Raw genomic sequence first — 72,089 nt, forward strand, 5'->3', positions numbered from 1 at the left:
ATTTTCTTTTTATGAATAAAAATATAAACTATAAATTTTAATTCAGAAAAATAAAATTTTAAAAATAATAAGTAGAAGTATGTTCTTTAATCATCTTAAATTACGTGCAAAAAGTCAAAGTGACAAGTAAAAAGGGACGGAGGTAGTACCGATTGTCTCAAACCATCTTCGAGCAATATTTTTTTAAATATTACCCTCTCTATTTTTTATACCATTTTTCATTGTCTGACACGCATTCTAAAACGTATATAAAATATAGGTTCATAATTTTTTCTAAAAAAATTTCTTTTTTATTAAATATTTAGATATTAAATTTTTATTCAGAAGATAAAGAAGTTCAAAATAATTTATCAAACTATATTTTATGAAGTAAACAATTGAGGTGAACTGAAGGAATAATCAATGATTAAAATGATGATAAATGACATGGCTCCATGTATTTACTAGAAATTTAGAATTAATATATTCTTGTGATTAAATAACACCGAGAAACAGTTACTCCCTCTGTCTTAACCACTTGTATACATTTTTTTTTCAATGTTTGACATGTATATTAAGTTCTAATAAAACATAGTTCTACAACTTATTTTTAAAAATCTTAAAAATAAGTAATTATATTTTATTGAAATATAATAAACGGTGCCGCACCTCCTCTCTTGTGTATACTATTGGGTGGGACTGAGAGTACATCACAGTAACTTGCTGGAATCGTGTTTTATATTTATTTATTTACTCTTTTTTATATTTATATTCTATGGATCACCTAGCAAGCTACTAGTACTTGTCTACTTACACATGGACAAGAACATGGACATGACTTTTAGAGGTGGATTTCATACAGGAATGAATATCATAGATACAACTTGAGATATAGTTGTATCTCAAGTTTAATCTCATTAATATTTATTGAAGAGTGTAACAGAAGCTTTATTTGCTGTTCAGTGCTGACTTAATTGGTAAACTAGTTTTCGGTTTTTCTTCTTACTCCCTCTGTCCCAATGAATTGTATACAGTTTTTTTTTTGGGATATCTCATCAACTGTATATATATCAAAAATGATAAGTTTTATAATATAAAAACTTAACTACACCCACTACCCACCTTATACCTTAAATATTAGTAGGTCCCACCACTTTACTCACACTACCCTCATTTTACACATTAAATATTAACGGGTCCCACCATTTCACCCACTTTTCTTACTTTTCATCACTAAATTACACTTTTTCTTAACCTCCGTGCCACTTCTCATATGTATACTACTCACCGGGACGGAGGGAGTACTTAATACGTTCTAAATAACAAATAAAAAATCGAACTCTTTTACTCCCTCCATCCCAATTTAGATGAGTCTTTTACTCGTTTCACACATATTAAGAAGTATTAAATGTTTGTTTTTTTTCCTTCCATATTTGCCTATATTTATTGTGTTGACTTCTTATTGTATACTACTCACCGGGACGGAGGGAGTACTTAATACGTTCTAAATAAAAAGATGTGCGCGTATGCACCGATAAGTCCATACATGTACATCGGGCTGCGCATACATCTAAAATCAAAACGGATCGTGCCGGATAAAAAATCGAACTCTTTTACTCCCGCCATCCCAATTTAGATGAGTCTTTTACTCATTTCACACACATTAAGAAGTATTAAATATTTTTTTTTTCTTCCATATTTGCCCATATTTATTGTGTTGACTTTTTATTGTTGTAGTAGTATTAGCTAGTGGTACATTGGAATAATAAATATGAGAGAGTAAAGATGGAAGATGGTTGATAAATATGCATTCAAAAGGGAGAAGCTCAACTATTTTGGGATAAAAAAATTTCTCCATAGGCTCATCTAATTTGGGATGGAGGGAGTGATTCATGAATCTATGTATAAGAGCATCTTTAGTGGACCCCTCAAACAAGCTCTTAACTCTAAATTTAAGGAGGATATGAAAAATTAGAACTCCAATGAGCTCGTAGTAGCTCTTTAAAAATTTAAGAGCTTATTCTCTCTCTCTCTCTCCTTTCTTTTAAGGAGCATCTAGGTACCTAACTTATTTTCAATAAATAAAATAATCACTTCATTCTATTTCTATTTAAGGAGTATGGTTGGAGTTGTCACAATATTCAATGTCTTAACTTACTAGGAGCCACATATTATATTATTCAGTTTTTCCATATGGTGTGCCCATGGGCACATGCTAAGCACTAAAATTTATAAGTTTAGGTGATTTTGACTGGCTCCTACTTCTTTATAATGGTGGACCCCTCTGCAGATTCAACCTGTACAACAATCGAAATCCACCAAATTTATAGAATTTTGGTGCTTACCATGTGCCCATGAGCACACACTAGACAAACGCAATATTATTTTTTAAAGAAGGATTTAAGGGTACCATTGGAGATGCTCTAAGACCTCTTATATTTGGTGTTTAGAGCATCGCCAATGCACAAGTCCAAGTCCACTTACATGTGGGTCCTTTTTAATGCCACATAAGCATCAAGTGGATTTTAGAAAAATATGGTCACAGACTCCCAATGCTCCATGCTCCAATGCACAAGCCTACTCCCTCTTACGAATGAGTCCCTTCAAATCTTATCTTTCTTTATATAATTCACTTATTTCAAATTATAATATAATTATAAATATCTTATGATTATATAATTATATTTAATTTAAATAAAATAAAAATATAAACATATAAAAAAATAATTTTCAATAAAAATATTATATTTGATTCATAATTACAATATATTACATAATTAGGAAAAAGAAAATTACAAGAACAACATAATAAAAAAACAACACAAACAATTAAACAAGTTAAAATTAAACAATGGTTTAAAAAAAAAGTTAAAATTAAACAATAGTACAGTTAACTAATTCAATGAAAAAAGCAAGCAGAAAAGTAAAAGCAGGAAACTAGATATGGTAAAGTGCGGCAAATTTATTATTTTATTTCACTTGGGCTGAGCCCAGTGCGGCAGGCCGGACCTCTTTTTTGTCTGCGGCACCGCTTCTCTCGGACATTTCCCATTTCACGTGTCCCAGGCAGCAGATGGGCTCAGGCTGGGGATGCTCTTAGATCGTATGAAGAACAAATTGGTTTGGAAGAACTTTGACACACATATCTATAGAAGATTGCTCAAATACAAATTAAAATATAAATAAAAACAAATAATCTAAACCACATCACCGTATGTCATCACCCACGTGTTATGTGTCATCACGCGCCTAGAAACCATCATCGCCACACTTAATCCACCCGGGCCCACTAGACCCTCACCAAGACTCCACACAGGATAGCCTTAAGAGCCAATATTTGGCCCACTAGGCCTCATCCCGACCCAACTAGGCCCCACTTAAGCCTCGTCTAGGCCCACCTCAGGGTCATTCTCGACCCCAAAATCCTTCTCATTGTACTTAATCGCATTGATTTGTATTTTAGTGATTTGTATTGAAGTTATTTACATATATTAAATATATTCTCATATATTTAAATATATATAATATATATATAATTACATGTAACTATTAATATATACAAATATATATATATATATATATATATATAGAAAATGATCTATAAACATAAATATACATATATTTATGCACATAATATATATGTAAGGTGCTACTCCATTATAAACCTTTCTTAGAATAAAAACTAAGAACCAAAATAAAAAAAACTTATAAATCACATCGAAATATATTAAATATGGTACGAAAATTAATTGTTGAGAGATGAAGAAAAATATAGTGAAGTCGGATTTTAAAAAAGGGAACCGATTGATAAGAAAATCAAATTAAAAACGTAGGGATTCTGTGGAATCATGTGTGGTAGGGTACATGTTTATTGTGTGTGATGAATTTTATGGGGGCATTAGATTAAATTGATCTAATGGCTTAGATTAGTTTGTAGTTTGTATTTTAGTTTTGTTTTGTATTTGATCACTAGCCTATATAAATATATATTACTATATGTTCATATAAATAAAAGTATATATATTCATATATCTTTGTTTATACATATATATATGTATAATAAGAAACATATGTATGCAGTAAATTGTTTATGAGCCATGGCCCGACGTTGGGCTTTAGATGCCTTGGAATGACACCGAATGCCAATGGCGCCTAGTTGATGCCTTTGTAAGTTGTTGCTACTATTGTATTGCTGAAGAAGCTAAGGGAAAATTTAAGTGGAACTACAACTCTATTAGTGCTCACTGTGAGTGCCACATGCTGCCCTAACTGGCGACTGAACCTAGTGGCACCCCGGTGTTGGTTAAGCATCCAGGGTTAGCTAAGGGGCGTATACGATTGCAACTGGCACCTCAACATGCTGCTACCTGTTGTTACTAGCCAAGAATTTCTAAGACAAGAAATGGCGGCTCAGCCTCTATAGGCCACTGTGTGCTCACACTGCTACTCGGAGTGCAAAGCGCTAGTACGTTGAGCTGTAGAAACCCTAGTGACGCCTCATCCCTGGTTAATGGAGTGGCACCTCATTTTATGTAAACACAAGTGGATGATATCTGTCACTGATAGTAGTTTTTAGTGACGGATCTTGCGGTCACTGATAATTCTGGTCCTTCATATTCTTTTTTCTTGTAGTGTGGTGCTCAAGATGGTGGGCCGATAATGGGCTTACAGTTGAGTGGCGCTGGCACGTGTACTGGATGCCCTTGTGCGCTTGGAGGTGCTCCTGGATGCTAAGGCAGGAGTGGAGCCCTAAAGCACCTTGTATGAATGCTGGATAGGAAGTGGTGTCCCACAGCGCCCTGTATGTATGTTGTAATGCTGGGTGCCTCATGCTGTGAAAACAAAATGCTGGATTGGTGCCTAGAGTGGCGCCTAGGGTGCCCTATGTGGCTGCTAAGCTCCAGGTGTAGCCTAGTGGCGCCCTGGGCTGCAACCTAAAGCACCAATGCCCTATATGGATACTAATGCTTGAAAAATACTCTAAGGATATGGATTTCTAGGTATACAAACATGGGAGCATTTAGGATGACTCTCGCAGAACGTGGATTACTTGGCCTAACCATGGTTATTGTATGGAAGTCTATAAATACCTTTGGATTTTGTTGTCATTTGTAACACTCTCTATCACTTTTATGATGGAATGTCTTTGTGCCTTGCACACTATTAAAAACACAGATAATTCATAACTTAATTTTGTAATGTGTGTGTGTGTCTATATATATATATATAGCGGAGGGTTTCGGGGAAAACTTTTTAAGTTAAAAACTTACAAACTTTTCTACACCCTTGGATCTAAAAAGAAACCAGCTGCTGTGATTAAAAGCGTTGAAAAGGCGTGGTGGCAGTTTTGCAAATAGCGGCAAACTGTTTCCTTTTTCTGACACATTGATTATAACTCAGAACCTCCTAAAATTGAATTAAAGAAAACTGCCATTACACAAACAGACGCGTGCTCAAAGTGATTTTACCTTCATCAACACCGAATCTGAACAATATCTTAATCAATTGCAAGTCGTCTTTCTTCAAGCGAAGTCGTCGTTCAAGTTTGTAAAGATTGATCAGTAACAATGGCTCTAAAGAGGAAAGGTGGTGAATTACAGAGCGCCGGTGCTAATGTTTCAAAAATCATCTAGAGAATCAATATTATTGTTGCATGTATTATTTCGCAAAAGCTTTGATTTTGTAGTTTCAGTAAATTTAGGTTGAATGTATTAGAGATTTCTGCACTTTTTGTCTATTAGAGATTTTAGTTTAATCGTTGTGATTTTGTGTTATTCGTCTTAAAAGTGATGTAATGTTTGTAGTTTGTCATTTATATTTGCTGTTTATTGATTATTGTTTGTTGAATCTGTACTAAAAGTATGTTGAACATCATGATAAACGTTTGAAGTCCATTAGTGTTTGTTCTACTGCTTGTTTTTCTTAATTTATATATATTCTTTGTTGAATCTGTGTTAATATTATCTTGAATAACAAAAAATATATTTGAGATTCATTAATCACTATTTTAATTATTGAAATTGTAATGTAAATTTTTTGATTTATAACAGTTTAATGTACTCCTTTCTGTTGAAAACATGTTGAACATATTTAATAAATTTGATGCAAGCTTGTTGCCAATGGAAAATATGTTGAATTTATTCTTAAATTATGTTGAACATATTTAAAAAAAATTGTTGCAAGGTTGTTCCCAATGGAGAATATGTTGAATTTATTATTAAATTCTGTTGAACATTTATTGTAATACTTCATTTTCATAGAATAAATCTACGAATTAGTTAAACATAAATGATCTAAGAATAGTAAATTTGTTAGATGTACTTGTTCAGGAAGATCCTTTAGTAGCAATTCTGCAAAATCTCACAGGAAAGATATCTTATTCAATGTTTAACTGAATTCTTTTCTAATGAGAAATCACAGAATCTTCAGTTATCAACATCTATATGTCCTAAAAAATCAGTAACGGGTATAATGATAATCTTTGTATCCCCCAGTACCTGAGAAACTTCCATCGATGATGATGAGGAATTTGATAACTCATACATATCTGTTGAGTTACAGAATGACTCTGATGAATAGTTAGCACTACAGGGGGAAAGGGGTTTAATAACTGTATTATTGAAATGTTAATAAATGTTAATATCTGTATTTTTAATATTTCATTCTATTTTTTTATAGACAATATGTTCTTACTTACTTGTAGAGAAAAAGTCAATAGTTCACGATGATAAGGAAACATCTGAAACTTCCGAATATCAACCTACTGATCAAGAAGAATCAGAATCGTTCTACACAGATGATGAGTTAGTAGAGACATCAGAGAGCTAGTTTCTACAATGAGAGATAAGATAAAAAAGAAAAAAGAACAAGCTAAGTCAAGTACTGCAAAAAGAAGAAAGGCAAAAGGGAAAGCAAAAAAGAAAAAGTCATATCAAATGCAAATTCTAGAAGAGATTTCTCCAACAGAACGAGGACAAGAAATTCACCTTCAAAATTTTCTAAAGTTTTAACTGAACTTGATGAAGAACAGAAACAATGGGTAACAACCACATGATTTCATCACCTCCTTAATTTCTCAATTAAGGAGCTTCCACATATACTGGGATTTCAACTGCTAAAATCATTTGATGACGACAAATGTGTACTAAATTTGGAATGTGGTGAAATTCCAATTACTGATGAAGATGTGCATTTAGTTCTTGGATTACCAACAGGCACTCTTCCTGTTGAACTTGAGACAGATGAAGATTCGCAGGTAGAAAAAGAGAAAAGTTTCAGAGAACAATTTGAAAAAAGTCATGTTTGGACAAGTGATCTTGTCAATGAGATTAAGAAAGGCACCGCTGATGATAATTTTAAGACAAAATTTCTTGTTTTAATGGGGAACACTCTTATTCAAACAGTGTCGAATGGACTTGATCAGCGACTTGTTAGATTTAAAAGAAATATCAATCGCTGCAGTGTATACCACTGGTGTTCTTATGTTTTGCAGAGTTTAAAAACTTATAAAAAGGAATGGGCAAAGGATCCAGCAACAAAGTACTTTTGTGGACCTCCGGTTTTCCTCATTGTAAGTATATATCATCTATATTTGTTGAATTAACTTTAGAGTTTAATTTATATTGTCATTATAACATATTTTTTTAATGTTTTTTGTAGTTGTTCTATGTGGATAGAGTGTGGATTAAGATTGAAAGTGAAGTTATCCGTTCTATACCAAGATTCACAGCTTGGTCAGATAAAGATTTAAGAGCAAGAGAAAGAAAAGAAACTTTTTAAAATTTATTTGGAAAAGGAAGGATCAGATCTGTAGATGAAAGCGCTGCACAAACACAAGAAATTGATAGAAATACTGATGAACAAAGAAGTAGAGTATGTAAATATATTGATTACTTCTTTGACTTACATTCTTTGACTTTCAATATTTTGTTGAATCTATAAATCAATTGTGTTGAATATGTGAGTTTGTTTCTTTGAGTTGCAATATTTTGTTGAATCTGTATATCAATTTTGTGGAGTATATATTATTGTTTCTTTGACTTGTAATATTTTGTTGAAGCTATGAATAAATTTTGTTGAATACGTGAGGTTGTATCTTTAAGTTGAAAAATAGCTTTTTCAAAATTAGCTTCTTGGATGCAAACCTCTATTTTAATTCCCTAACTACCAAACACTAATATTAGCTTATTTTAGTGGTCAAACTAATATTAGCTTATTTTAGTGGTCAAACCTCTAAAACACCTCAAAGCTCTAATTTTACCCCAAACCTCTAACTTCCATACAAGGCCTTTATGTCCAACATCTGGCAGGAATACTTTAGGTAACTGACCATCTGTATTCATTATTGTTTTTATTTGAAACCAATTCTATTGTAATTGAAACACTCTTCTTAACTGAATTATATCTATCTTACTATTCTAGTTATACTTGCTTAGCAATCTTTTGGTCATTGTTGCTATTATTTATAACGTTTTGAGTTAGGATTGAAAATAGTCCATCTTTTGAGAAAGCAGGTAGAGTTCATTTGGTTAGGTTCCATTTGGGAAGCATGTAGAGTATCCTTTGGATTATTCTAAATCTAGTGGTGGTTAGAGTTAGTTTTTTTAAGTTGTTGTATCATATATAAATTTTTGGTTATTAGCAATGATATTTTCTGAATAACATAAATTTGATCATTTCAGTTTTTCAACTATTCATATGAGTCATTTAGCTAGTTTGAACTATGTTTTCTCGATGAACTCAAAATTTTAAATTATATAATGAACATATAAAAAATTTTAATCTTAAAAAATAAATTATAAACACTTCAAAATATTGAAATAATTAATAATTTATAAAAAATTTATTATGCTTCTTCGTTAATTATAATTCTTATGATTACTATTAAATATGAATAAATATATTAATTATTACAAACAATAATCATTTTTAATGGCTATAATAATTAAATAAGTTCAAATCTTTCTTTTTTAATAATTAATTTATTTTATGTTATTAATTTTATTAACTAACAATGATAGCCTATATACATGTGAAAGATGAATTAGCGGTATACCTAACCGTCCATATAGAAATATCAAGCCATCCATGGAGTCAAATTTTGGTTCCTCCTCAAAAGACAAAATAAATAATCCAGATGATATCTTTGCTCTATTTTTAATATTTCTTATCTTAATATGATATTATATAATATGTAGAAAAGTTCTTTTCATTTTACTTTATTTAAACTTGAATTTTTTTTAAAATATTTAATTTTATAATTTTTGTTGAGTTATCTAAATTTATGATATGGTAGTTAATAGAATAACATATATTATATCAGTATGATTTATGATTTTTAGTGATATGAAAACCTAAAATAAAAATGACTTATAAATAGTACTCCCTCCGATGAATTGTATAGGTTTTCAACATTGTATTAAACAACTTACAATAATAATATTATTTTATATTGTAAGAATACTGATAAGTAAATTATTAAATCAATAAAACAAATTAACCACAACGGGCGTATAGATACTCGTTCTTAATCTTTTTATGCTTGTATAAATTTTTGAATTTTTTGAATGTAATTGCTAAAATTTCAAAATTTTGCACCATCTTTCAACATGCAAAGACAGTTCCAGGTCATCTAACATCACAAATGTATATAATCTTACACCGCAAGAACAACATTGCCACTTGTTCATGACAAGTTTCCAAAAACCTGGTTATGACATGTGGGAATGACATGTGTTCCCACAACGCCATGACTCATCTAGATCTAAAAACAAGAACACAAATGCTATACATTAGCACCACACTTCTAATAAATAATGGCACGATACAAAATTTCTCAATATTCTATATGAAAAACATATTATATCTTTAGAGCAATAATGTACAGAGTAAAAACTTGATGTGTTTTGTGCAACATTTCGCATTAACTTCCCCAAATATGAAGAAAATTAACCAGCACCAACTAAATGCACATTAAAAGATGAAAACTAGTTGCGCAGGTGCTTTGTTGAAAGATATGTTTCCTACAAACTAAAGGGCTAATTTCTACCGTCAAAATCCAGTCGTAAATAGCTATTTTCGACCGTTTCCGGTCAAAATTAGTTATATATTCGACAGGAAATTATTATAGACTAAAATCATGGCGGGAAAAAGCGGGAGCGAGTGGTCAAATTTATGTGGTTGAAAATAACATTATTTTCGAACGCCTAACTTCGACGGAATTATTAATGTCGGGTTGAAAAAAGGGGTCGAAATTAGCCGTTTTTCTTCTAGTGGTTCAGGCTTTGCAAGAAATGATAAAGTGAATTTCTATCCAATTTTTCGAACTCGCATATGTTTTCCAGGAATTTAAGTGATGCACATGGTCGAATTGGTATTGAACGCAATTAATACTTGGTATGTATTAAGAAATCATAGTTTTTTTCTTTTTCTATTAATTGAAGGAAGAAAACATAGTTTAATATGGAACAAGTGATAATCAATAAAATTATATAGGCCTATATGTGTAAAAGAGCTTACCACTTTCTTAAGCCTGCCTCGCCTCCTCCTGACGCGTATATCACTACATTCTTCTTCAAAGTCCAAGTCCTCAACCACATTGACAACCTCAAATGTGGTGGTGCGTCGGATAGTTGCCATATCATTTTGTGGATATTCAGGTTGAGATAGTATTTTCTCCTTTATCACCGGACCGTGTGATGACGGAGAATGTCCTGAAGGTTCTACTGGTAGTAAGTCACCGGCCACAAGACCTGCTACACCATTGGTTTCCCTAATAGGCTTTATTAACCGATAAAGTTCAGACACTAGACTAGTCTTATGTTTGCGTCAATGAATCTGTCGTTTTTGTTCAACCCAACCTTTCTTGGCAGCAGAATCATCATCCGGGACATCAGTCACCACATTGTTTTCTTCTGAAATTACATATTCAAGAAAGGCTCAAACAAAGAGGATAAATGGCTACAAAGAAATGTGAGAGCTTGCAAACAATCTACATGATAGTATCAACTATCAACTATGTGACATCCCTCAAATCTGGGAGTGTGGATTTGGTGCCACTAAAATAAAAACAAATTAAAACTTGTATTTTTGAAAGAAAGTAAGAACAAATATTTTTGAAAATTACCAAACTGAATAAAATATTGAATTTCATTCCTCATTTTTCTTGAAAAATCATGAATAAAAATAATAAAATAATTTATGAAAATCCCGGTGGTCAAAAACTACCTTTGATGACTTTGTCTAGTGCTTTACTTCAGGAAAGAGCCCTTATGTAAATCTCCAAACTTTCCTCTTCCATCGGTTGATTTTCATCAGCAACTCCTAATTACAACGTATAATTTAGTAGAAATAAACAAACTACATATATTGTCACATAGGCCTAATTATACAATAAAGCTAGCATCTTACAAGTATGTGTATTTTTGTGGGGGTGAGTCTATGGTTTCTCTCTACAATTATACATAATATGTGAATCTGTGAAAGCTAAAGTAAGTGTCCGAAAAAACTTTAAAATCATGTACCAGTGGTGACAGTTGCATTATTAATTGGTATTTTTTGGCTCCCACTTCATTTGAATTTGGTTGTAATGGAAGGAACTCACTGCGTTCCTCATATTGCTTTCGAGTATTCTCAGCAACATATTTTTTTGCGGCACATGAGAAAATTAAATAACTTATTGCCGGTTGTTTAATATCAGCCAATTTGATTAACTGTGCCGCAAAGCTAAACGTAATATAAGATCAAGTTGATGGCTAACTATAGAAAGTAAGAAAGATTAAAACATTTGACAATAAAGTAAAAGAGAGAATACTGAACTTGTTGGTACAATTTAATAACAATTAACATCAACATTGAGCTGATTCGAATTTCTATGAGTTTTTAGATCGCCGTCAAAAATGTTTGTTTATCCAAATGTGTAATATGGCCGCCGCATAGACACTGTATTGGCATCTGACACTTAAAATTTGAAAATAAGACATTTTTATATTTATTTTTGTTAGAGAACCACAGATTTGCACCTAGAAATCTGTATAATATATCCTAATATGGGAGAATATAATGGCCTGACCAAAAATAAATGCAAATAATATATAATAGATGTAAGAGGGAATTTTTGAAAAAATTGAGTGAGTACAAAATTGTTTTCATAAGATTTGAGTATAGCTATAGCACAGAATGGAGCGCATATCTTAAGCTTCATTTTCTAATTTGAGATTGTCATGAAATCCTTCATAGTTAAGCCTTGAATTTTCTTATCATCAAAAACCACATGAATTGGTTCCATAACAATGTTGATTCTCAAATTGTACATTCTGTAGGATTTTCCACTAGAGTATCCAACAAAAATAGCTTCATCTGCTTTGACTTCAAATTTTCCTAGGTTTTCACCTTCATTTCTCAGAACATAGCACTTGCATCCAAAGACATGAAGAAAGCTAATTGGTGGCGTTTTCTCTTTAAAAAGTTGAAAGGGAGTCAAGTTATGAGACTTGGTAATTAGAGAGATATTTTGAGTGAAGCAAACAGTGCTCACAGCTTCAGCCCAAAAATAGGTTGGCAATTGTGCTTCATTTAACATGGTCCTTGCTGCTTCAATCAAGGTTCTATTCTTTCTCTCAACCACACCATTTTGCTGAGGTGTTCTTGGTGCAGAGAACTCATGAACAATTCCTTTTCCTCCACAAAATTTTTTAATCATTAAATTCTTGAATTCAGTTCCATTGTCAGTTTTGATTCTTCCAACCTTGACTTCTGGATTATTATCTAATGCCTTGATGTGATTGATAATGATTTTCCCAGCCTCATCCTTGGATGCACGAAGAAAGTCTAAGTGAATTTTGAAACATCATCAACAATTCCATCCTCATCCTTGGATGCACGAAGAAAGTATAAGTGAATTTTGAAACATCATCAACAATCACAAGACAAAATATTTTCTTGGAAATGGACATGATATTGACTGGTCCAAATAAATCCATATGTAGAAGTTAAAGTGGCTTCACAATTGATGACTGAATTTTTGCTTGTGAAAGACCTTCTCTTTTGTTTACCTTGTTGACAAGCAGCACACAAGCCTTCCTTGGAAAATTTCAGTCTTGAAATTCCTCTAACCAGATCCTTCTTGACCAAGTCATTCATTGTCTTGAAATTTAAATGAGATAATCCTTTGTGCCATGGCCAACATTCATCAAAGCCTGCTTTGCTAAATAAGCAAGTGATAGAGTCTGACTTGACTGAGTTGAAATCATCTATGTACACATTTCCTTTTCTTTGACCAATTAGTACCACATTGTTGTCTTCTCCCTTGGTGACAACACAGGCTACATGATTGAAATTAAGTTTAAATCTTTTGTCACAAAGTTGACTAATGCTAAGCAAATTTTGCTTAAGACCAGACACCAATACAAATTCATCAATGATGACATTTTCTTTTGCAATCATTCCATGTCCCATAGTATATCCTTTGTTGTCATCTTCAAAGGTAATGCTAGGGCCAACTTTCTCTACCAACTTTGTGAGTAGGGAGGAATCTCCAGTCATGTGCCTGGAGCAACCACTATCTAAGTACCATAGATTCTTCTTCTTGTGTACCCGCACACATTTCCAAAACAGATTAAGTTTGTTTTGGTACCCAAATTCCTTTGGGTCCAGGTTTGTTAGGCTTCACAACCTTTTCTTCAATCTCCACCTTTCCCTTAGAAAGATTTAACTCAATCTTTGGTTTAGGTTAAGACTTTAGAGTATCAAAATTGCTCATGGCAGTAGGCACATTTGTCATTTGAGGAACACATGGATTTTTCATAACATGCATGCTTGAATGAAATTGAGACATATTGAAAAGCATTGAAATATGGATGAAACATGTATGGGATGCTAGGATGAGCATAAGGATTTTGAGGTAATAAACCAGGCATCATGTCTATAGCAGGCATATGCATATTTGAAACAGATGGCATAGACATAGGCTTTGAAAAAAGTAGGAGTAGCCATAATTTTACAATTTGTAGATAAATGATTAACACTATCATATTTACTGCAAGTTTTTATAGGAGCACTAGCTTTGGGAGTGTAATTGTTGTGCTTCTTAACTCCAATTTTACCATTCCTATTGTTTCTTTTCTTTTTAGTCTCAACTGGCTTAGTCTCTATAGCATCCAATTTCTCCTTGAGTTTCTTATCAGAAAGACGACCTATGTTCGCACTCTCATTAGTTCTTGAGGAGTTGCTCTCTACTTTGACAAAGTTCTTGTTAACAGGTCCATATTTCTTGTTATGCTTTTTGAGAGTCTTTTTGCCAACTAATGAGTTATTTTTCAACGGATATCTCTCATCCGTCGAGCTTTTAGTCTTCAACGAATGATCAATACCTGTAAGCTCATCAGTCGAACTGGCATATGAAATCTCAAGGATTCTCTTATCTCTTTTCGACTCATTTTCAACAAATGTCTCCCCGCCTTGAATGTTGATGATGTTTGCAGAAACATCTCTCCATGACTTCCACCTAGCAATGATCTCCTGTTCTTTTTCAAGCTATTTCTTCTTGATTTCTTTTCTATTTAAAACAGTAAAGAGATCATCCTAGGCTGTTTGGCACTCAATTTTGAATTTCTCAAACTCAATAAATTGAGTTTCTAACAAACTGTTTCTATCACTCAGAAAAGTGTTTGCTTCCTTAATCCTATTGTTTTCCGTAGTGAGAGATTTTAAAGAGACAGGCAGATGATATAATTCAGTAGACATTTCATTTATCGTAGCATTGCATTCATCTTTAGATAACTCAACTAGGTTAGTAGTAAATACTTCTTGTTGCAGCGTTTTCTTCTTGATATAAGGAGTTGGCCATGAGAGCTAGATTGACAAATTCTCCTTCCGTTAGGATTTATGGGTGATAGACAGCAGTCAACTTAACATTTTCATGTACTTAGATTCATTTAAGTTGAACATACTGTCACATCCATGTATGTCTTTGTAGTGTCATTTTATTATTGTCAGTTGTAATGTTTGTACACTTGGAAGAAGTTCAATTCACAATTGTTCATGCCTTAAGGCGTGAAGATAAATGACAGCAAGAATAAAAGTTTTCTACTGTTAAGACGGTTGACAGCAGTACTTCACAAGGCAGACAGTTGCAAGGTCATGACAGCAAGTTTGTATTTGACAACAACATTGGATGGAACTCCGCAGACAGCAAGTTTCCGCTCGCATCACAGCAGAACACTGGCGTTCCTACCCAAAGCGTATTCAGGAAGCCACTGTCATTCCAATCATTGTTTGACAGCAAATTCTGGTGTCTCTATGTCACTGTCACCGGAGATCTTGGATTAGATTTGATTCCACATCAAGTCAATCCTGTGGCAGATAAAGATGTTCAACCTTAGGAATGCTGCAGAAAAGATGTTTTGTAGCAGACCTACCAAGCCTACATCTTGAAGCTCAAGTATACACAAAGTCGTGGATAGCTACCTGGAAAGGAGACAAGTCACTATCCATCCACTTCTGTTGTACTCAAAACAGTATGTTCCTTGGTTACTTTTTATACAATGTAACAACTGTTGAATAGCATTTTAGGAATGTCACATGGGCTGTACTCTGTAAAGTAGCCGCAAAAGCAAAAGTCTACTTTATATATCTGCAGATGCTGTGGTCGCCAAGTTAGGTTAAACTCTGATATAAGTCTAGGAACCAGAGCTTGAGCTATAAGGAGAGTTGAGTGAATCTGAGAAGATCAAACAGAGAGAACACCAAGGGAGTGAAACACAAGTGTATTCCTTGAGAAACGAAGCTCAAGAATTATTTTTCGAGGTTGTGGCAAAACAACAAAATAAATAAACCATTTATTTTGTGAATTTAAACTACAAGTGTTCATAACTTAGTTTGCATCTCACTCTGCTGCTATAATTAAATCTCTAATTGGTTGTTAAATTAAGATTTAAATGTATCGGTATTGCATTCAACCCCCCATCTGCAATACATTCGAGGACCAACAACGGGTATCATAGCCGGTCTGGATGTTTTCATAATCTTGTAAACAAATCAAGAGATCGTGTCAAGTATGCAGAAGTCAAGCATCAAGATTCCAGCGTTCGACAAAGAAAATTACAACATTTGGAAATGGAAGATAATGTTATTCATCAAGTCTTCAAACCAGCCCTATCCTGGTTTATTGGTGAATGGCCCATTTATCCCGCAGAAAGAAATTCCATCATGCACCGATGATGACAGGATCGTTCCAGCTCACTAGGTACCAAAGAAGCCTAGTGAATGGACTGAAATTGAAAAAGAAAAAGTAGCCCTGGATGATCACCTGTAGTTAATTCTGCTGGATTCACTTTCAAATGACAAAGTCATGTGTGGCAATGTGTTAACATGTAGCTCAGCATATGATATGTGGAAAAAGATTGAGTTGCTGTGTGAGGGAAGCGAAGAAGTCAGAGAGAACCTGTAAGTGTAAATGTAAAGACAACCCTATCTGTTACATAGGGATGATAACTCAACAATAGAACATGACAAGTAAATAACACTAAGCCTACACCGGAATCAGAAGATACGAAGACAAAGGTTGAAGAAGCCATCTACAGTCTTGAAGGAATAAGTTCACTTGAAGAAGTTCATTAATATGTTCATGCCTTAGTGAAGAATAAAGATTGGAGTATTCAAGATTGTGGAAACAAGGAAGATGTTGTCTAAGTACTCGGAAGATTTTAGTGCAACCCCTGAAGCAAGATATTTCTATATATCTTGGTTGGTTATTTATAATCAACAAACTCAAGCATAAACTAACCCGGAATCGACTGATCAATGGTTGCTGACAAAGAAGGTACAATGTTTGACTTCAGTGTTGGTCGCTTGTGAACCAGACCAGTGCACTAAGCGTCACGTACGGAGTTTGCAAAGTATTTATCAATCGAAGAATTGATCAGTCATAACAAGTCATTTGTTCCAAAGCCAAGCCAAGACAAATGCCCAGCCTATGCAAGATATGCCAAAGCCTATTGCTCAGTGACATACATCAAGCTTTCACAGACATCCATATGGAAGTGACATTTTATATATGTGTGCACTTATATATTTGTATATGTACAAATATATTTATATGTATGTATATATGTATATTTTATTAAATATAATATATATAATATATATGTATACATGTTCGTAAACATATGTATATGTATATTTATATGTATATATATTTAAATAAATATATATGTATATAGTATATGTATTTATATTTTACATAAGCAATTATATAATTAAGTGTGTGTATATATATATATATTATATTATGTGCATAAATATATTTATATTTAGAGGAAGTTATATATATCTTTATATATATATATATATTTATTTACTCATAGTTATATGTATATTATATATATTTAAATATATGAGAATATATTTAAATATATGTGTGTAGAGTAAAGTTCTATGGAGACCACTGTTTTTAGAGACCGTGGAGACCGTTTATGTTCTGCAAGTAAAATATGCATAAAAATATTGAAAAACTCATAATTTTGTAAATCATGTTGTACAAAGATCATTATATCATTTAAAATCTTGAATATCATGTATGTTTTGCATGTAGAATATTATATAATATTTTATCCTACGGAATATGTTTAGTTTGCGGAACATTTGTTCAATTTGCCGAACATACACATTCTACTTATTAAACATAGATGTTCATTAATAATTCTAATGAATTGGTGATATTTCTTCTCAAAATAATGTATTCTGCAGTATTTTGATTTGCAAAATTTTGAGTTTTGTAATGTTTTTATGCAATATTTTATTTGCAGAATATAAGTGGTCTCCACGGTCTGCAAATAAAGTGGTCTCTATAGAACTTATGTGTGTATATATATATATATTACTATATGTTTATATAAATACTATATATATGTATATATTTACTATATTGTCTTATTTAATACTTTCAAGAAAAATATTATTCAAAGGCAAAGAAGTTTTAAATGAAATAATTTGGAAATTTTCAAAGAAAGGTTGGATTCATAAACTTTGAAAAACTAAGGTTGTTTTGATAATTTATCACACCCCTACGTTGCCTATCTTGAAAATATTCATTTCACTATTGTTTTTATTGAAACCAATTCTATTGTAATTGAAACACTCTTCTTAACTGAATTATATCCTACCATTCTAGTTATACTTGCTTAGCAATCTTTTCGTCATGGTTGCTATTATTTATAACCTTTTGAGTTAGGATTGAAAATGAAAATGTTCCATCTTTTGAGAAAGCACGTAGAGTTCAATTGGTTAGGTTCCATTTGGGAAGCATGTAGAGTACCCTTTGGATTATTCTAAGCTAGTGGTGGTTAGAGTTAGTTTTTTTTAAGTTGTTGTATCATATATGAATTTTTGGTTATTAGCAATGATATTTTCTTAATAGCATAAATTTGATCATTTCAATTTTTGAACTATTCATATGAGTCATTTGGCTAGTCTGAACTATGTTTTATGGATGTACTAAAAATTTTAAATTATATAGTGAACATATAAAAAAATTAATCTTAAAAAATAAATTATAAACACTTCATAATAGTGAAATAATTAATAATTTATAAAAAATTTATTATACTTCTTCGTTAATTATATTTCTTATGATTACTATTAAATATGAATAAATATATTAATTATTGCAAACAATAATCATTTTTAATGGCTATAATAATTAAATAAGTTCAAATATTTTTTTAATAATTAATTTATTTTATGCTATTAATTTTATTAACTAACAATGATAGCCTATATACATGTGAAAGATGAATTAGCGGTATACCTAACCGTCCATATAGAAATATCAAGCCATCCATGGAGTCAAATTTTGGTTCCTCCTGAAAAGACAAAATAAATAATCCACATGATATCTTTGCCCTATTTTTAATATTTCTTATCTTAATATGATATTATATAATATGTAGAAAAGTTCTTTTCATTTTACTTTATTTAAACTTGAATTTTTTTAAAATTTTTAATTTTAAAATTTGTGTTGAGTTTTCTAAATTTATGATATGAAAATTAATAGAATAACATATATTATTATCCGTATGATTTTTTATTTTTAGTGATATGAAAACCTAAAATAAAAATAACTTATAAATAGTACTCCCTCCGGTGAATTGTATAGGTTCACTGTCTGTATAAAGTTTAGTTCCATAATGTTTTTCTAAAATTTTCTTTGTTTGAATAAAAGTTTAAACATCAAATCATAAAAAATTAAAAAATATATTATGGAATTATATTTTAAAAGAGTCTTAAAAGCATGCCAAAAATTAACGTATACAGGACAGAGGGAATAATAGGTTTTCAACATTGTATTAAACAACTTACAATAATAATATTATTTTATATTGTAAGAATACTAATAAGTAAACTATTAAATCAATAAAACAAATTAACCACAACGGGCCTATAGTTACTCGTTCTTGAATCTTTTTATGCTTGTATAAATTTTTGAATTTTTTGAATGTAATTGTTGAAATTTCAAAATTTTGCACCGTCTTTCAACATTCAAAGACAAGCATCCTCAGTTTTACAACCAAACACGCAATCGGTGACATCCAGGTCATCTAACATCACAAATGTATATAATTTTACACCGCTAGAACAACATTGCCACTTGTTCATCACAAGTACCTGGTTATGACATGTGGGAATGACACATTGCCACTTGTTCATCACAAGTACCTGGTTATGACATGTGGGAATGACATGTGTTCCCACAGCTCCCTGACTCATTCAGATCTAAAAACAAGAACACAAATGCTATACATTAGCACCACACTTCTGATAAATAATGGCACCATACAAAATTTCTCAATATTCTATATGACAAACATATTATATCTTTAGAGCAATAATGTACGGATTAAAAGCTTGATGTGTTTTCTCCAACATTTCCCATTAACTTCCCCAAATATGAAGAATATTGACCAGCACCAACTAAATGCACATTAAAAGATGAAAACTAGTTGCGCAAGTGCTTTGTTGAAAGATATGTTCACTACAACAAAAAGGGGTAATTTCGACCGTCAAAATCCAGTCGTAAATAGCTATTTTCGACCGTTTCCGGTCAAAATTAGTTATATTCGATAGGAAATTATTTTAGACTAATATCATGGTGGGAAAAAGCGGAAGCAAGTGGTCAAATTTATGCGGTGGAAAATAATATTATTTTCGAACGCCTAACTTCGACCGGAATTATTAATGTCAGGTCGAAATTAGCCGCTTTTCTTTTGGTGGTTCAGGCTTTGCAGGAAATGATAAAGTGAACTTCTATCCAATTTTTCGAACTCACGTATGTTTTCCATGGAATTTGAGTGATGCACATGGTCGTATTCGTATTGAACGCAATTAATACTTGGTATGTATTAAGAAATCATAATTTTTTCTTTTTATATTAACTGAAGGAAGAAAACATAGTTTAATATGGAACAAGTGATAATCAATTAGATTATATAGGCCTATATGTGTAAAAGAGCTTACCACTTTCTTAAGCCTGCCTCCGCGTCCTCCTGACGCGTATATCACTACATTCTTCTTCAAAGTCCAAGTCCTCAACCACATTGACAACCTGAAATATGGTGGTGCGTCGGATAGTTGGCATATCATTTGGTGGATCTTCAGGTTGAGATAGTATTTCCTCCTTTATCACTGGACCCTGTGATGACGGAGAATGTCATGAAGGTTCTACTGGTAGTAAGTCACCGGCCACAAGACCTGCTACACTATTGGTTTCCCGAATAGGCTTTGTTATCCTATAAAGTTCAGACACCAGCCTAGTCTTATGTTTGCGTCGACGAATCTGTCGTTTTTGTTCAACCCAACCTTTCTTGGCAGCAGAATTATCATCCGGGACATCAGTCACCACATTGTTTTCTTCTGAAATTACATATTCAAGAAAGGATCAAACAAAGAGGTTAAATGGCTACAAAGAAATGCGAGAGCTTGCAAACAATCTACATGATAGTATCAACTATCAACTATGTGACATCCCTCAAATCCTAGAGTGTGGATTTGGTGCCACTAAAATAAAAACAAATTAAAACCTGTATTTTTGAAAGAAAGTAAGAACAAATATTTTTGAAAATTACCAAACTGAATAAAATATTGAATTTCATTCCTCATTTTTCTTGAAAAATCATGAATAAAAATAATATAATAATTTATGAAAATTCGGATCGTCACAAACTACCTTTGATGACTTTGTCTAGTGCTTTACTTAAGGAAATAGCCCTTATGTAAATCTCCAAACTTTCCTCTTCCATCGGTTGATTTTCATCAGCATCTCCTAATTACAACGTATAATTTAGTAGAAATAAACAAACTACATATATTGTCACATAGGCCTAATTATACAATAAAGCTAGCGTCTTACAAGTATGTGTATCTGTGTGGGGGGTGAGTCTATGGTTTCTCTCTACATTTATACGTAATATGTACCAGTGGTGACAGTTGCATTCTTAATTGGTGATTTTTTGGCCGCCACTTCATTTGAATTTGGTTGTAATGGAAGGAACTCACCGCGTTCCTCATATTGCTTTCGAGTATTCTCAGCAACGTATTTTTTTGCGGCACATGAGAAAATTAAATAACTTATTGCTGGTTGTTTAATATCATCCAATTTGATTAACTGTGCCGCAAAGCTAAACGTAATATATGATCAAGTTGATGGCTAGCTATAGAAAGTAAGAAAGATTAGAACATTTCACAATAAAGTAAAAGAGAGAATACTGAACTTGTTGGTACAATTTAATAACAATTAACATCAACATTGAGCTGATTCGAATTTCTATGAGTTTTTAGATCGCCGTCAAAAATGTTTGTTCATATTTTCCTAGGTTTTCACCTAGGAAAACCTAGGAAAATATGAACAAAAATAGCTTCATCTGCTTTGACTTCAAATTTTCCTAGGTTTCACATTGATTTCTCAGAACATAGCACTTGCATCCAAAGACATGAAGAAAGCTAATTGATGGCGTTTTCCCTTTAAAAAGTTGAAAGGGAGTCAATTTATGAGACTTAGTAATTAGAGAGATATTTTGAGTGAAGCAAACAGTGCTCACACCTTCAGCCCAAAATTAGGTTGGCAATTGTGCTTCATTTAACATGGTCCTTGTTGCTTCAATCAAGGTTCTATTCTTTCTCTCAACCACACCATTTTGTTGAGGTGTTCTTGGTGCAGAGAACTCATGAACAATTCCTTTTCCTTCACAGAATTTTTTCATCATTAAATTCTTGAATTCAGTTCTATTGTCAGTTTTGATTCTTCCAACCCTGACTTCTGGATTATTATCTAATGCCTTGATGTGATTGATAATGATTTTCCCAGCCTCATCCTTAGATGCAGGAAGAAAGTCTAAGTGAATTTTGAAACATCACCAACAATCACAAGACAAAATTTTTTCTTGGAAATGGACATGATATTGACTGGCACAAATAAATTTATATGTAGAAGTTAAAGTGGCTTCGCAATTGATGACTGAATTTTGCTTGTGAAAGAGCATCTCTTTTGTTTACCTTGTTGACAAGCAGCACACAAGTCTTCCTTGGAAAATTTCAGTCTTGAAATTCCTCTAACCAGATCCTTCTTGACCAAGTCATTCATTGTCTTGAAATTTAAATGAGATAGTCTTTTGTGCCATAGACAACTTTCATCAGAGCTTGCTTTGATAAATAAGCAAGTGATAGAGTCTGATTTGACTGAGTTGAAATCATCTATGTACACATTTCCTTTTCTTTGACCAATTAGTACCACATTGTTGTCTTCTCCCTTGGTGACAATACAGGCTACAGGATTGAAATTAACTTTTAATCCTTTGTCACAAAGTTGACTAATGCTAAGCAAATTATGCTTAAGACCAGACACCAATACAAATTCATCAATGATGACATTTTCTTTTGCAATCAAGTCATGTCCCATAGTATATCCTTTGTTGTCATCTCCAAAGGTAATGCTAGGGCCAACTTTCTCTACCAACTTTGTGAGTAGGGAGGAATCTTCAGTTATGTGCCTCGAGCAACCACTATCTAAGTACCATAGATTCTTCTTCTTGTGTACCTGCACACATTTCCAAAACAGATTAAGTTTATTTCGGTACCCAAATCCCTTTGGGTCCAGGTTTGTTAGGCTTCACAACCTTTTCTTCAATCTCCACCTTTCCCTTAGAAAGATTTAACTCAATCTTTGGTTTAGGTTAAGACTTTAGAGTATCAAATTTGTTCAGGGCAGTAGGCACATTTGTCATTTGAGGAACACATGGATTTTTCATAACATGCATGCTTGAATGAAATTGAGACATATTGAAAGCATTGGAATATGGATGGAACATGTATAGGATGCTAGGATGAGCATAAGGATCTTGAGGTAATAAACCAGGCATCATTTCCATAGTAGGCATGTGCATATTTGAAACAGATGGCATAGACATAGGCTTTGGAAAAAGTAGTTGTAATCATAATTCTACAATATGTAGATAAATGATTAACACTATCACATTTACTGCAAGTTTTTCTAGGAGCACTAGGTTTGAGGGTGTAATTGTTGTGCTTCTTAACTCCAATTTTACCATTCCTATTGTTTCTCTTCTTTTTAGTCTCAACTGGCATAGTCTCTATAGCATCCAATTTCTCCTTGAGTTTCTTATCAGAAAGGTGACCTATGTTCACACTCTCATTAGTTCTTGAGGAGTTGCTCTCTCCTTTGACAAAGTTCTTGTTAACAGGTCCATATTTCTTGTTAAGCTTCTTGAGAGTCTTTTTGCCAACTGATGAGTTATTTTTCAACGAATATCTCTCATCCGTCGAGCTTTTAGTCTTCAACGATTGATCAATACTTGTAAGCTCATAAGTTGAACTAGCATATGAAATCTCAAGGATTCTCTTGTCTCTTTTCCACTCATTTTCAACAAATGTCTCCTTGCCTTGAATGTTGATGATGTTTGCAGAAACATTTCTCCCAGACTTCCACCTAGCAATGATCTTAAGAGATCATCCTTGGCTGTTTGGCACTCAATTTTCAATTATAATAAATTGAGTTTCTAACAAACGGTTTCTATCACTTAGAAAAGTGTAACCTATATTATTGTAACATGTTAATATTGATTAAAAAAAAGTTAGCCTTTTATTTGATGTGTGGATTTTGTTGTCAAATGCAGTCAAATTATGTGGCCTTTAATCAAATACTTACCCCGAAACATGAAACTATTTAAAAAAAATCATTTTGAACGATCCAACGGTACCTATGTTATTGTAATGTGTTAATACTGATTAAAATAAATTATGAAAATTTAACCTTTTATTTGGTATGTTGATTTTGTAGTCAAATGTGGTCAAATTACTTAGCTTTTAATCCAATATACTTATCTAAAACATGAAACTATTTTTTAATTATCCTTAATTGTTACTGGGCATATGTTTACTCTGTCTTCACCTTTTTTTACATACAATATTCTAATTTTAATCTTAACTTACATAACCTAATATGCATTTAATCTTGTGATGTTTAATTAATTAAAATAATCCGAACTACTTATATGGACCATATTGTTTTTATATTTTATATAATAATATAAAGTTGATACAAATTAAAATGTTCATTATAAGATCAGGAAGAAATTCTATTGGAAATTATTAAAAATTATTGGAATTTTTTAAAAATTGTTTGAAATTTTTGGGATATGTAATCTTAGTTTATGAGCTTAATTTCCAATTTTTAAATAAGAAGAATAATATATCACAAAGTATATTACTATTTTCTAGGAATATGTTATCAATTATGTATCAAAAAAAATTTGTGTTTTAAAAATATATAACTTTAGAAGCTTTCTTCATATCAATTTCTTCCACCTGTATACTAAAAATCAACAAATGCTATGTCATCCATAATAATATTATAGGCCGCTAAGAAATTCAGTCCAAGTGGATCATGGATCATATTTTTATTTTTTATTTATTTGACTTTTTTTATGATAGGTGTGGTGGTGGTGAGAATTTCTTTTTGCACTCTGCCTAGTAGTTTAATCCCGCGGTAACTAGTAGTTGGATTGAGTAGAATGAAATTAAGAAATGTTTTAAAAATTGTTCACTAGTTTGACTAAGATATTGAACGGTATAAATAAATTTAAAACTTAATGTGTATGGGTTAGAATTTAGTTGGGCTTGATTAAGAAAAAGGTAAAGTCCAAGATTGGATATTTGTTCAACCAACCCACATACATCTTACCCTAGCTTTTATAAGTTGAGGATGCGTAAAAGCAAAGCATAACTCCGCCGCACTCCTCTATCCCATGAACCTATATTAAACCACTCTACCATAAATTGATTTTCCTAAACTCTATTGCCTCTAAAATCTATTTCAACTCACAAACCTAAGGGTCCTCACCAACATAAGGGTGGTTTATAAGGTAATGGCTCATATAATTCATGTCATTCGCCACAGGCGGTGAAATATTTATTTGTATGGCTTGTGCCTATTTGTATATGTATAATTATGTCTTTAGATTTTTCATATAAGTATGAATTTTAATATTTTTGTATCATGTACTTTGATGTTTGTAAATTTAAAATATATACATCTATGATAGAATTATTTTGATTTCATCTGTTTATTGATTTAGTGATTTAAATTTTTTTGTTGTATTCTAGTTCACTTGTATCATATATATCTTTATAATTAAATTTTGTTCACTTTGATAATGCAAAATTCAATCTTGATATTTATTAACAGCAGCCCTGGTGATGAGCAAAGTAACTTTATGAACAATGAAGAAGGTTGAAGGCCATCCATGGCCCCCATCCACAGGCTTTAGAAAAAGGTGAGCTATTATACACATATTCAACTACAGAACTGATCTCATTACTTTTAAATACATATAAAGATTATTATTATTCTTTTTTCACTCAACCATGCCTAGATTAAATTTTATGTGAAACAAAACCGGGTTACATAAGTATATAACTATTTTCAATACTTGTCACTTGAAATATTTGCTAATTTCTTATTTTGCAACTATTTGTTTGAAGTGTTGCTGGTTAGTGTTGACACATTCTCCTCACCATCCTAAGGATGGTTCATAAGGTAATGGCTCGTACAACTCATGTTATTTGTTACATGCTGTGAAATTTTTATTTGTATAGCTTGTGCCTATTTATGTATGTATAATTATGTGTTATGCTTTTTTATATAAGTTTGAATTATAATATTTTTGTACGTTTTCTATTAAGTTTGTAAATTCAATATATATACATCTATGATAGAATTATTTCTCTTTTATTTGTTTATTGATTTAGTGATTAGAAATCTTTTGTTGTATTACCGTTCAGTTGTTTCATAAATATCTTCATAATTACATGTCAAGTCACTTTGATAATGCTAAATTCAATCTTGATATTTATTAACAGCAAGCTCGTGATGAACAAAGATGGAGAAGGTGGGCCAAGTCAAACTACAAACAAAGAGGAAGCAAATTAACCCAAAGATACAATGGCCTTGGCAACATATGTGAATACTACACCAGCAGATGATACCGAGCCCCGAAATGATGACTCATTGGACCTTTTAAGGCAATTATAGATCATGGGAGAACAATATATGGATACTACACAAGTAGGTGCCCCTACTGAGCCTTCAAATGATACCAAACCGCCTTTTCTTGACATCACCGAAGATTCACCGAAAAATAACAAAGCAGGTATGGAAGAGCACCGCAGAGGTGATTTAATTTTATGTTCCCTGTTATGAGTTGAGTTGTTAACTTTGATAATACTAACACAGATCTTTTCCTAGTCATCCTCCCTTGACAAGCAGCAGCCGGAACTATTCCAAAGCAACGACGCATGCCTTGTTACAGGTGATTGATAATGACGATGAGGACATTGATGACATTTTGCATTTAAAAACTTCTTATGGTGGTGCAACTAATTATTGATCTTATTGGTTGTCTATACTATTTTGGAAAGCCCATGAATGGCCCGTTCTTATGAAGCTATAGAATTCTACCTACAGACTTCATAAGAACGGGCCATATATGGGTTTTCCAAAACATGATAGACAACCCATAAGATCAATGATTAGTTGCACTACCATAAGAAGTTTTTATATGCACAATGTCATCAATGTCCTCATCGTCATCACCAATGACCTGTAACTAGGCGTGCGTCGTTGCTTTGGAATAGTTCCGGCTGCAGCTTGTGGAGGGAGGATGGCTAGGGAAAGATCAGTGTTAGTATTATCAAGGTTAACAACTGAACTCATAACATGGAACATAAAATTAAATTACCTGTGCGGGACTCTTCCATACCTGCGTTGTTAGTTCTTGGTGAATCTTCGGTGATGTCAAGAAAAGGCGGTTTGGCATCATTTGAAGGCTCAGTAGGTGCACCTACTGGTATATTGTTCCGCGTCATCATTTGGGGGCTCGGTATTACCTGCTAATGTAGTATACACATATGTTGCCAAGGCCATTGTATCTTCCGGTTAATTTGCTTCCTCTTTGTTTGTAGTTTGACTTGGCCCACCTTCCCCATCTTTGTTCATCACCAGCTTTCTGTTAATAAATATCAAGATTGAATTTAGCATCATCAAAGTGACTGACATGTAAGTGTGAAGAAATTTTTGTTAACATCACCCTAGTTTGTTATCTAATGGATGTTGAAATATAATGATACTGTAGATATTTTATTTACTTAGTGGTTATTTCATGCATTATCGTATCTTTTGAGTGAGATATTAATTATTCTAAATTAACAATACAATACATAGAGCCATCAAGAATTTAATAAAGCTAATGTTGTAAATATTTTTAGTCTGCTGTCCAAACCGATGTCTAAGCAAATGACATCTTTATTCACCCATACATTGCAGCCAAAATTTTCAAGAGCTTGTCTAAAAACCGATGTTTATTGCAGTGTTTTTGGTAGCGATCCTAGTATATGAGTTCTTGAAAGGTGAAAGGTTATGGGTGGATTAAACATTTTGATTTTGTTGACCATATAGGCAAAGCGTGTATCCTAATTAATACTTCATACCAGGAGCCTTCTTGCCTCAAAAGTAAGACTACATTTTTTGTCTTGTCTGCCCTAGGTACAAGAATTTTCCAACGTAACATGTGCACTACCATACTAATAAGAGCAAAATCTGCTTACATAGGAATAGGAATATGAAAGTGGTAAGCTTGTTTATTAAAATATTAATATTTATAAGAATTTGAAAAAGATCTATCATCCATCACAATATAGTGGTGATGATAAAATACATACTATATAGAAACACCATGGGCTGCTTTGTAAACTAACCTTATACCTCTCCTCCGTCAAGAGGGAGACATCGTTATGGACAACATGAAAATTCCTTACCTCTCATTACATTTATGAGTGAAATCATAAATTTATGTACAGGTGTAACAACACCAAGAGATGTGGTATTGAATTCTCCCCGCAACTTTCCATCTCTAAACTATAAAAACCTAGAAGCATTAAGTTTTCCTTCCTGTGATTGGTTCCTTCAAATTTTTTTTCTGACTCAAAAATTGAGAAATTAGTGACTCTATTTTATAAGATTAGGTTTAAAGAAGCATGAAAAATTTGAATAGTTCTTGAATATCCCTGCACAACAGATTTCATAGTAGTAGTATAAGTGTCTTTTTAATTGTTTTATCTTTCCTAAAGTGGTAAGAGAGGCAAAACTTGAGTGATCTTATGGTGTATGTGTATCATGAAGAGTTGAACTGTAATCTATGTGTAGTTTTCATTTAGCCCTGTCATTTTGTTATAGTGGTCTATTCCGCCAATTCCATTCCAAATGCAAATCGAAACATAGTACATTGGTGCAACTATCACCACAGCCACCTCAACTCCAACCCCAGCCCTCTTATTTCTCTCCCGCTGCCTTCCTTCTCCTTTATTTCTCCAAAATCTCAGAACTGCAAACTCTTAACTGCTGAATAGAAAAGCCATAGTGGTCGCCATAGCAGCTAGATTAGTTGTCTGATTTGTCGGAGCTCTGCCTCGAGATTTGCGTTTGACATAATGCTGATAATTGGTGTAGATGTGGTGGTTAAGGTGTCGTGACGGTGATTGATATGGTGATGATGATGTGGTGTTATGATGGCGGCGGCAAGGACTGACGATAGGATTTTGGTAGCAGATGTGAGGTAGCGGGTAATGTTGATGATATATAAGGTGAAATATTGATAAATTTTAGTGATTAATATCATATAAATTGGTGATTTTTGCACCATATATTAGTGATGTTTGCAATATGAATTAGTGATTGGTGGCTGAATCTAGGAATTATATATCGAAAATAATGGTGGTAAGTGGAAATCATGACGGTGATCGAAGGAAGGCTAGGGTGGCGGTGGGGCTGGTGCTGGATGGGGATGGAGCTGAGATATAACTGAATAATCACTGAATATAACTATTCCAATTACTAGTTTCTGGTTTTTAGTTTAAGGGAGTTTGTAGTGGATTAAACCCCCATATATATCTAAAAAAGTTATATATATTTATAATTTTAATTTTTATAGGTAAAGTTGAAGGGCTATTCTTGACCATGGATCCATCTTAGCCATGTTTTTTTCCTCAGTTATTAACAAAACTACAACAAAACCGGCTGTTTACGACGGAAATTTTAGGCTAGTTCCGTCGTAAATACATGTAATTACGGCAAAAAGTTTTGGTCATTTTTATAGCGGTCTAAAGTCACTTGCTTGTTCCACTTGCATACACCGACACCACTGTTCATGATTTCTTGATCTTCTTGACATCTGAATCTTCATTTTTGGAGATCCATAAGTGGGTTTCTTGATATTAATACGGGCTTTTTTATTTCTAATCTTTAAGATTTTTGCTCACAGCCCATTTGCTCATATGCTTCCTTTCGCTCAGTTTCTGCTTTTGAGATTCCTGAAAAGTTTCTAAATTTAGCTCAGAGCCCATTAGTGTTTGATTGGATGGTGAGTATTTGGAGAAAGACAGTATTTCAGCTTAGTGTATGACTGGGTGGCTTGCTATCCTTGGTAATTACATGGAAATCTGGAATTATGGTTTGTTGTGGAATGTAAATTTTGTAAAACAGAGATGAGTTTTCCTTTATAGATCGGGCACATGTTTTATTTGCTATACTGCTGACCATATTACTCCTTATATGCATTTATTATAGAATGTTCAGCCCTGCAATGCCACTTTAGCATTGCCAAACATTTAGACTGCCAAGGTTACTCATGTGGATTCTGTCCAAGTTTCATCTATTATCACTTTGCACTCTATCTTATGTGTACCTACCTTCCGATATAAGCTTTTATCCATACCAAAGTTAGTAACAAGTACCCCATATAGCATTGTTTTCACTAGCTCTAGTTGTTGTCTTCAGGATCCTATCCACAGGAGGATGATTCTAGTTAGCATGCTAGATTGGGGCATGTTCCCTTACAAGTGCTTAAACTTTTACCTTTACCTAAGACATGTATGGAATTACCTTTCTGTGACAGCTTCTTTGAAGCAAAACAATCTAAGTACGGCTTGTTTTGATTTACTTCATGCTTATTTATGAGGTCCATATATGCACAAAACTCATGGCAACTGCACCTATTTTCTCACTTTAGTGTATGATAGGTCTAGATACACTTGGACCTTTCTTTTGTCTGAAAAATCTCAAGCATCTACAGTTCTTATTCAGTTTTTAGCCTATGTCAAAACTCAGTTTGGTAGAGTGGTAAAAGTTCTACGGTCGGATCACGGCACTGAATTTGTTAATACTACAATTAGTATGCATCTAGCTGCCTTAGGTGTGCTGCATCAAAAGAGTTGTGTGTATACCCCACAACAAAATAGTATTGTTGAACGGAAACACCGTTACTTACTCCATGTTGCCAGAACTTTACGACTACATGCAGTCTTGCCCATACATTTTTGGGGAGATGCGCTCTTAAATGCTACCTACTTAATCAATCGTACACCGACCCGAGTGCTGCAGGGCAATATACCTTTTGAACTGTTGTTCAATCAGTTGCCTCTGTATAGTCACCTCAGAATATTTGGATCACTCTACTTTGCCTCTATTCTCCCAAAACCACCTGACAAATTTGGTGCACGTGCTTTTAAAGGAGTTTTTCTTGGTTATGCTTTTGATCATAAAGGTTAAAAAGTGCTGGACATTAGTCCTCGGAAGGGTGTTATTACACGGCATGTTCAGTTTTTTGAGACTATATTTCTATTTAAGGAGATTAAGTCTTCTCCTTCCACTACTTTGTTTCCGGACCTTCAAGTGCTGGTTGATCCACTTGAGGATACTCTCTTCTTAACACAAGAAAGAGATAGTCCCTCAGCAAATAATTCTCCGGATAATTCTTTGTCTCCAACTGATTCAGATTGGGTGTCTTCCAGTGAAGATACTACAAATGTTAATTCTCCTGAAGTTTCTAGTCCAACTGTGCCTTCACCAATCATAGAGCATGTACGACCCACTTAAACACGCGTTGTTCCTCAAAAACTCAAGGATTTTGTGGGATTACCATTGACAATGCAGGCTAACATAGTGTTTTCTTCAACCTATCAGGCCTTTACAGCTAATGTGGCCAAGAATCCTGAACCCAATTCATATCAGCAGGCTGTGCAATCACCAGAATGGTGTATTGCAATGGCTTCTGAATTGGCTGCTTTGGAGGCCAATAAAACTTGGGTTATTACTCCATTACCTGCTAACAAGAAGCCTGTTGGGTGTCGCTGGATATACAAAGTAAAATACTGTGCTCATGAAAGTGTGGAGCGTTATAAAGCTCGCTTGGTGGTGAAAGGTTGCACGCAAATGGAGGGTCTTGATTATTTCGAGTCGTTTGCATCAGTTGTCAAAATGACAACTTTACGCACTTTATTAGCTGTTTTTGATGTTCAGGGTCGGTCACTTACTTAACTTGATGTTACAACGGCTTTCCTTAATGGTGATTTAAAAGAAGATGTGTATATGTCACTTTCTTCGGGGTACTCTGTTTCGCCTACGCTGTTGCAAAAATATCAAGGTCCGCGTCTAGTTTGCAAACTTTTAAAGTCTATCTATGGACTTCGCCAGGCGCCTCATTGCTGGTTTATGAAATTGTGTTCAGCATTACTTGACTTTGGTTTCAAACAATGTGCTTGCGATCACAGTATGTTTGTGTTTACACAACAAGGCTCCATTACTGTCTTTCTGGTGTATGTTGATGATATGGTTTTGGCTGGTAATGATCAAGGCACCATGACAAAAGTCAAACTATTTCTTTCCACTCGTTTCCAGATTAAGGATTTGGGGCATCTTAAATATTTTCTTGGTCTTGAGTTAGCTTGTTCTTCTCAAGGTATTCACCTGCACCAGAAAAAGTATACTCAAGATTTGTTAACTGATGTGGGTCTTCTGAATTGCAAGTCCTCGGTTATACCCTTGAAACAAAATAATGGTCTACTTACTGATTTATCTACAGAAACTGATTTTCATGATGTTTCACTATATCGTAGGGTCATTGGTCGGCTAATCTATCTTACGATTTCTCGACACGATATTGCATACACTTTGAATACGCTTGCTCAGTTCATGTCCAAACCTAAGGTCTGTCATTATCATGTTGTGCTCAAGATTCTTCGCTATCTCAAGGCAACAGCGGGCCAAGGCTTGCTCTTCTCTGCCTCTAGTTCTCTCAAACTTACTGCTTTTAGCTATGCTGATTGGGCAGCCTGTAGAATTACTCGACGTTCCATCACAGGTTTTTGTGTTATGTTGGGTGCCTCTTTAATCTCCTGGCGCTCTAAGAAGTAGCCCACAGTCTCGAGATCTTCCTCTGAAGCGGAATACCGTGCAATGGCTGATACGAATTATGAACTCAGTTGGATTTTAGCCTTGCTTGCTGACATGCACATAATCAATCTCACGCCTGTTACTCTATTCTGTGATAATCGGTCTGCTTTTCATATCACCTCCAATCCGGTTTTCCATGAGCGTACAAAACATATTGAGATTGATTGTCATCTTGTTCGATAAAAGCTTACCAAAGGGATCATTTCTACTGCTTATCTTCCTACACTACAACAACCCGCTGACTTATTCACAAAAGCTCTTGCTTCGGGTCATTTGGCGTATCTCTTGTCCAAGTCAGGTGTTGTCAATTTCTTCCCAATATCTAACTTGAGGGGGATGTAAGCACCACAGAGTGTGCTATCATGGACGAGACAACAGGATATTAGTACAGCTGGAATAAGCACAAGTTTGTTAGAGTTAGTTAAAATTCTAAATAGATACAAGTCTGTGTATATAGCTGAAGACTCTTTATATTGGTGTAATAGTCATTTTGTAGTTAACAAGTTGAATGATAATATTAGTTTTCTTCTCTCTACATACTTTCTAACACTTTTACTATCAATTGTATTTGTTTGTTGCATATTGTGGCTCTTTTTCTCTATTTTGAGAGTTTCAATTTAGGGTTTTAAGTGAATTGGGTGTGTCAATCGATGATTCTGGTATGCTGTATATGTGTATCTGTATGGGTGTGGTATCCCTCCCTCACTCTCTGCCCCCCCCCCCCTCTCAGTGGTTATTGTGCTGAAATGCGGTTCTTGGGCTATGCCCTTGATTTTTTGGTTTCTAATATTTGCCAAAGTTTTGATTTTTATACAAATTTTGTGGTCTGTTTTTATTTTTTAACATATGAAAATACTGTGTAGCAATGTTTATATGTATTAAAATGCTTTTTTGTGGTCTATTGTACCCCTGCAAGAGTTGGTTGCCGTGTAGGTTATGAAGCTAATTGCACCTATGAATTATTAGATAATTTTTAATTAGGATTTGTTTATGTATATGTTAATCTATTACGTTTAAGGACTCATTAACTCTCGATATTGTTAGAATTTCAAACTCTCCGGCTAGCAATATATTAATTATAATAGATGGGTTGATTTAATGTGCATGCATAAATTAAGGTGGGCTGAATAAATACTATATATACTATCTGCATGCATGCTAGGAGAAAGTCAAATACGTGTTGAAGAAATGATCACCAAGGCAGCTGTGTTTTTATGAAGGCCAGGAAAACAGGTGGGTTGTGTAAAATACAATACACGCACAAATGAAAACAGAAGAAATCTTGTACTGCAGCTCATGGTATTAAGGCTGGTCTCAAGTGAAGAGTAAATACATGAAGACACAGCTATATACATTCCAGAAAATATGGAAAATGTGGTAGGCTGCATGTAAGTTGGTAAAAGTCTATAATAATAACTATTCTCTGATGTAAGCCATGATGTGTACTTGTATTTTGTAGCCTATAAATAAGGTGTTTGTTTGGTGTAATATACAGTGTAAAAATCTGAAGAGAGAAGAGAAAAAGAGCAGAAGTTCTGTCCTGTGTTGTGCGAGAGAAAAGGCTATAGCCTGTGCTTTGTAACAAGAAAGAAAGTTGTAGTTTATTATATATATAGGTTATTTCGGAGAAGAAAAATGTCAAATATGATGGTGCAATCACAAATCCCAAAATTGACGGCAACAAATTACGGGAACTGGAGTATCCAAATGAAGGTGTTACTCGGTTCATACGATAGTTGGGATATTGTCGAAAGTGGGTATGACGAGCGAGAGGATGAAGCGGCCCTTTCAAATGCAGAGAAGATGATTTTGAAAGAGACCCAGAAAAACGATAAAAAGGCGTTATATACAATTATTCAAGGAGTTGATGAATCAACCTTTAAATATATTTCAAATGAGAAAACGGCGAAAGACGCGTGGGAGATTCTGCAGAAATCGTTCCAGGGTGTCGAGAAAGTTAAACATGTACGGCTCCAAGTTCTACGTGCCGAGTTCGAAAATTTGAAGATGAAGAGTTCAGAAAATATTGGTGAATTTGTTACGCGTTTGAAAACTGTGAAAAATCAAATGAAAAGAAATGGCGAAAGTCTCGATGATGTTCGGGTCATGAAAAAGTTGCTTCGTTCATTAACAAGAAAATTTTATTACGTTGTTACCTCCATCGAGGAGTCAAAAGACTTGTCCACGATTTCTATTGATGAGCTCGTAGGTTCTCTTCAAGCCCACGAGCAACGAATGAACCTATATGATGATCCAAGCCATTTGGAAAAGGCGTTGCAAAGTAAGGTGTCCATTGGTGACAGTTCTGGCAGTAACAGTTCTGCACGTGGCAGAGGTGACTACTGTGGTGGACAAGGACGAGGAAGGCAGTAGGCAGTCCATCAATAAAAGCCAGATGAAGTCTATCAGCCATTTAGTCGTGGTCAAAATTTCAGAGGTCGAGGACGAGGCGGATTTCAACAACGAGGTGACAAGTCTCAGTTTCAATGTTATGATTGTAATAAATTTGGTCACTTCAGTTATAAGTGTAGAGCACCGAAGGTGGAAGAAAGAAGTCATTTTGCAGCAGCAAAAGAAGATAAAGATGTTGGCACTACTGCGTTCCTCACTTACAAGGGAGACGAGGAAAGCAAGAAGAATGTTTGGTATCTTGACTCATGGGCCAGTAATTACATGACTGGTCACAAGGAGTTATTCACGGAGATAGCCGACACCATTAGCGGAGAAGTTACTTTTGGTGACTCGTCAATGATTCTGGTCAAAGAAAAAGGTACTATCACGATCATGTCGAAGAAAGGTGAAAAGAAATATGTAAATCATGTTTATTATATTCCCGCTTTGAAGAGTAATATTATCAGTCTTGGCCAACTTGTGGAAAAAGGATATAATATACGGATGCAGGACAATCCCTCATTATTAGAAATCAAGCTCGGGAATTGATTGCAAATGTAGAGATGTCAAAGAATCATTTGTTTACGCTTGATTTGCAAACTAAGGCGCAGAAGTGCTTAAAGTCGGTCATTAAAAATGACTCGTGGTTGTGGCATTTGAGATATGGTCATCTTGGATTTTCTGGCCTGAAATAATTGTCAAAGACATAAATGGTGGACGGTTTGCCAGAAATCAATGAACCACAAAATTTGTGTGAAGCGTGTGTAAAGGGGAAGCAACATCGTCAAAGTTTTCCCGTTGGAAAATCATGGAGAGCCAGAAGGCCATTGGAGATAGTTCACACAGATATTGCTTGTCCATTTGACATCTCATCACTTGGAGGTAATAGATATTACCTAACATTTATTGATGATTTTAGCAGGAAAAGTTGGGTGTATATCATCAAAGAAAAATAAGAGGCTCTTGATAAATTAAAGGAGTTCAAAGCACTGGCGGAAAAGCGGAGTGGTCATTATTTGAAGGTACTCAGATGAGGAGACGAGTGTATATTTACCGGATATGATAAAAGGAGTAAGGCATACAGACTTTATAATCCCCTGACGAAGAAATTAATTTATTTCTCGAGATGTTGAGTTTGATGAATCAGATTACTGGAGATGGAGCGAGGAAGAACGAAAAGTTGCTGGTTTATTTCTAACGATGATTATGATGATAACGGTGATGACTCCAATATTAAAGATGGCGAAGATGATGATCAAACTCCTCCACAAAGTCCGAATCAACAAACTCCCGCATCAACACCATCGGATTCAGGTGGAAGCAGAAGTTCATGGGGAGCGCCAAGAAAAATGCGTAGTTTAGATAATATCTACGAAGCAACAAGTCCGGTACAAACAACCTTTGATTATTCTTTATTTTGTTTAATGGTTGAATGTGATCCAGTTACATTTGAGGAAGCTTCTGAAGAAAGCAAATGGAACAAAGCCATGGATGAAGAATTGGTGCAATTAAGAAGAATGATACTTGGGAGCACACAGATCTTCCATAAGGACACAAAGCAATCGGTGTCAAATGGGTTTCTAAGACAAAGACAAATCAGGATGGTGAAGTGGAGAAATACAAAGCAAGGTTGGTGGCTAAAGGCTACAAGCAAAGATATGGAATTGACTATGATGAGGTGTTTGCTCCAGTTGCGCGAGTTGACACCATCATACTTCTCACAACAATTGCCGCTCAGAATCAATGGAAGATTTTTCAGATGGACATAAAATCGTCATTTCTAAATGGTTATCTCGAAGAAGATGTCTACATCGAGTAACCTCCAGGATATGTTCAAAAAGACCAGGAGAATGAAGTCTACAACTGAAGAAAGCACTACACGGGTTAAAGCAAGCCCGAGAGCATGGAGCACAAGGGTTGATCAGTATTTCCAGAAAAATGGTTTGTGAAGAGTCCATATGAGCATGCTCTCTACACGAAAACAGATTCAGGGGAGATATTATGATCGTTTGCTTATACGTGGACGACATGATATTTACCGGAAACAATCCTGGTATGTTTGATGATTTTAAGAAAGTTATGACTAATGAATTTGAGATTTCAGATATTGGTCAAATGTCATACTTTCTTGGATTTGTGGTGAAGCAAAGAAAAGATGGAATTTTATGTCTTAGAAAAATATTGCCGAGCAGATTTTGAAGAAGTTCAGAATGGAGGAATGTAAGCCAGTGAGCACGCCAGCAGAGGCAAGCATAAAGCTCAGAATGATTCAACACGAGGGAGTCGGTAATCGACATTGTTCAAAAGTTTGGTTGGAAGTTTGAGGTACCTAACTTTTACTCGTCCAGATATCATGTATGCAGTCAGATTGGTTAGTTGGTACATGGAGAAGCCGCAGCAAGATCATTTCATGGCGGCTAAAAGAATTTTGAGATATATTAAAGGTACAACTTAATAATGGTTTGTTTACACGCATTCTCAAGATTCAAATTAGTTGGCTACTCAGACAGTGATTATGGTGGAAGATTTGGGTGACGGGAAAAGCACATCGGGATATCTTTTTATATTGGCTCGGCGATATTCTCATGGTCATCAAAGAAGCAACTGCATGCACGTACCTGCATCCATCATATTTAGTATATGCATTTAAATTTCAAATGGTCTCTTCACTATACTCATTGCTTACTTTCATCCATTATTTTACTTATGTTCTTAATTTCGAGGTCCCCCCAATATAAATAATTAGGTGTATGTGTTGTTTAAGACTCAAACATTATATTTCTGAGGTCCTTGTCTAAAGAGTGGAAGCCTATGGCATTGCTCTAACAGAAGCCCAAAATTTTAATGGGTATACCTCGGAGAAGTTATATGGACTAAATAACATATCCTGTATTCTTAGATTAATATATTCTATATTCTATACATATGCGTAATGTGTAGTCTGGTGACATCTTCGGTGTTATGATGTTATAGGTATTCATCTCTGACATGGATCGCAATAAATTAGGAATTATTGTTTCCCCTGGAAGTAGTATTTCCAGATGGATAGTTGCACCCACGAAGATCAACAACATCTACATCGATTTCACCAGTTATAAGATACAACAATTTGGTGGAAACCATCGCAACAATCTACCAAAAAGGTGACCTTTAAACTTAAAAATTTTGCTTGTCTTTTCTCCAACTATCAGCTAATTGTGCATCTGCAGTCACTTGGCGCGTGCTCACATTGCTTCATGAAATTTATGTAATGAAAGCAATGAGAAAGGACGCGAGAAAATATGAAAAACAATACAACTGTGTGCAGGAATACCTCGAGGGAACTCAAAAATGTGCTTATAAGCAGGAAAGTGGAAAATCTCTTGCGGAAGAATCTAAAAAAGGCAAATGAAAAGAAACAATTTAGCTGGCTGTAATTTGAGGTGAACTTTCTATTTTTTAATTATCTTCTCCATTGTACAAAGGGCTGGAAAATGCTAAAGTGAAGGAAACATAAATGATATGTTATACTTATACACATACCTGATTACTTATTTGATACTCTTGTTATATCACCATTTAGCAAAAAATATACTATTTAACATCTATTTGGAAATTAAAAGGAACAAAAATGTGAGGCTGAAGTTGCTTAAGCTTTCCATAAAGTAGCAGGTAAATCTCCGCCATTACAAGGTCCTGTAGTGAAGGAGAAAGTACTGCCTGAATAGCCTTCGAATGATGTGCCAACTCTTCAAAGCACCACAACATTTAAGATTGTCAATGTGGTTGCGGACTCGGACACAGAAGAAGCAGAAGGCACTGGTATATGCATCAGGAAGAGGCGTAAACAAGCTTCACAAAAATGGTAATCACTTTTACAGATCTTATGGACTTATATGATTAAATTCATTAAAGAAACAATAAGTTTCACAAGGGCATAAGTCCATAAGATCAGTAAAAGAGATTACCATTTTTTTGAAGCCTGTTTACGCCTCTTCCTGATGCATATACCAGTGCCTTCTGCTTCTTCTGTGTCCGAGTCCTCAACCACATTGACAATCTTAAATGTGTGGTGCTTTGAAGAGTTGGCACATCATTCGAAGGCTCTTCAGGCAGTACTTTTCTCCTTCACCACAGGACCTTGTGATGGCGGAGATTGTCCTCTTAACGATTGATGAAACAAATGAATTAGGCATCTCATACAAAAATTAGCATATGTTGTGTGTGTGTGTGTGTATAGATAGATATATGAGATGTATATTCGATGATATACTATTAACACAAAATAGAAAAGATGAATACCTCTAAATGCAACCGGATTTTTAATCGTGTGTCTAGTAATTGGACGTAGCCGCCGTTGATGAGGTTGAAGATTTTGATGTTTTACTTCGGTTGTCGCCGCTCAACTAATTATGATTATTTTTCAATTATATATAACGTTTATTGTTATTGAATTAATGGGCCTATTATTTTTTAAAAGGCCCTATTATTAAACATATAATCACAATTGGGAGTTAATATGTACGTACAACAAAAGCCCAATTGAGATACAACTCCATGAAAATTGTTTCTCCTATAAACAAATAGTACCAGGCTAAATCCATTTTTTTAATAAAAAAAATAAACACGACCATAAATTCAAAACGGCCCTATAACTTAATAAATTAGCAAATACGTTGGTTGTTATCTGTAATTTAACTAAATAGGTATTTGATAAATTTATTTTGTTCATTAGGAGCCTTCATATCAGCAAATCTAGTTTTTAAGGAACTGACTTCTTCCTGAATAATTTCATGCGCGACGACAAATACCCTAACAGCGATGAACTGTCATCGTTAATTCGTCACACTGAAATATTTCCTCAAAGAAATGGAGGGAAAAATGGTGTCAAGTCTATCAGCAACCACCCCTTAGTTGCGACCAAACCTTATCGCTAAAAGTACCATATCACCATAGTATCAGTAATTGCACATGGTTGTTAAAAGCGACGTACCATATCACCATAGTATGAGTAACTGCACGCGGTTGTTAAAAACCGTCAAAAAAAAGATTTTGTCGCACCACATCTACGACCCGGAATATTAGCGTTCTAATGGCGGAGTAGAAAGCTCCACGTCATCAATTAGCTACAAAAATCAGTCGCAGAAAGTGGTTGCAAATGTAATTCTTACTTGTTTTTATTTCTTTCGATATAGAGGTTTTTTTTATGAATTATATCTTAAAAAAATACTATTTTTATTTTATATTACCAGTTAATGAATTTTTGAATTATTTATATTAATTTACTTTTATTAAATAATATATATAATATATATATATATATATAATTAATTTATTATTGAAAATATTATAAATTTACTAGTCTTTATCAAGATGTTGAGCTTTCAGGTGAGTAACGAGGCAAGAGTTTGAAATATAAGTCTTATCTTATGTCCTCTAGTGAAATATTGAATTTTAAAAATTCAAATTCATTTTCGTGATGGCTTATATTCGGACTTTGATAATGTTGGTTTTGAAAGTATTTTGGAATGAAAAAGAAAGAATATAAAGTTAATAACAAAGCTTTGGAATAATGTGGTTAGCATAACAGGCAAGAGAGTAGTATAGCTGTTAATGTCAATTAGATGCCTATTAGGAGCCCCAATTTTGCACATGTGAAGACTTTGGCCCTATTTGGAAATTAGCTGTTAGGGGATCCAATTAGCTGTTTTAACTAGGTGATTGAATACACTAATATTAGCTTATTTTAGTTATCAAATCTAAACACCTCAAACCTCTAATTTTGCCCCAAACCTTTAAGTTCCAAACAAGACCTTTATGTCCAACATCTGACACAAATACTTTACTTAACTGTATCGTCCAATTATTTATAGAAATGCATTGTCTTATTAAATACTTTCAAGAAAAATATTTTTCAAAGAAAGGTTGGATTTATAAACTTTGAAAAACTAAGGTTGTTTTGATAATTTATCACACCCCTAGGTCGGCTATCTTGAAAATATTCTATTCACTATTGTTTTTATTGAAACCAATTCTATTGTAATTGAAACACTCTTCTTAACTGAATTATATCCTACTATTCTAGTTATACTTGCTTAGCAATCTTTTCGTCATTGTTGCTATTATTTATAACCTTTTGAGTTAGGATTGAAAATGGTCCATCTTTTGAGAAAGCACGTAGAGTTCAATTTCCATTTGGGAAGCATGTAGACTATCATTTGGATTATTCTAAGCTAGTGGTGGTTAGAGTTAGTTTTTTTAAGTTGTTGTATCATATATAAATTTTTGGTTATTAGCAATGATATTTTCTTAACAGCATAAATTTGATCATTTCAATTTTTGAACTATTCATATGAGTCAATTGGGTAGTCTCAACTATGTTTTGTGGATGAACTAAAAATTTTAAATTATATAATGAACATATAAAAAAATTAATCTTAAAAAATAAACTATAAACACTTCATAATATTGAAATAATTAATAATTTATAAAAAATTTATTATACTTCTTCGTTAATTATATTTCTTATGATTACCATTAAATGTGAATAAATATATTAATTATTACAAACAATAATCATTTTTAATGGCTATAATAATTAAATAAGTTCAAATCTTTTTTTAATAATTAATTTATTTTATGTTATTAATTTTAATAACTAACAATGATAACCTATATACATGTGAAAGATGAATTAGGGGCATACCTAACCGTCCATATAGAAATATCAAGCCATCCATGGAGTCAAATTTTGGTTCCTCCTGAAAAGACAAAATAAATAATCCAGATGATATCTTTGCTCTATTTTTAATATTTCTTATCTTAATATGATATTATATAATATGTAGAAAAGTTATTTTCATTTTACTTTATTTAAACTTGAATTTTTTTAAAATATTTAATTTTATAATTTGTGTTGAGTTTTCTAAATTTATGATATTAAAAATTAATAGAATAACATATAGTATATCCGTATGATTTATGATTTTTAGTGATATGAAAACCTAAATAAAAAAACTTATAATAGTACTCCCTCCGAGGAATTGTATAGGTTCACTGTTTGTATAAAGTTTAGTTCCATAATGTTTTTCTAAAATTTTCTTTGTTCGAATAAAAGTTTAAATATCAAATCAGAAAAAATTAAAAAATATATTATGGAATTATATTTTAAAAGAGTCTTAAAAAAGCCTGCCAAAAATTAACGTATACAGGACGGAGGGAATAATAGGTTTTCAACATTGTATTAAACAACTTACAATAATAATATTATTTTATATTGTAAGAATACTAATAAGTAATTATTAAATCAATAAAACAAATTAACCACAACGAGCCTATAGATACTCGTTCTTGAATCTTTTATGCTTGTATAATTTTTTGAATTTTTTGAATGTAATTGCTGAAATTTCAAAATTTTGCACCGTCTTTCAACATGCAAAGACAAGCATTCTCAGTTTTACAACCAAACACGCAATCGGTGACATCCAGGTCATCTAACATCACAAATGTATATAATCTTACACGGCAAGAACAACATTGCCACTTGTTTATCACGAGTTTCCAGAAACCTGGATATGACATGTGGGAATGACATGTGTTCCCACAGCTCCCTGACTCATCCACATCTAAAAAACAAGAACACAAATGCTATACATTAGCACCACACTTCTAATAAATAATGGCCCCATACAAAATTTCTCAATTTCTATATGACAAACATATTATATCTTTAGAGCAATAATGTACATATTAAAAAGCTGGATGTGTTTTCTGCAACATTTCGCATTAACTTCCCCAAATATGAAGAAAATTAACGAGCACCAACTAAATGCACATTAAAAGATGAAAACTAGTTGTGCAGGTGCTTTGTTGAAAGATATGTTCACTACAAACAAAAAGGGCTAATTTCGACCGTCAAAATCCAGTCGTAAATAGCTATTTTCGACCGTTTCCGGTCAAAATTAGTTATATTCGACAGGAAATTATTTTAGACTAATATCATGGCGGGAAAAAGCGGGAGCGAGTGGTCAAATTTATGCGGTTGAAAATAACATTATTTTCGAACGCCTAACTTCGACCGGAATTATTAATGTCGGGTCGAACTTAGCCGCTTTACTTCTGGTGGTTCAGGCTTTGCATGAAATTATAAAGTGAACTTCTATCCAATTTTTCGAACTCACGTATGTTTTCCATGGAATTTGAGTGACGCACATGGTCGAATTCGTATTGAACGCAATTAATACTTGGTATGTATTAAGAAATCATAATTTTTTCTTTTTATATTAATTGAAGGAAGAAAACATTGTTTAATATGGAACAAGTGATAATCAATTAAATTATATAGGCCTATATGTGTAAAAGAGCTTACCACTTTCTTAAGCCTGCCTCCACCTCCTCTTGACGCGTATATCACTACATTCTTCTTCAAAGTCCAAGTCCTCAACCACGTTGACAACCTCAAATATGGTGGTGTGTCGGATAGTTGGCATATCATTTGGTGGATCTTGAGGTTGAGATAGTATTTCCTCCTTTATCACCGGACCCTGTGATGACGGAGAATATCCTGAAGGTTCTACTGGTAGTAAGTCACCGGCCACAAGACCTGCTACACCATTGGTTCTTTGTTATCCGATAAAGTTCAGACACTAGCCTAGTCTTATGTTTGTGTCGACGAATCTGTCGTTTTTGTTCAACCCAACCTTTCGTGGGAGCAGAATCATCATCTGGGACATCAGTCACCACATTGTTTTCTTCTGAAATTACATATTCAAGAAAGGCTCAAACAAAGAGGATAAATGGCTACAAAGAAATGTGAGAGCTTGCAAACAATCTACATGATAGTATCAACTATCAACTATGTGACATCCCTCAAATCCGGGAGTGTGGATTTGGTGCCACTAAAATAAAAACAAATTAAAACCTGTATTTTTGAAAGAAAGTAAGATCAAATATTTTTGAAAATTACCAAACTGAATAATATATTGAATTTCATTCCTCATTTTTCTTGAAATATCATGAATAAAAATAATATAACAATTTATGAAAATCCGGATCGTCACAAACTACCTTTGATGACTTTGTCTAGTGCTTTACTTAAGGAAATAGCCCTTATGTAAATCTCCAAACTTTCCTCTTCCATCGGTTGATTTTCATCAGGATCTCCTAATTACAACGTATAATTTAGTAGAAATAAACAAACTACATATATTGTCACATAGGCCTAAATATACAATAAAGCTAGCATCTTACAAGTATGTGTATCTTTGTGGGGGTGAGTCTATGGTTTCTCTCTACATTTATACGTAATATGTGAAGCTGTGAAAGCTAAAGTTAGTGTTCGGAAAAACTTTAAAATCATGTACCAGTGGTGACAGTTGCATTCTTAATTGGTGATTTGTTGGCCGCCACTTCATTTGAATTTGGTTGCAATGGAAGGAACTCACCGCGTTCCTCATATTGCTTTCGAGTATTCTCAGCAATGTATTTTTTTGCGGCACATGAGAAAATTAAATAACTTATTTCCGGTTGTTTAATATCATCCAATTTGATTAACTGCGCCGCAAAGCTAAACATAATATATGATCAAGTTGATGGCTAGCTATAGAAAGTAAGAAAGATTAGAACATTTCACAATAAAGTAAAAGAGAGAATACTGAACTTGTTGGTACAATTTAATAACAATTAACATCAACATTGAGTTGATTCGAATTTCTATGAGTTTTTAGATCGTCGTCAAAAATGTTTGTTTATCCAAATGTGTAATATGGCCGCCGCATAGCCAGTGTATTGGCATCTGACACTTAAAATTTGAAAATAAGACATTTTTATATTTATTTTTGTTAGAGAACCAAAGATTTTCACCTAGAAATCTATAGAATATATCCTAATATGGGAGAATATAATGGCCTGACTAAAAATAAATGCAAATAATAGATGTAAAAGGGAAGTTTTGAAAAAATTGAGTGAGTACAAAATTGTTTTCATAAGATTTGAGTATAGCTATAGCAGAGAATGGAGCGCATATCTTGAGCTTCATTTTCTAATTTGAGATTTTCATGAAATCTTTCATTAGTTAAGCCTTGAATTTTCTTATCATAAAAAACCACATGAATTGGTTCCATAACAATGTTGATTCTCAAATTGTACATTCTGTAGAATTTTCCACTAGAGTATCCAACAAAAATAGCTTCATCTGCTTTGACTTCAAATTTTCCTAGGTTTTCACCTTGATTTCTCAGAACATAGCACTTAGACATGAAGAAAGCTAATTGATGGCGTTTTCCCTTTAAAAAGTTGAAAGGGAGTCAAGTTATGAGACTTGGTAATTAGAGAGATATTTTGAGTGAAGCAAACAGTGCTCACACCTTCAGCCCAAAATTAGGTTGGCAATTGTGCTTCATTTAACATGGTCCTTGCTGCTTCAATCAAGGTTCTATTCTTTCTCTCAACCACACCATTTTGCTGAGGTGTTCTTGGTGCAGAGAACTCATGAACAATTCCTTTTCCTTCACAAAATTTTTTCATCATTACATTCTTGAATTCAGTTCTATTGTCAGTTTTGATTCTTCCAACCTTGACTTCTGGATTATTATCTAATGCATTGATGTGATTGATAATGATTTGCCCAGCCTCATTCTTAGTTGCAGGAAGAAAGTCTAAGTGAATTTTGAAACATCATCAACAATCACAAGACAAATTTTTTTTTTCTTGGAAATGGACATGATATTGACTGGTACAAATAAATCCATATGTAGAAGTTAAAGTGGCTTCACAATTGATGACTGAATTTTGCTTGTGAAAGAGCTTCTCTTTTGTTTACCTTGTTGACAAGCAGCACACAAGTCTTCCTTGGAAAATTTCAGTCTTGAAATTCCTTTAACCAGATCCTTCTTGACCAAGTCATTCATTGTCTTGAAATTTAAATGAGATAATCTTTTGTGCCATAGACAACTTTCATGAGAGCTTGCTTTGCTAAATAAGCAAGTGATAGAGTCTGACTTGACTGAGTTGAAATCATCTATGTACACATTTCCTTTTCTTTGACCAATTAGTACCACTTTGTTTTCTTCTCTCTTGGTGACAACACAGGCTACAGGATTGAAATTAACTTTAAATCCTTTGTCACAAATTTGACTAATGCTAAGCAAATTATGCTTAAGACCAGACACCCATACAAATTCATCAATGATGACATTTTCTTTTGCAATCAAGCCATGTCCCATAGTATATCCTTTGTTGTCATCTCCAAAGGTAATGCTAGGGCCAACTTTCTCTACCAACTTTGTGAGTAGGGAGGAATCTCCAGTCATGTGCCTGGAGCAACCACTATCTAAGTACCATAGATTCTTCCAAATTCCTTTGGGTCAAGGTTTGTTAGGCTTCACAACCTTTTCTTCAATCTCCACCCACTACAAGAAAAACGGCTATTTTCGACCGTCAGATTCTGGTCGAAAATAGCTATTTTCGACCGGAACGGAGATGGTCGAATATAAGCTAGTCGAAATTAAATACCCGGTCGAAAATATATAATTTCGACCAAAAACGGTCGAAATTAATTTCGACCAAATTTAGTCGCAATTATAAATTCGACCGAAATTTAAAAATTTTCAAAAATTCAAAAATTTGCCAAAATATTTCAAAAAATTCAAATTTAACGCCCAAAAAAGTATAATTTCGACCAAATTCGGTCGAATTTAGCATACCACATTTTAAAAAAAAATAGCAGCAGAATCTGCTGCTCTGTTTTGCACACAATTTTCAACAACTTTCATCATATTTCACAATAACCGACTTGGCCCGGAGGTATAATCGGTCAAAATGAATTTACAACTCCATCTGGAACATCAAAATCTACATAACCAAACCTTAACAAACAACCTCCCTTTATATGTAAAGAAGCCTAATTTTGAACTACATATTCTGCCAAATCTTTCTATCCTTCATCTGGGTCCTTGTTGACGGGTTTAGGTGGCGAAGGGAGACTAAACTGGAAGGCCATGGAAAAACAAAATATTGTCAGAATAACATATATGTATAGTGTAATGAGATTAGTTGATAATAACCATTTACACTTGCTGGGAGAGAGTGAGAATGCTACCTGCAATTTTGAGAAACCGGCCAAGATGATATAGATGATCTTTTCAATATTGGAGGCAAAGACATGAAACGCCTCCATCCCTGGAGCAAGATTGGCAGATCAAGAATTACCTCTGTTGATTTCTGGTACTTGCCCCATTCTCGGAGAGCCACCATTGTTGTAATGTATTTGTTGTGAAAAGCTGTAACAGCAGACTTCAGTGTTTGAGAAAGCATTCTATGTAGTGCAGGGAGCAGAAAGGGGAGACGGGGGAGGAAGGTAGAGTGTGGAGAGGAGTGGAGTGAGAATTGGGCTACTACTAATGGTTTTTAACATAGTATAATATAATAGGTCTGTCCTTTTCTTGTAAATAAGTACAGTACTACTTGGTATAAAACGCTTGCACGTATGGTATAAAAAGGAAAAAAAAAGAGATTTATAAAATATAAAAAGATTATCTAGATTAGATGATATATTAATATAATATTAGTACAACAGATTTTCTGTTGTAAAAAATTAGATGAAAAATTAATAAAAATATTATAAGATGGATAAAGTGTTAATGTAAAATACACAAACAAAATATTATATAACAATGAAGTTATATAAATTTAGTGTAAATTATATAAATTTCTTATAATATTCACGATATTAAATTTGAATTAATTTTATTTAAGAAGAATATTATATAACAATGAAGTTAATATCTTTTATTTCATATTAATATTAAGTATAAAAATTTTATAGTATTAAAATACTTATAAATATGACTCCAACAAGATCACTCATGATTATATTTGTTCTTATAGATTTGGTGTAAATTAATTATTTGTGTCATGTTATGAACAGTCCCGATATTTCAAACGAGAGAAGTTTAAAGAAACGGAGGGAGTAGTGTTTATTTTCAGATTGGTATTTGGAATTTTTTAAAAATAATTATCGATAATCTAATCTTATATGTGTTAAGATCAATATATTTTAGTCATATTCCTAAAATTTCAATAAATATTAAATCTATACGATTTGAAATTTTAACAGTCAACTTATAATTTGACAAGTACATCTATCTAAACAGTGTATACTCGTGATTTTGTAGTTTGAACTTTCCTAAAAATAATTATCCATGATCTAACCTTATAGATGTTAATATCAACATATTTTAGTACTATTCCTAAAATTTCAATAAGTATTAAATTTATATGATTTGGGATTTTAATAGTCAACTTATAATTTGACTAGTACATTTGAATGGTGTATAATCCCGGTTTAGCGGTTTGAATTTTTTAAAAATAATTATCGATGATCCAACCTTATAGATCTTAAGATGTATATAGTTTAGTCATATTTCTAAATTTTCAATAATTAATAAATTTATTTGATTTGATATTTTAAGGGTCAATTGATAATTTGACCATTACATTTAAATTGTGTATACTCCTGGTTTGTTAGTTTGAATTTTTTTAAAAATAGTTATGGATGATCGAATCTTACAGATGTTAAGTTGTATATATTTCTAAAGTTTCAATAAATATTAAATTTATATGATTCGAGATTTTAACAGTCAACTGATAATTTGACTATTACATCTAATTAAATGATGTATAGCAGTTTGAATTTTTTTAAAAATAATTATCGATGATCCAACCTTATAGATGTAATGATAGACATATTTTAGTCATATTCCTAAATTTGAATACATTATTAAATTTATATGATTTGAAATTTGGACAGTCGACTGATAATTTGACTAGTACATCTAAATATTTATACTCCTAGTTTGTTAGATTGATTTTAAAAAAAAATAATTATCAACGATCCAACCTTATAGATGTTAAGATGGATATATTTTAATCATATTCTTAAAATTTCAACAAATATTAAATTTATATGATTTGAGATTTTAAAAGTCAACTGATTATTTGACTATTACTTTTAAATCGTGTCTGATCGTGGTTTGTTAGTTTGATTTTTTTAAAAATAATTATCGATGCTCCAACCTTACAGATTTTAAATTTATTAATTTTAATCCTATTTTTAAAATTTCAGAAATTGTTTAATAATTATGATTTGAGATTATAAGAGTTAAGTGATAATTTGACTAGTTCTTTTACTAGTGTTTAGTCCGGAATTGTCATTTGAATTTTTATGAAATAATTATCACTGTTCCAATCGCAAAAAATTATTATCCATATATTTTAGTCATATTCCTAAAGTTTGATAAAATATTAATTTATTTGATATAAGATTTTAATAGTCAACTAGTATGTCTAATCCAGCTTTAGTCCAGTCATATCTTGTATGATTGAATAAAAAAAAATTATGAAAACACATAATAAATGATATTCTTGTTTGTCTTAATTTTTATGTTGGTCTATGCAAGAAGTTGTATTAAACTAGCTACATTTGTGATTTTATAAAAAAATATAAATTCAATTATACGTGGCCGATTTAATAATTTCGACCATTTCTGGTAGAAATTATTAAATTCGACCAGAAAAGGTCGAAATTGTTAAATTCGACCAGAACTAGTCGAAAAGGTCGAAATTAGTTCCAAATTTTTTGAACAGAATTAGGCGGTAATTTTCCCGCTCAAATTTTTTGGTCGGGAACTTTCCCCCTTCATTTTGTGCTCGAAATAAATTCGACCAAAAGTGGTCGAAATTATTAAATTCGACCAGAAATGGTCGAAATTAATAAATTCGACCGAAACTAGTCGAAATTAATTAGAATTTGTTTGGGCGGGAACTTTCCCCCCTTTATTTTCCCCTCAAAATTTTCGACCAACTAAAAAATGGTCGAACTTATGTCCATTTTCGACCAACTAAATTCGACCGGAAATATTTTTCGACCGACTTTGGTCGAAATAAATAATTTCGACCATTTACGGTCGAAAATAGCCGCCGGTCGAAATTAACCGGTCGAAAATAGCCGCTTTTCTTGTAGTGACCTCTCCCTTAGAAAGATTTAACTCAATCTTTGGTTTAGGTTAAGACTTTAGAGTATCAAAATTGTTCAGGGCAGTAGGCAAATTTGTCATTTGAGGAACACATGGATTTTTCATAACATGCATGCTTGAATGAAATTGAGACATATTGAAAGCATTGAAATATGGATGGAACATGTATAGGATGCTAGGATGAGCATAAGGATTTTGACATAATAAACCACGCATCATGTCCATAGCAGGCATGTGCATATTTGAAACAGATGGCATAGACATAGGCTTTGGAAAAAGTAGGAGTAACCATAATTTTACAATATGTAGATAAATGATTAACACTATCACATTTACTTCAAGTTTTTTAGGAGCACTAGCTTTGGGAGTGTAATTGTTGTGCTTCTTAACTCCAATTTTACCATTCCTATTGTTTCTCTTCTTTTTAGTCTCAACTGGCATAGTCTCTATAGCATCCAATTTCTCCTTGAGTTTCTTATCAGAAAAGTGACCTATGTTCACACTCTCATTAGTTCTTGAGGAGTTGCTCTCTCCTTTGACAAAGTTCTTGTTAACAGGTCCATATTTCTTGTTAAGCTTGTTGAGAGTCTTTTTGCCAACTAATGAGTTATTTTTCAACGGATATCTCTTATCCGAGCTTTTAGTCTTCAACGAATGATCAATACCTCTAAGCTCATCAGTTGAACTGGCACATGAGATCTCAAGGATTCTCTTGTCTCTTTTCCACTCATTTTCAACAAATGTCTCCTTGCCTTGAATGTTGATGATGTTTGCAGAAACATCTCTCCGAGACTTCCACCTAGCAATGATCTCCTGTTCTTTTTCAAGCTATTTCTTATTGATTTCTTTTCTTTTTAAAACAGTCAAGAGATTATCCTTGGCTGTTTGGCACTCAATTTTCAATTTCTCAAACTCAATAAATTGAGTTTCTAACAAACTGTTTCTATCACTTAGAAAAGTGTAATGTATATTACTGTAACGTGTTAATATTGATTAAAAAAAAAAGTTAGCCTTTTACTTGATGTGTGGATTTTGTTGTCAAATGTAGTCAAATTATGTGGCCTTTAATCCAATACTTACCCCGAAACATGAAACTATTTAAAAAAAATCATTTTGAACCATCCAACGGTACGCATGTTATTGTAATGTGTTAATACTGATTAAAATAAATTATAAAAATTTAGCCTTTTATTTGGTATGTTGATTTTGTAGTCAAATGTGGTCAAATTACTTAGCTTTTAATCCAATATACTTATCTAAAACATGAAACTATTTTTTAATTATTCTTAATTGTTACTCGGCATATGTTTACTCTGTCTTCACCTTATTTTACATGCAATATTCTAATTTTAATCTTAACTTACATAACCTAATATGCATTTAATATTGTGATGTTTAATTAATTAAAATAATCCGAACTACTTATATGGACCAGATTGTTTTTATATTTTGTATAATAATATAAAGTTGATATAAATTAAAATGTTCGTTATAAGATCAGGAAGAAATTCTATTGGAAATTATTCAAAATAATTGGAATTTTTTAAAAACTGTTTGAAATATTTGGGATATGTAATCTTAGTTTATGAGCTTAATTTCCAATTTTTAAATAAGAAGAATAATATATCACAAAGTATAACACTATTTTCTAGGAATATGTTATCAATTATATATCAAAAAAAATTTGTGTTTTAAAAATATATAACTTTGGAAGCTTTCTTCATATCAATTTCTTCCACCCGTATACTAAAAATCAACAAATGCTATGTCATCCATAATAATCTTATAGGCGGCTAAAAAACTCAATCCACTATGTGTTGAAAACATGATTGAATGAGTAGGGGAAATTGTGGGAAAATCATACATACTTATTTCAATGGTGGGTTATTTGTAATTTAATCATATTTTTATTTTTTATTTATTTGACTTTTTTTATGGTAGGTGTGGTGGTGGTGAGTATTTCTTTTTGCACTCTGCCTAGTAGTTTAATCCCGCTGTAACTAGTAGTTGGATTGAGTAGAATGAAATTAAGAAATGTTTAAAAATTGTTCACTAGTTTGACTAAGATATTGAACGGTATAAATAAATTTAAAACTTAATGTGTATGGGTTAGAATTTAGTTGGGCTTGATTAAGAAAAAGGTAAAGTCCAAGATTGGATATTTGTTGAACCAACCCACATACATCTTACCCTAGCTTTTATAAGTTGCGGATGCGTAAAAGCAAAGCATAACTCCGCCGCACTCCTCTATCCCATGAACCTATGTTAAACCACTCTACCATAAATTGATTTTCCTAAACTCTATTGCCTCTAAAATCTATTTCAACTCACAAACCTAAGGGTCCTCACCAACATAAGGGTGGTTTATAAGGTAATGGCTCATATAATTCATGTCATTTGCTACAGGCTGTGAAATCTTTATTTGTATGGCTTGTGCCTATTTATATATGTATAATTATGTCTTTAGATTTTTCATATAAGTATTTTTGTATCATGTACTTTGATGTTTGTAAATTTAAAATATATACATCTATGATAGAATTATTTTGATTTCATCTGTTTATTGATTTAGTGACTTGAAATTTTTTGTTGTATTCTAGTTCACTTGTATCATATATATCTTTATAATTAAATGTTGTTCACTTTGATAATGCAAAATTCAATCTTGATATTTATTAACAGCAGCTCTGGTGATGAACAAAGTAACTTTATGAACAATGAAGAAGGTGGAAGACCATCCATGGCCCCCATCCACAGGCTTTGGAAAAAGGTGAGCTATTATACACATATTCAACTACAGAACTGATCTCATTACTTTTAAATACATATAAAGATTATTATTATTCTTTTTTCACTCAACCATGCCTAGATTAAATTTTATGTGAAACAAAACCGGGTTACATAAGTATATAACTATTTTAAGATACTTGTCACTTGAAATATTTGCTAATTTCTTATTTTGCAACTATTTGTTTGAAGTGTTGCTGGATCACATTCTCCTCACCATCCCAACGATGGTTGATAAGGTAATCGCTCGTACAACTCATGTTATTTGTTACATGCTTTGAAATTTTTATTTGTATGGCTTGTGCCTATTTATGTATGTATAATTATGTGTTATGCTTTTTTATATAAGTTTGAATTATAATATTTTTGTACGTTTTCTATTAAGTTTATAAATTCAATATATATACATCTATGATAGAATTATTTTTCTTTTATTTGTTTATTGATTTAATGATTAGAAATCTTTTGTTGTATTACCATTCAGTTGTTTCATAAATATCTTCATAATTACATGTCAAGTCACTTCGATAATGCTAAATTCAATCTTGATATTTATTAACAGCAAGCTCGTGATGAACAAAGATGGAGAAGGTGGGCCAAGTCAAACTACAAACAAAGGGGAAGCAAATTAACCCGAAGATACAATGGGCTTGGCAACATATGTGAATACTACACCAGCAGGTGATACCGAGCCCCGAAATGATGACTCATTGGACCTTTTAAGGCAATTATAGATCATGGGAGAACAATATATGGATACTACACAAGTAGGTGCACCTACTGAGCCTTCAAATGATGCCAAACCGCCTTTTCTTGACATCACCGAAGATTCACCGAAAACTAACAAAGCACGTATGGAAGAGCACCATAGAGGTGATTTAATTTTATGTTCCCTCTTATGAGTTGAGTTGTTAACTTTAATAATACTAACACAGATCTTTCCCTAGCCATCCTCCCTCGACAAGCAGCAGCCGGAACTATTCCAAAGCAACGACGCAGGCCTTGTTACAGGTGATTGATAATGACGATGAGGACATTGATGACATTTTGCATTTAAAAACTTCTTATGATGGTGCAACTAATCATTGATCTTATTGGTTGTCTATACTATTTTGGAAAGCCCATGAAGCTATAGAATTCTAGCTACAGACTTCATAAGAACGGGCCATTTATGGGTTTTCCAAAACATGATAGACAACCCATAAGATCAATGATTAGTTGCACCATCATAAGAAGTTTTTATATGCACAATGTCATCAATGTCCTCATCGTCATCACCAATGACCTGTAACTAGGCCTGTGTCGTTGCTTTGGAATAGTTCCGGCTTCTGCTTGTGGAGGGAGGATGGCTAGGGAAAGATCAGTGTTAGTATTATCAAGGTTAACAACTGAACTCATAACAGAGAACATAAAATTAAATTACCTGTGCGGGACTCTTCCATACCTGCGTTGTTAGTTTTTGGTGAATCTTCGGTGATGTCAAGAAAAAGGCGGTTTGGCATCATTTGAAGCCTCAGTAGGTGCACCTACTGGTATATTGTTCCGAGTCATCATTTGGGGGCTCGGTATTACCTGCTGATGTAGTATACACATATGTTGCGAAGGCCATTGTATCTTCCTGTTATTTTACTTCCTCTTTGTTTGTAATTTGACTTGGCCCACCTTCCCCATCTTTGTTCATCACCAGCTTTCCGTTAATAAATATCAAGATTGAATTTAGCATCATCAAAGTGACTGACATGTAAGTGTGAAGAAATTTTGGCGAAATTTGAGTATTTAAAAAAATTTAAAGACAGTCTAGCAGGCAAGCACAATCATAATCATGAACACAAATAAATGTAGAATCTCTTGGCGTTCTTTGCTGAATCAATTCTGAATGATAAATGGAGCATCGAATTTTTATCAAATAAACTAATGTTAATGTTATATATGTTCACCGCTTTTAAATCCACCGCGAGTAATTTTTCTTCATTGATAAGTAATAACATAATGATACATACTTCAAACGAACATACACATAAATAATAAAACAACCCAATGAATATACCTAAGAAGACAATATTAAGATTTTCAGCTCATTTATTGGTAATATATTTTGTAATACAGCGAACCCAAGTCAGGTACAAGTTATACAATAATTTAATGCTAAACCTTTTGTTAACATCACCCTAGTTTGTTATTTAATGGATGTTGAAATATAATGATACTGTAGATATTTTATTTACTTAATGGTTATTTTATATGCATTATCGTATCTTTTAAGTGAGATATTAATTATTCTAAATTAACAATACAATACATACAGCCATCAAGAATTTGATAAAGCTAATGTTGTAAATATTTTTAGTCTGCTGATCAAACCGATGTCTAAGCAAATGACATCTTTATTCTCCCTGCAACTTTCCATCTCTAAACTATAAAAACCTAGAAGCATTAAGTTTTCCTTCCTGTGATTGGTTCCTTCAAATTATCTTTCTGACTCAAAAATTGAGAAATTAGTGACTCTATTTTATAAGATTAGGTTTAAAGAAGCATGCAAAATTTAAACAGTTCTTGAATATCCCTGCACAACAGATTTCATAGTAGTAGTATAAGTGTCTTTTCAATTGTTTTATCTTTCCTAAAGTGGTAAGAGAGGCAAAACTTGAGTGAGCTTATGGTGTATGTGTATCATGAAGAGTTGAACTGTAATCTATGTGTATTTTTCATTTAGCCCCGTCATTTTGTTATAGTGGTCTATTCCGCCAATTCCATTCCAAATGCAAATCGAAACATAGTACATTGGTGCAACTATCACCACAGCCACCTCAACTCCAACCCCAGCCCTCTTACTTCTCTCCCGCTGCCTTCCTTCTCCTTTATTTCTCCAAAATCTCAGAACTGCAAACTCTTAACTGCTGAATAGAAAAGCCATGGTGGTCGCCATAGCAGCTAGATTAGTCGTCCGATTTGTCGGAGCTCTGCCTAGAGATTTGCGTTTGACATAATGCTGATAATTGGTGTAGATGTGGTGGTTAAGGTGTCGTGACGGTGATTGAGATGGTGATGATGTTGTGGTGTTATTATGGCGGCGGCAAGGACTGACGATAAGATTTTGGTAGCAGATGTGAGGTAGCGGGTAATGTTGATGATATATACGGTGAAATATTGATAAATTTTAGTGATTAATATGATATAAATTGGTGATTTTTGCACCATATATTAGTGATGTTGGCAATATGAATTAGTGATTGGTGGCTGAATCTAGGAATTATATCTCGAAATTAATGGTGGTAAGTGGAAATCATGACGGTGATTGAAGGAAGGCTGGGGTGGCGGTGGGGCTGGTGCTGGATGGGGATGGAGCTGAGATATAACTGAATAATCACTGAATATAACTATTCCAGTTACTAGTTTCTGGTTTTTAGTTTAAGGGAGTTTGTAGTGGATTAAGCCCCCATATATATATAAAAAAGTTATATATATTTATAATTTTAATTTTTATAGGTAGAGTTGAAGGGCTATTCTTGACCATGGATCCATCTTAGCCATGTTTTTTTCCTCAGTTATTAACTACACTACAACAAAACCGGCTGTTTACGACGGAAATTTTAGGCTAGTTCCGTCATAAATACATGTAATTACGGCAAAAAGTTTTGGTCATTTTTATAGCGGTCTAAAGTCACTTGCTTGTTCCACTTGCATACACCGACACCACTGTTCATGATTTCTTGATCTTCTTGACATCTGAAGCTTCATTTTTGGAGATCCATAAGTGGGTTTCTTGATATTAATACGGGCTTTTTGATTTCTAATCTTTAAGATTTTTGCTCACAGCCCATTTGCTCAGATGCTTCCTTTCGCTCAGTTTCTGCCATTGAGATTCCTGAAAAGTTTTTAAATTTAGCTCAGAGCCCATAAGTGTTTGATTGGATGGTGAGTATATGGAGAAAGACAGTATTTCAGCTTAGTGTATGACTGGGTGGCTTGCTATCCTTGGTAATTACCTGGAAATCTGGAATTATGGTTTGTTGTGGAATGTAAATTTTGTAAAACAGAGATGAGTTTTCCTGTTATAGATCGGGCACATGTTTTATTTGCTATGCTAATGACCATATTACTCCTTATCTGCATTTATTATAGAATGTCCAGCCCTGCAATGCCACTTTAGCATTGCCAAACGGTCAGACTGCCAAGGTTACTCATGTGGGTTCTGTCCAAGTATCATCTATTATCACTTTGCACTGTCTTATGTGTACCTACCTTCCCATATAATCTTTTATCCATACCAAAGTTAGTAACAAGTACCCCATATAACATTGTTTTCACTAGCTCTAGTTGTTGTCTTCAGGATCCTATCCACAGGAGGATGATTCTAGTTAGCATGCTAGATTGGGGCATGTTCCCTTACAAGTGCTTAAACATTTACCTTTACCTAAGACATGTATGGAATTACCTGTCTGTGACAGCTTCTTTGAAGCAAAACAATCTAAGTTGAGTTTCTCTCATAGCAATTCTAAAAGTACGGCTTGTTTTGATTTACTTCATGCTGATTTATGGGGTCCATATATGCACAAAACTCATGGCAACTGCACCTATGTGAATAGGTCTAGATACACTTGGACCTTTCATTTGTCTGAAAAATCTCAAGCATCTACAGTCCTTATTCAGTTTTTAGCCTATGTCAAAACTCAGTTTGGTAGAGTGGTAAAAATTCTACGGTCGGATCACGGCACTGAATTTGTTAATACTACAATTAGTATGCATCTAGCTGCCTTAGGTGTGCTGCATCAAAAGAGTTGTGTGTAAACCCCACAACAAAATAGTATTGTTGAACGGAAACACCGTCACTTACTCCATGTTGCCAGAACTTTATGACTACATGCAGTCTTGCCCATACATTTTTGGGGAGATGCGCTCTTAACTGCTACCTACTTAATCAATCGTACACCGACCCCAGTGCTGCAGGGCAAGATACCTTTTGAACTGTTGTTCAATCAGTAGCCTCTGTATAGTCACCTCAGAGTATTTGGATCACTCTGCTTTGCCTCTATTCTCCTAAAAACCACCTGACAAATTTGGTGCACGTGCTTTTAAAGGAGTTTTACTTGGTTATTGAACATTAGTTCTTGGAAGGTGGTTATTACATGGCCTGTTCAGTTTTTTGAGACTATATTTCCATTTAAGGAGATTAAGTCTTCTCCTTCCACTACTTTGTTTCCAGACCTTCAAGTGCTGGTTGATCCACTTGAGGATACTCTCTTCTCAACACAAGAAAGAGATAGTCCCCCAACAAGTAATTCTCCGGATAATTCTTTGTCTCCAATTGATTCAGGTTGGGTGTCTTCCAGTGAAGATACTACGAATGTTAATTCTCCTGGAGTTTCTAGTCCAACTGTGCGTTCACTAGTCATAGAGCATGTACGACCCACTCAAACAGGCGTTGTTCCTCAAAAACTCAAGGATTTTGTGGGATTACCATTGACAATGCAGGCTAACATAGTATTGTCTTCAACCTATCAGGCCTTTACATCTAATGTGGCCAAGATTCCTGAACCCTATTCATATCAGGCTGTGCAATCACCAGAATGGTGTACTGCAATGGCTTCTGAATTAGCTGCTTTGGAGGCCATAAAACTTGGGTTATTACTCCATTACCTGCTAACAAGAAGCCTGCTGGGTGTCGCTGGATATACAAAGTAAAATACTGTGCTGATGAAAGTGTGGAGCGTTATAAAGCTCGCTTGGTGGTGAAAGGTTACACGCAAACGGAGGGTCTTGATTATTTCGAGACGTTTGCACCAGTTGTCAAAATGACAACTTTACGCACTTTATTAGCTGTTTTTGCTGTTCAAGGTCGGTCACTTACTTAACTTGATGTTACAACGGCTTTTCTTAATGGTGATTTAAAAGAAGATGTGTATATGTCACTTCCTCTGGGGTACTCTGTTTCGCCTACAGTGTTGCAAAAATATCAAGGTCAGCGTCTAGTTTGCAAACTTCTAAAGTCTATCTATGGACCTCACCAGGCGCCTCGTTGCTGGTTTACAAAATTGTGTTCAGCATTACTTGACTTTGGTTTCAAACAATGTGCTTGCGATCACAGTATGTTTGTGTTTACACAACAAGGCTCCATTACTGTCTTTCGGGTGTATGTTGATGATATGGTTTTGGCTGGTAATGATCAAGGCACCATGACAAAAGTCAAACTATTTCTTTCCACTCGTTTCTAGATTAAGGATTTGGGGCATCTTAAATATTTTCTTGGTCTTGAGTTAGCTCGTTCTTCTCAAGGTATTTACCTGCACCAGAAAAAGTATATTCAAGATTTGTTAACTGATGCGGGTCTTCTGAATTGCAAGTCCTCAGTTATTCCCTTGAAACAAAATCAAGGTCTACTTACTGATTTATCTACAGAACCTGATTTTCATGATGTTTCACTATATCGCAGGGTCATTGGTCGGCTAATCTATCTTACGATTTCTCGACACGATATTGCATACACTTTGAATAGGACTTCTCAGTACATGTCCAAACCTAAGGTCTGTCATTATCATGTTGTGCTCAAGATTCTTCGCTATCTCAAGGCAACAGCGGGCCAAGGCTTGCTCTTCTCTGCCTTTAGTTCTCTCAAACTTACTGCTTTTAGCGATGCTGATTGGGTAGCCTGTAGAATTACTTGACGTTCCGTCACAGGTTTTTGTGTTATGTTGGGTGCCTCTTTAATCTCCTGGCGCTCTAAGAAGTAGCCCACAGTCTTGAGGTCTTCCTCTGAAGCGGAATACCGTGCAATGGCTGATACGACTTGTGAACTCAGTTGGATTTTAGCCTTGCTTGCTGACATGCACATAATCTATCTCACGCATGTTACTCTATTCTGTGATAATTTTCATATTGCCTCCAATCCGGTTTTCCATGAGCGTACAAAACATATTGAGATTGATTGTCATCTTGTTCGAGAAAAGCTTACCAAAGGGATCATTTCTAATGCTTATCTTCCTACACTACAACAGCCCGCTGACTTATTCACAAAAGCTCTTGCTTCGGGTCATTTGGCGTATCTCTTGTGCAAGTTAGGTGTTGTCAATTTCTTCCCAACATCTAACTTGAGGGGGGATGTAAGCACCACAGAGTGTGCTATAGGACATTAGTACAGTTGGAATAAGCACAAGTTTGTTAGAGTTAGATAAAATTCTATATAGATACAAGTTTGTGTATATAGATGAAGACTCTTTATATTGGTGTAATGTTCATTTTGTAGTTAACAAGTTGAATGATAATATTAGTTTTCTTCTCTCTACATACTCTCTAACACTTTTACTGTCAATTGTATTTGTTTGTTGCATTTTGTGGCTATTTTTCTCTATTTTGAGAGTTTCAATTTAGGGTTTTAAGTGAATTGGGTGTGTCAATTGATGATTCTGGCCCTTGGTTTTTTGGTTTCTAATATTTGCTAAAGTTTTGAATTTTATACAAATTTTTGGTCTGTTTTTATTTTTTAACATATGAAAATACTGTGTAGCAATGTTTATATGTATTAAATGCTTTTTTGTGGTCTACTGTACCCTGCAAGAGTTGGCTCCCGTGTAGGTTATGAAGCTAATTGCACCTATGAATTATTAGATAATTTTTAATTAGAATTTGTTTATGTATATGTTAATCTATTACGTTTTGGGACTCATTAACTCTCGATATTGTTAGAATTTCAAACTCTCCAGCTAGCAATATATTAATTATAATAGATGGGTTGATTTAATGTGCATGCATAAATTAAGGTGGACTGAATAAATACTATATATACTATATGCATGCATGCTAGGAGAAAGTCAAATACGTGTTGAAGAAATGATCACCAAGGCAGTTGTGTTTTTATGAAGGCCAGGAAAACTGGTGGGTTGTGCAAAATACAATACACGCATAAATGAAAACAGAAGAAATCTTGTACTGCAGCTCCTGCTATTAAGGCTGGTCTCAAGTGAAGAGTAAATACATGAAGACACAGCTATATACATTCCAGAAAATATGGAAAATATTGTAGGCTGCATGTAAGTTGGTAAAAGTCTATAATAATAACTATTCTCTGATGTAAGCCATGATGTGTACTTGTATTTTGTAGCCTATAAATAAGGTGTTTGTTTGCTGTAATATACAGAGTGTAAAAATCTGAAGAGAGAAGAGAAAAAGAGCAGAAGCTCTGTCCTGTGTTGTGCGAGAGGAAAGGCTATAGCCTGTGCTTTGTCACAAGAAAGAAAGTTGTAGCTTATTTTATATATATATATATATATATGATAACTCCAAATCTCGTCTAGGGTTCCAATGCACTGTTCCGGGAAGCTTCAGGCGAGACCTAACCTGCAAAACAACGCTACACGGGGGGTGACATCCCGTGAGGCGCCTCCGGCGTGATAATCAGTGACTTGGATGTGCTTGACAAGTAAGGGAAATCAGAGAGTTTTCACTCTAAATGTATGGTGCGAGATGCTTTTGAGAGAGAGTTTTGGGGAGAAATTTTGCACTTACCTTCCACTTTGGCTGGGGAGTCCTTTATATAGGTCCTTGGCCGCCACTGTTGCTACAGTGGCGGGAATGGGTCTGTAGACACTCCCCAGTATGGGTGGCTGTTTTGGTGCAGCTACTGTCCTTTTTCCTGTCCTTTTGGGATTTGTGCATGCTTGTTATCCTGTTTGCCTTGTACTTAGTAATGATGAGGTCTGACTTTGGGGATCTTCAAGTCCTGTAGCGGGGGCGGGGGCTGTTAGCAGTTACTGTAGCGTAGTACCTTATCATTGCCCCCCTACTCCTTCCATCTGCTTTAGCGGGTGGGGGGAGTAAGTAAAATCCCTCCCGCAAAGGGGCAGTCCCGGGTTGCATTTTGTGCGAGTGTGTATTTGTGGCTGGTCGGGCTTATGTGGCGGGCGATTGGCGTGCTGTACCCGGGTTGTGTTTGCTGGGGCATAGATTTCAAAATTTTCAAAAATGTGAAGCATTTTGCCGCCTGGTCTTGTCGTTCAGTATGGGGAGGGTACGGTTTTCCACGTGGCTTACTGTGAGCGGTCGATGCCGTAATTGCATGCAAGATTAATTTGACTGATGGTATTTTGTGCGGATATTTGTGCCAATTAACTACTGGCACAGATACATGTATGAAGCTTTTGACTGGGGTGATGGATGTGTATTTTTGGCGCTTCAACTGCCTAGGGAAGTGACGGCTGAAGTTCAAAGGGCTGGGTAGTGTTGTCTATATAAAGGGAGTTTTCGTCCGGTGAGAAGTGCTCCTTTCATCGTTTATCTTTGTAAAAGCTTGTCTCTGCAATCTTGGTTAGTGTTCGATTCTAGGCTTTTCCGGCGTAGTGATCATCTATTTCTTGTTTTGTTGTTTGATCGGAATTTTTAACCGGTCGTCTCGTCTTGGTTTGTTTTGTGCAGGTGATATGTCTTCCGACAGCTCTGCAGCTAGTTCTAATTTGTACCATGGCCGGTCGATCGAGTGGCGCCGGCGACAGGATCTGATCAACCGGATTCGCCGGTTGCCGGCCGAGCTTATCACTGTGAGAATCGCGGAGGCCCTGGAGGACGAGGAGCAGTCCTATGAGTCTGCTCTGGAGATTGTTTACCACGAGCTTCTGCTACCGGGTCGTGCCCGGGACGCGGAGGAGGTGGATGGGCGGTTGATGGTACCGATTGACAACCCGCCGGTCCCTCCCGGTGTGACGGTGCGGGAGCGGTTGCGGGACGCGGAGGTGGAGAGGGAAGGCCTGCTCGCCAGGCTGGAAGCCGTGGATGAGCGCATCGCGGATCTGGAAGCTCAACTTCCCTAGACATCTTCGACGCGGGATTAGCCCGTGTCTGATTGTATTCTTATTTCCGCCTTAATGTGAAACTGTTTATTCGCATATTGCCTTGTGTTGCTCCTGTGTTTGAGTTTGTTCCTGCGATAAGGTTTTAAAGCGAAACAAAACACGTAGTAAAATGAGGTTGGTGGCCCCCAAATATTGGGCGCGGCCAATAATGAAGGAATTAAAAATTATGCATAAAATGAAAATGTGCCTCCCAGGTATTGGACGCAGCCAATAATGAGGGAAGTAAAATTTTGAATAAAATGAAAATGTGCCCCCCAAGTATTGGACGCGGCCAATAATGAGGGAAGATAAAAATTTTGAATAAAATGAAAATGTGCCCCCCAAGTATTCGACGCGGCCAATAATGAGGGAAGATAAAAATTTTGAATAAAATGAAAATGTGCCCCCCAAGTATTGGACGCGGCCAATAATGAGGGAAGTTAGAAAAATTTTGAATAAAATGAAAATGTGCCCCCCAAGTATTGGACGCGGCCAATAATGAGGGAAGATAAAAATTTATAAAAATCAAAATGTGCCCCCCAAGTATTGGACGCGGCCAATAATGAGGGAAGTTAGAAAAATTTGAATAAAAATGAAAATGTGCCCCCCAAGTATTGGACGCGGCCAATAATGAGGGAAGATAAAAATTTGAATAAAAATGAAAATGTGCCCCCCAAGTATTGGACGCGGCCAATAATGAGGGAAGATAAAAATTTTGAATAAAATGAAAATGTGCCCCCCAAGTATTGGACGCGGCCAATAATGAGGGAAGATAAAAATTTTGAATAAAATGAAAATGTGCCCCCAAGTATTGGACGCGGCCAATAATGAGGGAAGATAAAAATTTATAAAAATCAAAATGTGCCCCCCAAGTATTGGACGCGGCCAATAATGAGGGAAGTTTAGCTAGCGGGACGATACTGGGAGTGACAGTGGTATGGTCGTGGATATTTGACTCGGGTGACCGGTAAGGGTGTGGGTGTCCGTGTGCATTAAATGCACTGCACAGATATTCACTGAGGAGACTGTTGACCGCTGGGTTTCCAGGTGCGTTTGAGTTATAGTTGACCTAGGAAACGCCTGTTGGAAGTTTGAACGCTTCGGGAACTCCATCTGCTTTTATTGCGGGGCTGTTGCTGTGGCTATATAAGGGCTGGAGAAGTTCATTTGTGCACTTCATCTGTGCGTTCATCTTCTTTCCTCTCTTCTAATCGTCAAATCGTTCTTTTTCTTGTGGAAGCACCGTAAAAAATGTCTGATAATTCTTCGGCGTCTGTGAGCAATGGTAGTGATGTGTCCAGTGGTAGTTACAGGACGCAGATGCGTTGGATGAGAAGGGTTGAGCTTCTCACTTTGTTCAATGATTTGCCGACCGATCCTTTTGCTAGGAGGTTGGCTGATATGCTGGAAGATGGCCTTCCCTACGACGACCTCCTTGAGGAGGTGTATGAGAGGATGCTGGTTCCGGGACGCGGGCGAGCGGCGGTGCAGATCAATGGGCGGTGGTATGTGCCTATTGATCGGCCGGAACCCGCGCCGGAGGCTACGGTGGCGGAGAGGCTGGCTGCGGCCCGGGAAGAGAGGGACGAGCTGCGCAAGAGCGACTAGAGGATGTCCAAGCCCGCATCGCGGACTTGGAGGCTCAGCTGTAGAATAGGGCTCCCTTGTCGCGGACTGAGTCCGCTTTGATTTGTAAAAAATTTTAATATATATATATGTGAATTGTGTGGCTTCCCGCTGGCTTTTGGCTTGCTTGCATTTATGCTTTTTGTCTTCGACCAATTCATTACTTGTAATAAATTGAGTAATAAATGGGGAATAATATTGAATGCGGAGAATGTTGTGGGTAAGATTTGATAAGTGGGGTGACATATATGTATTTGTTTATAGTGGCAAACGAAAAGACACCGGTTTTCAAAGTTGGGGTTTTTTGGGGAGGAAGTACGGTTTATGCGGCTTTTGAGGAGGGGTGGGTGTGATGGTGCAGTTTCTGAGCCAATCGTGTGTGTGCACGTGGCCATGCAGTTAATGCATCTCTTGGTAATTGTGGGGGTATATATGTATGTCTAAAAAACCAGTTCTGAGTATATTTGTCTGAAGCTTTAGTTTTTCCGAAGTGCTCTGCTCTTTCACTTGTAAGTTGCGAGAGGTCGATCGGGGAAGTAAAGTGTCACCGTTCTCTTTTTCATTTCCGTTAACAAGTAAGCGTCCCCGACGATCCTTTGTGTTTATGCTTGCCTTTTCTCTTTATGTTGCTGCTGAGTTGTATCTTGTTGATGTCTTTATACTTTGCTTTTTTCATCGTGTTTGTTGCCGCTCTTACTGTGCTTTATGTACTTGGTTGCTCGCCGGCGTGTATGAGTGTCGTAATCGTGTTTTTGCGCCGTAGTGTGAGTAGATCGGTGTTTTAGGGCTTGCCCCCCCAGTTGTTTGAAACGTTTTAGTGCTTGTGTTTTCGTCTTTGATTTGTGGTGGTAGTAGTGAAGCTTTTGGTCGCCGTGGCTGCCGTCTTTATGGTGGCGTTTGCGGTCTGAGGGCGGTGTAGCGACCTCGGGATTGTCGTCTCGGGTTGTGCCCCATTAGGGTTAGGTCGAAGTTTTAAGGTTTGTAATATGTGGCGGTTGCACGTGTTTGTACTGTAGGTGTTTGATAATATGTTTGTATGGGGGTCGCGGGTAACAAAAAAGGGGTTGTGTTGTGAAATGTGTTTTTGTCTGTCTGTATGGCGCTAATGTTGACGGGATGAGGATAATGTGTGTAATGGATTCTTTTTTGTGTGGCTGTCCTGTAGGTAATTGATGACTGCTGCGGCGAGAGAGGTTCTTCTGGAAGCTATTCACTTGGGTACTGAAGAAAAGATGGATGCCATGCCTGGGGAAGGTTATTTCGATCCCGCGACGCGGGAGGCAAGACCGCTGATTAGTCTGTCCGGTCGATGGCGGGATTTTCCGCGGTTTACCATTCCGCTTCCCCCTAAGGATCTGCATTACAGGTTCTTTGAAGATCAGAGTAGCTTCTACCGGGCCGCCAAGATACGGCCGGTGGAGATAAACAATGCCAAGGTGGAGCAAGAGCTGGCAGGCTGTGAGCATGTTCAGAGGAGGAGCACGTTCAATGCGGCGGAATATGGGCCATACATGTCGAAGCTGTTTAGGTTTGGGAGCGACTATAGCTGGCGGCCTGCCCGCGATGAGGAGAGGTTGCACCATCGCGGTGCTGGCGGGTCCATATGCGTGACCCTTGAACAGCTGAAGGCGGGTTTGAGGTTCCCGATGCATCGCTTTATGTGGGACCTTGTCTGCGTGCACTTGAAGTGCTCCATCTCGCAGATCACGCCCAACGCGATCCGGGCTATTAACTGGTTTATAGCGAGCTGCACCGCTCTAGCGAAGCAGCCTACTCTGAAGGCCTTTTTTCACCTGTTTAACATCAAAACTAGCACGTCTAAGCCGTTTGTGGAGCTGCCTTTTGCCAATAAGAGCAGCGTGATTGGTAGAGAGCTTGTGGATTATACCCCTTTTGAGTTTCCGAATAGTATGACGGACTGGCAGTATGAGTTTATGGTGGTGGCGGGTGGAGAATTGGCATGGATGCCTAATATGGTTCTGAAAGTAGAGAAAAGCTATCGCGCGCCGCGGGATCACTTGTCCGCGGTGGATGTGGAGATACTGATTGGTATTACGAAGGCATTGAAGAGTACCTGGACCAAGAACGATTTCTTTGAGAACGGGAGGCTGCAATTATACCTGCGTAAGTTTTTACTTTACTAAGCGTTGGGTGAGTTTGCTTTGTGTTTGTGGCTTTTTGGCGTTGCAGTTTTGTGATATGTTGTTTGATTTTGCAGTTCTGGACCCGCGATTGACGGAGTTGCCGACTTTGGAGGGCATGACTGAGGAGGAAGAGATAACCTTGTTAACGGGCCTACTGAACAGAAATCCCCCTAGGTATAGGGGTGCTGCCAGGGGTGAAGGTGAAGGTCGGTCGCAGGTAAGGCGACGTACGCCGGCTCAAAGCCGGGCGGGACGCGCGGCTGCCAGGGCGACACGGGGCGCGGTGGTGCAACCCGCGGGAACAGCCATTGGGGCCTCTACATCGGGGACGGCGTCCCGAGGCCGCGTTCCGCTTCTGAGGGATGAAGCGGAGCCCGCGGCTGAGCAGGCTGAAAATGTGCCAAGTGAGGAGGTGGAGAACCAAGATGTGTTTGGGGATGCGGAGGATGATGGAGAGGATGTTGAAAGGAGTCCTGAGATCCATGAGATTGCGGACAGCGAAGAAAGAGGCGGTGGCGATCATACCACCGCGGGTGAGTTTGACGATGGTCTGGGCGGTGAGGGTGAAACCGAGGTCAGTACACAGGCTGGCGGGAAAGCTGTGGAGGCGGGATCGTCCCGTGCAGCTGAAGAAAACGAAGGTGCCGAGGTTGGCGGGACGTCGCCCGTATTGATGCTGGAGAACCCGACAACAGAGGGACAGACCCCCGAGGTTCCCAGGCGGAGAATGCGGGTTCGCAGTGCCGGCAGTGGCCGAAAATTGACTTTGAGTGCCCAGATTGGGCGCCGCGTGAAGCGTCGCGGCAATGTGGATTTGATGGCAGGTGTTAGTGCTGGGGATGCGTCCGGGACCGAAGATGAATTAGGACCTATGGATGCCCGCCGTGTGGGGCGAGGCAATTTGTTTGGAGCCGGGCCACCAGGACAGGTTGGCCTCACTGAAGATGATCTTGAGAAGTTGGATGGGTTGGGATGGAAAAAGCTGGTTCGCCGTTCCGAGCTCCATCACAGGAAGGTATGTGTCGTGCGGTTGCTTTTTGTACTTAGCGTTTAATTTAGTGTATGTGGGTTGTGATATGTTTTCTGACGGTTGTTGCAGGCTCGAGGGTATGACTTGGCGTTAAGCACCCGAGGAGAAATGTTCCGCCAGGATAACATTGCACTTCGGAAGCAGGTTGCTGATCTTGAAGGTCAAAAGAAAACCTTGGTGGAAAACTTCCATGCAGTCGAGGATCAAAAGAAAGAACTTGCCCAAGAAATGGAGACTCTCAGAGTTGACTGGCAGGTGCTTTCGGATCGAAGGGGTCTTGTGGACAAGGAGTTGGAGACTCAAAGGCTGTTTTGGGAGGGGAAGGAGGCGGCCTCGGAGCGGACGTTTACCGAGTTGCGTAAGCGTGCTGAAGAAGCTGAAGCTTTGGTTGCGTCGCGACCCACTGAGGAGATGGCCATCCGGAAATATCAGGCTGGTGTTGAATACCGGGTTGCCTTGGCCAAAGCTTTTGAGGATGGAGTCTCTTCTGTGAAAGGAAGTGCAGAGTATGTGAGCTTAGTTGCGGGCGCGGGTGGTTCTTCTTCCGGTGTGGACGCTTTGGAGAAGCGGGTGGCGGACCTGGCATCTTCCTTGAAGAAAGCAAGATCAAAGGCGCACAAGAGGTTGAAGAAGAACAAGAAGCTTGCTGACCGGGTGAAGGAGCTCGAGAGTGCGGGTGGTAGCTCTGGAGGCAGTGCTGGGACAAAGAGTCCAAAAACTTTGGAAACCGTGGATGAGAATCCCGCGGCGGAGGAGACAGAGGTTTCCCGCTCCGCGGCTGAGGGAAGGGAGAACCCGGACACGGTCATGGCTGATGCGGAGAAGCAACCCGAGACCGAGGTTGCCACCCCAGAGGGGGATGAAGAGCTTGTTGATGATTCGACCGAGACCCCCTACCATTTAAATCCTTTGTCCCTGAATTGTTGCTTTTTAAGTTACTTTTGAACTTGGCTGGTTAGACTATTTGAACTTATTCTTTTGGGATTGTAATGTGCCGTACAGTGGCGGGTGACTTGTGTGTTGATTTTGACTGTGCGTTTAATATGCTTTTGTTTGCTTTTTTAGTTGCGTGTATGTGTCTGTGCTTTGTGTTGCTTGCTCGAGTTTACAGGTTGGAGCTGTGCCGTTGTCAGGGCATGGTTGCGAGTATGCGGCCATGCCTTGCTATATTTTTGTTGTTGCGTGTGGATTCAGTCTAGGGGAGGGATGGCGGTGGTCGTCCTTCCTCCTAGGTTATATGCTTGTTTTGTGACAGGTGGTTGCCAGGCATGTGTGCGGGAGTAGTATAAATAGCCTCCCTCCGAAACGAAGGTATTATGTTCCTTCACTCCTTTGTTGTTTTATCTTTGTGTGTTGCGAAAAATCGTGTTAATCATGTCCAATCTTGTAGGTTCTCGCTGTTACTGCGATCGTCCTATTGTGATGAAGACTGTCTGGGGTGGCCGGAATGCCGGGCGGCGTATGGAGGCTTGTGTTGCGGGTGACTGTTACTATGAAGTTTGGATTGACGAGCCGCTTAGCACTCGTGCTCGAGGTGCCCTTGAGGAGTTGGTGCAGAAAAACAAAGACCTGCATGAATCTTATCATAAGAAGTTGGAGCGTGTTCGTGCCCGCCAGGTGAAGCGTCGTGGTGCGATCTGGGCGCAGTTGCAGCTCATTCACAATGAGCTTTCCGCGGGTGACTCGAGCGAGGAGGATGAGGCATTTTAGATGTCGTTGCCGCCGTGCTAGTTGTTGTATTTCCTAAGTATCCCCGTTGTATGTTTCGGGGGTCCATTGTCGTTTGTGTTTTCCGTATGTGTGCGTTTGTAATATGCTTGGTATGCGTTGATGTGGCTTGACCCGGGTAGCGCTGTTCTCGCGGCGGCCGTTTAGCTGATCTTTGTAAGCTGTGGATTATATATTATAAGTTGTCCGTTTGTCTTGTGCGTAAATGTGCTTTTATGTGCTTTATATAAGTCGTCCTGACAGCTCAGGCTTGTGGAGAATTTTGCGCAAGGGTTGGTTCGTGATGACCCGTATCTCTCGCCCTTGGAAATAGTGACGAAGCTTCCTGCTTGCCATGACAAGGGCCAGGGCTGTTTTCTCTGTACTGGGGTAGCGGGTTTCTGCGTCCTTGAGCGTTTGGCTGACATAGTAAACTGGTCTTTGCACTGTTTCTGCTTCCTTAATAAGCACTGCGCCCACCGTTTTGTCAGAAACTGCCAGGTATAGTGACAATGGTTCACTCGGGGATGCGGTCGTCAGGAGCGGCGCGGACGCCAGGTATGTCTTGAGGTCCTCAAAGGCCTTTTGGCACTCCTCTGTCCATGTGAGTTTTTTGGTTTTGAGTGCTCCTTTGAGGGTGTCGAAGAAAGGGAGGCATCGCTCCGCAAGCTTGGATATGAAGCGTCGCAATGCTGCAAGGCGTCCAGTGAGGTGTTGAACGTCCTTGATGGTTTTTGGGGGCTGCATGTCAATGACGGCTTGGATTTTCTCCGGGTTGGCCTCTATCCCGCGTTGGCTCACCAGGAAACCCAAGAATTTTCCCGCTCCCAAGGCGAAAGTGCATTTGTCGGGGTTAAGTTTCATGTTGTGCTTTCTGAGGTTTGCGAAGCATTCTCGCAGGTCGGTTAAGTGCGTCTCTTGGAGCATAGATTTGACAATCATGTCATCGACGTAGACTTCCATGTTGCGTCCTAACTGTGGTGCGAAGATCTTATTCATCATGCGTTGGTAGGTGGCGCCCGCGTTGATGAGGCCGAAAGGCATGACCTTATATGAGTGATGAAAGCAGTTTTCTCATAGTCTTCTGGTGCCATCTTAATCTGGTTGTATCCTGAGAATGCGTCCATGAAGCTGAGCATGAGGTGCCCGGCCGTCGCGTCTATGAGTTGGTCTATGCTTGGTAATGGGTACGGGTCCTTGGGGCATGCGGCATTAAGATCTGTGTAATCGACACACATGCGCCACTTCCCGTTAGTTTTCTTTACGAGCACAACGTTTGCCACCCAATCCGGGTATGAGACTTCGCAAATTAAATCCGCGTCTAACAGTTTATCTATTTCCGCGTCGATTGCTTTCTGGCGGTCAGGCGCGAAGTTGCGCCGCTTCTGTTTTTTCGGCGCCTTCTTAGGGTCCACGCTTAGCTTGTGCATGGCCACGGATTCATCGAGGCCGGGCATGTCTTTTGGGCTCCATGCAAAGACGTCTGCGTACTCTCGCAGCAAATCTGTGAGTTCCTTCTTGAACACCGACTCTAAACCGGCCCCAATGCTGATTTTTCGTGTAGGGTCGGTGGGAGAGAGCTGAATTTGCTCTGTTGCCACGGCAGGTTTTGCTACGGGCTGCTCATCCCGCAACAAGCATTTCTTGAGTTCGGCGTCCATGCGTGGGGGCTCTTCGTGCGTGGGGTCATGGGTTTCTATGACTTGCACCTCTCGGTGCCGTTTGTTCCTCCTTTGGAGATTCTCTGCGCGTTTCTTTCGTTTCTCTTGCTTTCGCTTGTCGGCGTTTTCCCGCTTGATGTTTCCGGGTTCGGTGGCCGCCAGGACTAAGGCTATCCCATAGCATCGCTTCGAGGTTTCGGAATCCCCTTTGATTTCGCCTATTCCTGTGGGAGTGGGAAACTTCATTTTGAGGTGCGAGGTTGATGGGATCGCTCTGAGCGCATTTAGGGTTGGTCTCCCTAGGATCATGTTGTATGAGGAAACTGCGTTGATGATGTAAAATTTGATTGTCTTGGTGATTTGGTGGGGGGGTGACCCGAAGGTGACTGGCAGATGGGCTACTCCCGCTATGGGCACAGCGTTGTGTCCGAAACCGTATAAAGGTGTCTCTTCAAGGCAGGGTTCGGGAACCGTGTTGTTCAGGCGCAGTCGATCCCAGGTGTGCTGAAAGCAGATGTCCGCAGAGGAGCCATTATCCACCAATATTCTTTTTACCTCGTTTTCTGCTATGACCAGGGATACGACTAGTGCTTCGTTGTGATCCGGGTTGATACCCTCGTAGTCTGCATGTGTGAAGTATATGGGGCTGTGCACCTCTCCCTGGGCGATTGCATACACTGAAGGCCCGCCTGGGGCAGGGGGCGTGACGGTGTCGCCGAAGACGGGATTGACCACATTTCGACCGTCTCGATGGTCTTGCGGCGGTGGCGGTGGCAGATCACGAGGAAGGTACTGGTTTAGGTTTCCCGCTTTGGCTTGTCGTTCCAGGAAGTGTTTGAGTGCGAGGCAGCTATCCGTAGAGTGCCCATGTGTTTCGTGATATTCGCAGTGGCGTTCTTTGTTCCGGTCTTCCGGGTTGGTCCACATGGCTGGCGGTGCCTGGTAGAATGGCTTGTTCTTAATGTCCCTTAGTAGGGCCGACCGGGTCAGGCTGAACTTAGTCCAATTAGGCTCAGGACGCTTCTCGGGGCGGGAACCCACTGCGGGGCCCAGTCGATCCTTCACGGATATGTTGTTGTTTTTG

At 36.1% G+C, this 72,089-nt stretch overlaps 2 protein-coding genes and 1 long non-coding RNA gene across 3 annotated transcripts; all 3 read left to right on the forward strand.

Annotated features, from left to right (window-relative positions):
* The first annotated feature begins 25,235 nt into the window (after window positions 1–25,235).
* Window positions 25,236–26,122, forward strand: LOC135150153 (uncharacterized). Its single transcript, XR_010288449.1, has 3 exons — window positions 25,236–25,409; window positions 25,733–25,820; window positions 26,029–26,122. It is a non-coding gene; the product is annotated as an uncharacterized LOC135150153 (long non-coding RNA).
* A 5,844-nt stretch (window positions 26,123–31,966) lies between these two features.
* Window positions 31,967–32,791, forward strand: LOC108204046 (uncharacterized mitochondrial protein AtMg00810-like). Its single transcript, XM_017373322.2, has one exon. The coding sequence runs from the start codon at window positions 31,967–31,969 to the stop codon at window positions 32,789–32,791; it is 825 nt and encodes a 274-aa protein (XP_017228811.2).
* Window positions 32,792–34,465: 1,674 nt separating this feature from the next.
* LOC108203766 (uncharacterized) lies at window positions 34,466–35,770 on the forward strand. Its single transcript, XM_064086668.1, has 2 exons — window positions 34,466–35,199; window positions 35,350–35,770. Exons 1-2 carry the CDS (start codon window positions 34,466–34,468, stop codon window positions 35,768–35,770), a joined length of 1,155 nt encoding a protein of 384 aa, XP_063942738.1.
* Window positions 35,771–72,089: the final 36,319 nt, after the last annotated feature.

Source organism: Daucus carota, chromosome 2 (genome assembly GCF_001625215.2).
Source record: "Daucus carota subsp. sativus chromosome 2, DH1 v3.0, whole genome shotgun sequence".
Classification (NCBI taxonomy): Eukaryota; Viridiplantae; Streptophyta; class Magnoliopsida; order Apiales; family Apiaceae; genus Daucus; species Daucus carota.

Coding starts and splice junctions, on each gene's coding strand:
- LOC108204046 (XM_017373322.2), top strand. CDS start 31,967: ATGTCACTTTCTTCGGGGTACTCTGTTTCGCCTACGCTGTTGCAAAAA.
- LOC108203766 (XM_064086668.1), top strand. CDS start 34,466: ATGTCAAATATGATGGTGCAATCACAAATCCCAAAATTGACGGCAACA. Junction 35,200..35,349: donor GGACAAGGACGAGGAAGGCA/GTAGGCAGTCCA, acceptor TGGTCACTTCAG/TTATAAGTGTAGAGCACCGA.